The sequence below is a fragment of the Pristis pectinata genome, chromosome 5 (assembly GCF_009764475.1).
Source record: "Pristis pectinata isolate sPriPec2 chromosome 5, sPriPec2.1.pri, whole genome shotgun sequence".
Taxonomy (NCBI): Eukaryota; Metazoa; Chordata; class Chondrichthyes; order Rhinopristiformes; family Pristidae; genus Pristis; species Pristis pectinata.
Genome location: NC_067409.1, coordinates 56,325,134 through 56,397,222, shown reverse-complemented (window position 1 = coordinate 56,397,222; position 72,089 = coordinate 56,325,134). Strand labels below are relative to the sequence as shown.

General features: G+C 41.6%; 1 protein-coding gene across 2 annotated transcripts; it reads right to left on the bottom strand.

Annotated features, from left to right (window-relative positions):
• Positions 1 to 15,320: 15,320 nt before the first annotated feature.
• tfpi2 (tissue factor pathway inhibitor 2) lies at positions 15,321 to 69,377 on the bottom strand. Of its 2 annotated transcripts, XM_052016455.1 has the most exons (7): positions 69,091 to 69,377; positions 48,376 to 48,555; positions 46,714 to 46,893; positions 45,257 to 45,436; positions 27,466 to 27,645; positions 27,189 to 27,362; positions 15,321 to 16,434 (listed from the first exon to the last, which is right to left on the bottom strand). In XM_052016455.1, the coding sequence occupies exons 1-7, from the start codon at positions 69,161 to 69,163 to the stop codon at positions 16,382 to 16,384; spliced, it is 1,020 nt and encodes a 339-aa protein (XP_051872415.1). In that variant the 5' UTR covers positions 69,164 to 69,377; the 3' UTR covers positions 15,321 to 16,381. The 2 variants fall into 2 exon arrangements, with proteins under 2 accessions (XP_051872415.1, XP_051872416.1); XM_052016456.1 differs by lacking the exon at positions 45,257 to 45,436 and having other exon boundaries at positions 69,091 to 69,365.
• Positions 69,378 to 72,089: the final 2,712 nt, after the last annotated feature.

Genomic DNA, 72,089 nt, shown 5'->3' with positions numbered 1-72,089 from the left:
CCTTTAATATCTTACTGGGATAAAATGACTAACATCTGTACCATTTAGATCAATATACACAGGGTCATCCTTTAACTCCTCATATAACATGGCGGAACGGTAGCGTAGCAGTTAGCGCGACGCTATTACAGCGTCGGCGATCGGGGTTCGATTCCCATCGCTGTCTGTAAGGAGTTTGTACGTTCTTCCGTGTCTGCGTGGGTTTCCTCCGGGTGCTCCGGTTTCCTCCCACGTTCTAAAGATGGTAGGTTAATTTGGGTTTAAAATGGGCGGCGCGGACTCATTGGGCTGGAAGGGCCTGTTACCACGCTGTAAATAAAATTTAAAAAAATTTAAATTTAATTTAATGACAAAATTCTTGTCAATTCCATATTAAGCAAAAATCCTCTATTTTTTCAGGATTGTTAAAAATGATAGGTAGATCGAGGACTCCAATATATATCTATTATATTTTTATTTTTGCAGAAGCGATATAAAAGAGCATTCCTGCTGCATTTATATATAAGCATTCTGAAGAAGAAATCAACATTGAAACAAGTCCAAACATGATAAGTTAACATCTTGTTGCTCTTTGCAAGAATTCAGTTAGAGTTGCTACATTTTATAATATTGACTTAAATCTAGAGTTAAACCAACCTGTCTCCACTTTGTTTGAGCCCATGAACAGGGCTCACAATCTATATCCAAACTTCCCAGATTAGTCCATGAGTAGAGATTTTTTAACCTTGAAGAAAATATTATAAATGAGGCAGGTATTTTAAAAAAGTACTTTGTGAATAATATTGTTTGAGGTAGAACCTCACAGACTAAACAAGTGTTCTGCTAGTAGTAAAAAGAAAAGTGCACACAGTTAAAATGGAGGAATTTTAGATGTAAATCTTATTTGCTAATTTTTGGTGCATAATGCATACATCCTTTTTCTCAAATAATTTCTGTGTCAACCAAGCCCTATCAGTTGTCTTGATTTATTTAAGTTCATAAGAATGTACTTATCTTATTTATTCCTCTCATAATTCTGCCTTAAATTGAAAACACTTGCAATTTAACTCCCAAATCGTATATTTGTATCTAAATGATATCAGCCTCTGCTTTGGCATATTTGTGACAGACAAATCAACATCCTTTGTGGCCAGAGTTAAATAATGGGGATGTGAGCTTCAAAGGGAAAAACTTCACAAAGTATCAACAGTATTGTTTTAAATTATTTTATTCTTTTGAAATTCTGCATATTAATCTGCCATACCTTTAATTAGATTCATTAAATGAAGAAATGTAGAAGCTATATGATTTTGTCATCATCTTAGAATAAGTTAAATCTGATAATTATTGCTAAACTTTTGCCATGGTAGATTATATATTCTGTATTTTAATTCTTGCAGTTCTATTTACAAATTGTTTATGTGCTAAGAAATTACATGTAGGCGGTGTGATGTGTGAATGTATTTGTGTCTGCAGGTTCCTTGGTTACATTTATGGATTTCTTCTGCACAGCGTTTCAACCCATGTTACAATTTTGTTTTTAGGAAAATGTTCTCGAAGGTTTGGCAGTAACCCCCATGACTAATCTCCATATCCCATGTTTCCTGTATTCACAACACCAAATTTGAATTGATAACCTACTCTCAGATTTGCATAACCAATTGGTTAAAGTTGCAGTGTGAGGAACACTCTGAGTTGTGAATATTCCTGTGCTGAAAGTACAGTCCTTTGCGAATAGTGCATGTTAACCATAGACTCAATTTTCAAGGTGCAATTTATTCATAGCTAGGTAAAGCTGTAAATCATTACTGGTTTTGTAAAGTGAATAGCACAATGCAAACATAAATATGTAACAGCACAGTGACACAGATAGTGGAGCTACTGCCTCACAGCTCCAGTGACCCAGGTTTAACCTTGGTCTCCAGTGTGTCAGTGTGGAGTTTTCATGTTCTCCCTGTGATGACGTGGGGTTTCCTCCTGGTACTTGGTGGTCAGCATGAACGTGGAGGACTGAAGGCCCTTTTTTTGTGTTGTATGATTCTATCACTCTATGGCTCTAAAATTATTGAGGGAATGGGATTACTCTGTGTGTTGGCATAGACACAGTGGGTCAAATGCCTCTATCTATATTCTTAAGAAATTCACTGAAGCTCCAAAAATCCAGCATCCTATGGTGATGGTTTGGCACCTGTCTCATCCAATATTCTAGAATGTGAGCTGTGGGTACAGATTACAGTTGGGGCTGGGATCCAGATTGTGGGCCCGGGTAGTATGGCTGGAGGTGGGGTTGGAGTCCAGAACACTAAGGATCAAGAATGTGTGTAGATTTGCAGCTGGATCTAGGGTGTGTAGTGCTGGTATGTTTCCCGCTCCCTTTAAGCTCACCATGTTCACTGGAAAATTTATTATACTCCTCTATAACATGTAAAAATAGTGAAATAAAAGATTTTTTAAGTATTAATAAGATGAAGTTCAAATGGTCTGGCAAACCAGCAAGTCCAGCAGTACCAAAGTTCCAAGGGTGCTGGGTCACAGCTGTTTTGATGCATGGAAATATGGTGAATAAAAACTGTAAACAATGGGCAAACACATCTGAAGGTAGATGGAGATTTAAGATGTAGCTGATGGTTAACCTAACTCAGCATCTGAACAAATCAATACAGTTTCCCTCTACTATCGCAGCTTAGTGGCAAAGTGGCAACACAATCATACCTGCAGACTCTTTCCTGTTGCTACTTATAAAGGCAATAATAGAGGTGGGGCTATCAACAGAACAGCTTTAATTGAAGGCAGTAGACTCTCAACTAACCAGCAGTGACTGGTACAACAATGTCTCAAAGTCATAGCATTTGGTAAACTGAGTTCTTAAAGGTACCCTCACACATATATGTTCTTCGAAATGAAAATAACCCATTCAAATCATCAACTATTTACATAAATAAATGGATTGCAGTAAGTTAAGCATGTATGCAGCTACTAAATTAACCAATTATAAATTGGGTTGCTCCACGGTCCCCTTGGCTTCTGAAATCTCCTGAATGGCAAAGCGGTCTTTGTCATTCCTGATGTATTGACTCTGGGTACCCATAGTTCTGCTTTGTGCCATCCACTTGATTTCAGGAGTCCTGTGCTTCTAGACCCATGTCCTGCCCAGTGATGGGTGCATCATAGATGCTCTTCTATAACTCAAATCCATCCTCACCTTGCTCATTATGTTCTTGATCACCAACCTATGTATAACCTGCATGTACAAAATGATCCACATGAATCTGGAACCCCCCCCCCCCCCACCGACAACCCCCACCCTACTTCCCAGAGCCTCTTCAATTGGCCCGTATTCGGAGCACATTCACAACATCTCTTACTTGAAAACAAGTGGTCTTCAAGGGGTTTCCAACGGTTCTTTTAATTCAGTTGCATCCAAACTCAGCCAGATCGACAAATGCTGATCCCTTGGTATTTCAGCTGAAGAAGTCCCTTTGGTGGAGTGGAGATAGTTCTGCGCACAACCAGAATTAACCAGTCAGTGACTCCTAGAACATTTAGACATCTCATCCAATAACTGGAAAGAAAGAGGGGAGATAGCTAGTATAAAAAGGTGGAGGGAAGGGGTGAAGCAAGAGCTGGAATGTGATAGGTCAGATAGGTGATGGCCAGCTCTTGCTCCACTCCTTCCCCCCACCTTTTTATACCAGCTATCTCCCATCTTTCCAGTCCAGATGAAGGGTCTCGACCCAAAGTACTTGCTGTCCGTTTCCCTCCAATAGATGCTGCCTGACGTGCTGAGTTCCTCCCGTGCCTTTGTGTGTTGCTCCAGATTTCCAGCATCTGCAGTCTCTCTTGTGTCATCCAATAACTGTTGCTTCATTGTTCCTTTCACGATGTGCTTGAATAATTCAGCCTCCCCATTAGATGATGGATGGTATGGGAATGTGAAGCAATGCCAGCTTCGATCAGTGGAGAAGACTGTGATAAAATGTGCTGACCTATACATTGGCTTTTGTTAGAAACCAACTCTTCAAGGAGGCCAAATATTGCAAAAATGGATGTCACACCCTCTACTGTTTGTTCCGCAGAGAAGAAGGATCCAACTGCAATATTCTAAACCACTTTTAGTGGCAATCAACTAACAGGAAGAAGTACATATCAGCATGCAGCCGCCCCCTTAGGACCACTTCACAATTTACTTTCTTACCTATCTTTGTGCCATCAGCAAAAGTATCAACCATACCTTTGCTACCTTCATTCAAGTCATTTATATAAACTATAAAAAGTTGAGGTCCCAGCAGCAATCCATGTGGCCTCCTGCCAAACAGAAACCCATTTCTGTTTATCCTCTAAGTGAAAGAAGTCAACACTCACTAGCTGGAAGATAAGAGACAGCCATGTCTATTTGCTTTGGAGTAGTGGGCAGCTGTAGCCAGCAGTCCTGAGACACGGATTTCACTACATGTTCCATATTTCGATCAGACTCAGGCCAACACACATGGAGCTACTGGCCACACTTACATGTGGATGACTCCCATATGCTGAGATGATATTACTTCAGGACATGTGCTTGTAGATGGGTAGCACCACTACACCCAACCTCGATTTACCAACAGCTCACACCTCCTTGTCTGGATCGGTCTGATTTCCGCACTTACTCCCATCTCCGAATCTTACCATCCCACCGTGGTGTGTTCGTGCACCTGCCTTAGAGAAACATTGTTGGGCTTGTCTCCTGTCATCTCTCCAGCTGTCACTGGGGTGTCATCATCAATATCTTGCAATTCTGTTAAGCACCACGGAAATAGGCCCTTCGGCCCAACTCATCCATGCAGACAAAGATGACTAATTATGCTAATCCCATTTGCCTACATTTGGTCCATATCCCTCTAAAACTTTCCTTTCCACGTACCGAATGTCTTTTAAATTTTTTAAATGAACTTGTCGCTACCACTTCCTCTGGTGGCTTGTTCCACATACCCACCACCCTCCGTGTGAAAAACTCGCCCCTCAGGTCCCCTTCAATTCTTTCCTCTCTGTCTTCTAGTGTTAGAGTCCTAGGAAAAAGACTGTGACTATCTACCTTATCTATGCCCTTCATGATTTTATAAACCACCATAAGGTTACCTCTCAGCCACTTCAGGGAAAACAGTTACAGCCTATCCATCTCTCCTTATAACTCAAGCCCTCAAGTCCAGGCAACATTCCTGTGAATTTTTTCTGCACCATCTCTAACTTAGTCACATCCTTCCTATAGCGCGGCAACTAGAAGTGCATACAATACTCCAAATGTGGCTTAACCAACATTTTCGACGACTGTATAATGACGTCCTAACTCAATGCCTTGGCCAATGAAGGCAAACATACCATATGCCTTCTTCACCACTCTGTCTACCTGTGTCGCCACCTTTAGGGAATTATGTACTTGTACCCCAATGTTTTGCTGTTCACTTACTCTCCCCAGGGCCCTGTCACTCACTGTGAATATCCTGGCCTAGTTTAGCTTCCCAAAGTGCATCACTTTTCACATATGGGTTAAGTTCCATCTACTATTCCTTTGCCCACTGTCACACTTGATCTAGATCCTGTTATAACCTGAGTCAACTTACACTATACCACCAATTTTGGTGTCATCTGCATTCTTACTAATCATGCCACATATAATCTCTTCCAAACCATTAATATATATGACGAACAATAAAGGACTCAGCACCAATCCCTGCAGCACGCCATTAGTTACAGATTTCCAATCTGAAACACCACCCTCCACTGCCATCCTCTGCCTCCTACCACCAAGCCAATCTTGTATTCAATTTACTATCTCACCCTGGATCCCATGTATTTTAACCTTCTGGACAAGCCTCCCATGTGGGACCTTGTCAAAGGCCTTGCTAACGTCCGGGTAGACAACGTCCACTGCCTTGCCCTCGTCACTCCTTTTGGTCACCTCCTTAAAAAACTCAATCAAATTTGTGAGACATGATCTCCCACTAACAAAGGTAGGCTATCTTCAATCAGTCTTTGCCTTTCCAAATGCAAATAAATCCTGTCTCTCAGACTCCTTTCCGGTAACTTTCCCACCACTGTAGTTCCCTGGCTTGTCCCAGTAGTCCTTTGTAACTAAAGGCACAACATTAGCCGTCGTCCCTTCTTCCAGTACCTCATCCATGGCTAACGAAGATACAAAAATCTCTACCAGGGTCCCAGCAATCTCCTCCCTTGCTTCCCATGACACCCTGGGATGCACGGTCGGGCCTTGGGAATTTATCCACCAACACCTCCTCATCCGTAATATCCATAAGCCTCAGCATATCACTTTTCTGTTCCTTGAACTCAATAGCTTCCATGTACTTCTCCACAGTAAATACAGACGAGAACTATTCATTTAAGACTTTGCACATCACCAGTGACTCTGCACATAGATTACTACCTTGATCCTTAAGAGGACTTACTCTCTCCCTAGTTATCCTTTAACTCTTAAGAGACTTATAGACTATTTTAGGATTCTCCTTTAGCTTGTCTCCCAGGGATATCTCATGTCCCCTTTTAACCCTCCTAATTTTCTTATTAAGTGTACTCCTGCATCCTTCATATTCATCAAGGGACTCACTTGATCCCAGCTGCCCATACCTGACATACGCCTCCTTTTTCCTGACCAGAGCCTCAATATCCCTCATCAACCAGGGTTCCCTAATCCTGCCAGCTTTTCCCTTCACTCTAACAGGAACATGTCGGCTCTGATCTCTTCCTATTTCACTTTTGAAAGCCTCCCATTTACCAGATGTCCCTTTCCCTTCTAACATCCTCTTCCAATCAAACTGTGTAAATTCCAGTCTAATGCCACCAAAATTAGCCTTGCCCCAATTTAACTTGTGGACCAGTCCTATCTTTTTTTCCATAACTATCTTGAAACTAATACAATTATTGTCACTGGTCCCTAAGTGCTCCCGCATGCCACATTAGCCACTTGGCCAGCCTCATTTCCTAACAGCAGGTCAAGTCTACTTCTCTTGTGGGGCCATTTACAGATTGCTTCAGATAACTTTCCTGGACACACTTAAATTCTGCCCCATCTAATCCCACAGCACAATGTCTATCCCAGTCAGTAAAAGGGAAGATAAAATCACCTGATAATACAGCCCTATTAGTCCTACAGCTATCTGCGAATTCCCTACATATTTGCTCCTTTAATTCCTGCTAACCATTAGACCATTAGGTATAAAGACCATTATGGGATACAATCCCATCAAAGTGATCATCCCCTTCCTATTGACCCATGTAGCCTTCCTGGATAATTCCCCAGGAATAACCTCTCTAAGTACTGCTCTCTAAGCAATGTGATGCTCTCCCTAATCAATATTGCAACTCCCCCTCATCTGTATCATGCTGGAAGCATCTGTTCTCTGGAACAGTGAGCTGCCAACCCTGCCCATCCCTCAACCATACTTTTGTAATAGTTGTAATATCACAATCTCACGTGCCGATCCATGCTCTGAGTTCATTTGCCTTACCTGTCAGGCTTCTTGCATTAAAGTACATGAATTTTAACCTGTCAGACCTTCCTTACTCCCTGTCCTGCCCCTGCTTGGCCTGACTACTGGTCCTGCTCGCTTTAACCTGAGTTCATTTGCCTCAACTGCTGTAAGACTACTACTTTGGGTCCCACTCCCTGCCAGGCTGGTTTAACCCCTCCTGAGTCACTGCAGCAAATCTCCCCACCAGGATATTGATCCTCCTCCAGGTGCAGCCTGTCCCTCTTGTACAGGTCACCTCTGTCCTAGAAGAGATCTCAATGATGCAAGAAATTGAATCTGTCCCTCCTTCACTAGCTCCTCAGTCACACATTCATTTGCCCTATCCTCCTACCTCCTACTCTCATCAACATGTAGCATAGGGAGTAATCCAGAGATTAGGAGCACTGGATGCTGAGGGGTGACCTGATAGAAGGATATAAAATTATGAGAGGCATACTTAGGTAGACAGAGACTTTTTCCCAGGGTGGAAATGTCAAATACCAGAGAGCATGGCGTTAACCAGAGAGGGGGAGCATTTAAGGGAGATTTACAAGGCAAGATTTTTACACAGAGAGTGGTAGGTGCCTGGAATTCAATGCCAGGGGAAGTGTTGGAAGCAGATACAATAGCAACATTTAAGAGGCATTTAGACAGACACATGAACAGGCAGGGAATGGAGGGATATAGACCATGTGGAAGCAGATGGAACTAGTTTGGATTGGCATCATGGTTGCCACATGTGGGCTGAAAGGCCTGTTCCTGTTCTATGTTCCATGTAACCTCCAAAACAATGACCAGTGACATTTTTCAATCTGTGCAAACTGATTATTCCTCATTATAGGAAGGATGTGGAAGCTTTAGAGAGGGTGCAGAGGAGATTTACCAGGATGCTGCCTGGATTAGAGAACATGTCTTATGAGGAAGGGTTGAACGAGCTAGGGATTTTCTCTTTGGAGTGACGCAGGATGAGAGGTAACTTGATAGAGGTGTATAAAATTATCAGAGGCATAGATAGAGTGGACAGCCAACACCTTTTCCTCAGGGCAGCAATGGCTAATACTGGAGGACACCAGTTTAAGGTCAGAGGTGGAAAGTTTAGGGGAAACATCAGAGGTAGGTTCTTTACCCAGAGAGTGGGGGGGGGGGGGTGCAGGGCAGGGCGGGGCGGGGAGGTGCCTGGAACGCACTGCCGGGGTTGGTGGTAGAGGCTGATACAACAGGGACATTTAAAAGACTCTTAGATAGGTATATGGAAGTAAGAAAAATGGAGGGTGATGGACTGTGTAGGAGGGAAGGGCTAGATTGATTGTGGAGTAGGTTTATGTAGGTCAGCACAACATCATAGGCTGAAGGGCCCGTACTGTGCAGTATTATTCTGCGTTCTATATTCTACGGTCTATGAACAAAATTGTAAACAGTGCTTCTGGAGCATTCTAAGCATCAGTATAACAACCACATATTTTTTCTCTGTGTGTCTGTAGAAAGGCACCTGGCTTTTGCTCAGCATCTTCTGCAATGAAACAGGTGAAATTGAAAGTCAGTGAAGCATCTCAATTGTGGAATCAACTGCTCCACAGAATGTGCAAACCAGTAAATCAGTAGATTACTCAATGTGTCTCTGGATAAATTGTAATACTAATATATTATAGCACAACAGGGTAAAAAGTATCCTGGGCACCTACTAACCTTCAGTTTCTCTTATTTCCATTGACTGCATCACCCATGTGTGTCATCTGGAACTCCAGCAGAAGTCTGCAAGAGGTGATGCCAAACAATGGCATAATTGTAGACTCACGACTCTGATCACTGAAATTATTTTAATAATGTATATTTTTCCCACTGTTGATGTTACCAGCACGAAGAAAATAATGACAAGTACTTTTTCTTATCTGCAATTGTCTGACTTACAGCAGTTACATTGAATAGAGTAAATCCTTAAACTATTGGAAGAGTTAATTTCAGAGTTGTCTCTGGTCAAATAATGTGCCATACATCGTGATGGGATTTCCCCACATTCAAAAGACATGTCAGTGGACTTCCCTTAACATCCGGTCTGACAAATATCTGATAGGGAGAATTGCACGACACCTGACAGAACTTGCTTGAGTTTTAATGAGTGGAAATGAACTTTTCCAGACTCTGTCAGCCCTGACCCAACAAGTGTTCCTCTCTCTGCTCCTTTTGTCTGACATTTAATATCCAGGCAGTAGAGATAAGTTTCTACCTCATGTTATGACTATCATTTTGATCAAATTAGAAGTCTCCTGTTACAGTAAGGCTGCATCTTACAGATCATCATTTAGTCACCGTGTTCAATTCCCACAGATGCCATTTTGATAAAAAAAGAACAGTAATATTTCTCAATTGCATTTAGGTCATTTTATGCTTTGTGACTATTATTCAACACTTTATCTGTACACTCAGTGATCGAGCAGTACTTGAGATGGACTCGTATCTTTGTTATCACTGTCTTAATGCTAAAAGTCAACAGAAAACCACAGCATTCAGAATAGTCTAACTGGATATGACACAATTTTACTGACAGGAGATCAATGCTGAGAGTTAAAAATGAAGAGAGAAAACAACTGAACAGAAGATAAAATCAGATATACAGGTATAATGTGTGCAGAAAGGTACAAAACTGTGCCATCAGATTTTAGAACGATTGGGAAATGCCTGCAGAATGTATTATTAATAGCCTCACATATGGTGCCAGCATAGTGTCAGTTGAGGAACAGATAAGCAGACAGATTAGGGAAAGGTGCAAAAACAATGGGGTTGCGGTAGTGGGTGACTTCAACTTCCCAGATATAGACTGTGACCTTCTTAGCGCAAGAGAGTTAGACAGGGTAGGATTTGTTAGGTGCACTGAAACAGTATGTGGATAGTCCAACTAGAGGCGGGGCCATACTGGACCTTGTATTGGGAAATGAGCCCGGCTAGGTGAATGACGTTTCAGAGGGGGAACATTTAAGAAACGGTGATCATCACTCCCTGAAGTTTTAAGATAGCTGTGAATTAAGATAAGTATGGACCTTACGGGAAAGTATTAAATTGGGTGAGGGCAAATTACGAAAGGATTAGGTAGTAGTGAGGGAGAGTTAATTGGGAACTGGTGACATCTGATGATGTGTGGAGGATGTTTAGAGACCAACTGCACAAAGTACAGGACTGATATGTTCCAGTAAGAAGTAAGGGCAAGGATGGCAAGGTAAGAAAACCTTGGATGATGAGATAGGTTGTGAATTTAGTCAAGAAGAGGAAGGAAGCACATGTAAGGTTTAGGAAGCTAAAATTGAATGGGGCTTTTGAGGAACGTAAAGAAGCCAGAAAAGGACTCAAGAAGGGAATTAGGAGATCCAGGAAGGGCCATGAAAAGTCCTGGCAAGTAGGATTAAAGAGAATCTATACACACATCAACAGCAAGATGATAACTAGGGGGAGGGTAGGACCACTCAAGGATAAAGGAGGGAACATGTGTTGGAGGCGGAGGATGTGGGCAAGGTCCAAAATGAGAACTTTGCATCAGTATTCACCAAAGGGAAGGACATAGCTGACAGTGATATCAGTGTTTAGCATGCTAATATGCTAGGGCATTTTGAGATAAAGAAAGAGGTGGTATTGGGTCTTTTGAAGAACATTAAGGTGGACAAGTCCCCAGGGCCTGATGGGATATACCCCAGGTAATTGAAAGAGGCAAGACATGAGATTGCTGGGGCCTTGACCAAGATCTTTGTGTCCTGTCTAGCCACAGGTGAGGTCCTGGAAGAATGGTGAATAGCTAATGTTGTTCCTTTATTCAAGAAGAGAAATAGGAATAATCATCGAAATTATAGTCTGGCAAGTCTCACATCAGTGATAGGAGAGCTATTGGATTCTTAGAGATAGCATGTGGAAAAGCATGGCATAACTAGGGACAATCAGCATGGCTTTGTGGGGGCAGGTCATATCTTACTAACTTGATTGAGGTTTCAAGGAGGTGACGAATGTGATTGATGAAGGTAGAACAATGGATGTTGTCTACTTGGATTTATATAATGCATTTGACAAGCTCCCCCATAGTAGGCTCATCCAGAAGATTAAAATGCATGAGATCCACGGTGACTTGGCCGTTTGGATTCAGAATTGCTTGCCCATAGAAGACAGAAGGTAGTGGTCGATGGGTCCTACTCTGGATCCGTGACTAGTGGTGTTCCGCAGGGATCATACTGGGACCTCTGCTGTTTGTGAAATATATAAATGGCTTGGATGTAAACGAGGATGGGTGGGTGAGTAAATTTGTAGATGACACAAAGATTGGTGGTGTTGTAGATGGTGTAGATGATTGCCAAAGGATACAGCAGGATATAGATCAGTTGCAGATATGGGTGGAGAAATGGCAGATGGAGCTTAATCGGGCAAGTGTGAGATGCTGCACTCTGGGAGATCAAATGTAAAGGGAAGGTACGTTATTAATGGCAAGACCTTTAACAGCATTAATGTACAGAGAGATCTTGGGGTCCAAATCTATAACTCCCTGAAAGTGGCTGCACAGGTTGATAGGGTGGTAAAGAAGTCATATGGCATGCTTGCCTTTATTAGACAAGGCATTGAGTTCAAGAGTCAGGAGTTATGTTGCAGCTTTATAACACTCTGGTTAGGCTGCATCTGGAGTATTGAATTACATTCTGGTCACCCCATTATAGGCAGGATGTGGGGGCATTGGAGAGGGTGCAGAAGAGGTTTACCAGGGTGCTGCCTGCACTAGAGGGCAGTTGCTATAAGGAGAGGTTGGACAAACTTGGGTTGTTTTCTCTGGAGTAGTGGAGACTGAGGGGAGACCTGATAGAAGTTTATAAAATTATGAGAGGCATACAGTAGATAACTGGTATCTTTTTCCCAGGGTGGATATGTCTAATACTAGAGGACATGCATTTGCGGTGAGGGGGGTATGTTCAAAGGAGATGTGTGGGGCAAGTTTTTTGCACAGGGAATGGTGGGTGTCTGGAATGTGCTGCCAGGAATAGTGGTGAAGGAAGATATGAAAGAGGCATTTAAGAGGCTCTGAGATAGCTACATGAATATGCATGGAATAGAGGGATATGGACCATGTGTAGGCAGAAGGGATTTTTGTAATTAGGCATCATTTAGCTTAATTAGTTCAGCACAACATTGTGGGATGAAGGGCTTGTTCCTGTTCTGTTTGATGTTCTGTAGTACTTCCTGAGTTACATTTTATCTCAATACTTAACATTGAGAGAGCAGATAAAATTTTATTTTGGGAATCCATATACAGGCAACCCCCCCCCCCCCCCCCCCCCACCTCCACATTATGGCCATTCGGTTTACGGAAATTTTCCCTTACAAAATTCACAAATCACTACCCAAAAATTTGAAATATAGAATAAAATTTGCTCTAACAGAATTTATGTGAACAATAGTAAATTACTCAACACAACATTTTTTTTCAACTTGTCTTTCTTGACACGTGAAGATGATGCAGCTTCGTGTTATGGAAAATCACAATGCTGCTTGTTTTCCAGTAACGTAACCTCCCACAACACGGGGGTCGCCTGTATATCACTGACCTTCGCTGTTTTTTCGAGCAGAGGCAACTTTGGCAAAAACCTTCAATGTGAGAATCATGTTAACTGCTAATTAACACATTGCTACTGTTCCTTAATGAGTAATTTTACAGAGAAGCTCATGTCACAGAAGCAAAGTCTGCTTGTACTTCTTGTTATAAAAATACTCATAAAAAATCAGGAACATTGTGCTATCTGCTCGAACCCACTCTGTCTTTCTCTCTCTCTCTCTCTCTCCCTCTCTCCCTCCCTCTCTCTCCCTCCCTCTCTCACACACACACAAACACACACACACACACACACACACCCACCCACCACAAGCCCTTGCTTACTACCTTCTTCTTTGCTTCCCAGCTCCCTCACCCACTCTCCCCCTGGATACCTCATCTGCAGTCCTCCATGTCCCTGAACCCTTCTACTTAGTGTTATCTCTCCCCTCTCCAGACCTATTTTCTGACCTCTTCACCCTCTCCCACAGACTGCCCTCCTTTTAGCCCTTACCCTACTGTCTGTCTGTCTGTCTGTCTGTCTCTCTCTCTCTCTCTCTGTATATCTGCCCATGTTCCCTCCACACTCCGCACTCTCCCCTGCCACAATTGCAGGCTTTTCCCTCCGCAGTCTGATAACTTCTTTCTCCAAGCAACCAAATCCACCCACTACCTCACAACCTTGACTGAAAGCCTTCCCCCTTCAGAAATAGTTTTCCTTCAACTAGCAACCTCAATTTTCTGCCGTTAGTTCAGCAATGGCTTTGCTCCTGTTCCAACCAGGGCTTGGCAATGATGCCCAATGCAACAATGAGTACCCCGTACTGGAATCACAACTGACGTAACTCACCCAACCTGCAGGGCTAAGCTTTCCCTCATCACCAAGAGCCTTCCTGTTACTGATTTTCCCACCTCGCAACCAGTCAGTTGGTCAGTTAGCAGGGAAATTGAGGCTGTGGTTACTGTTCTCAATCATCTGAAGGTTCAGCACTGAAGTGCATTCAAATACTGTAACAGCCCTTTGCTTGTACCCAGCTCTGAAGGGAGTGTAGACAGTTGAGGAGAGGAGAGAAGAAAGTTAGATAGAAGAATTGAAAACAACAAGAGAGCTGGCCTGAAGGGACAATGTGAAGTGGGGTCACATTGACTTTTGAATATTTGATTAGTGTCACTTTGGGAACGTAACTGTAGTGATTTTCCACCTGAGACAACTTTACAGTGCTGTGTTTTCCCCCACTATTCCTGATACTGAGAGACACAAACAATTTTGAGATACTGCTGTACCAGGGACAGTATTGTACAAGTCTAAATTCTGATAATTGCAGACCAGGTGGCTAAGGTGATTATGGGAACCAGCAAGAACTTGAAAGTATCAAACAACAAGTACATATATGGAAAAGGAATTGACATAGACATGTAATTGGCTATAAAATCAAAGTAGAATCTGAAAGGTTTGCAAAAAAATGTATAAAAAAGTGCCTCATGAGATGATCAATAACAATAGCTCTGAAGACCAACAGTTGCAGAAGAAGACCCCAAGACTCTGACTCAGAGAGGAACTCGCCACATTGAACCCTGGCCAGGTTCATCTAGGGCGGGTAATATCTGAATAGGGTTAATGAGTTTTGTAGATTGTGAAACTGCCAAAAGAGTTGTGTAACGAAAGAGTTAATGAAGTTTGTTTTGGTACTTTGTAGTGAATCTTTGAGTTGTTTGAACTGATCGTGTTTATTTGGTGTGGTTTTTCGTGTGTTGTGTTTAATTTGGTTTAATTGGCAACAAGCAGATAATCAATACAAATTCATATTTCCTTCAACATAGAATGAGACCATTTGGTCCCTCACAGAACAATCCCATTCACCCATTCATTTTTCCTGTGATCTAGTCTCTCCACAATTCCATCAACTCTCCCCAGATGCTACCACTCATCTATACACTAGGGACAACTTTGTGGTCAATTAATGATTTGAATGTGGGAAAAAACTGCACTACCTGGAGGAAAACCCACACAGTCCAAAGAAGAATATGCAAATTCCACACAGACCGCATTGAAGTTCAGGATTGAACCTAGGTTACTGGATTTGCGAGGCAACAGTTCTTCTAGCTGAGCCACTATGCTGCCCATTGTCCTGAATGTCAGAACAGGGATTAGTCCATCGAAGAAAACACTGCAAACTTTTAAGAACAAACATTTTTCCAAAAACTAAGGTTATAATGTAGATTTACATATGTTGTGCTCAAGAGATCCATAACATAATCACATAACATGCATATTTACAACTACATGATTTGCATTTCATGTTTTCATTTTATTATGGGTTTAGTACAATATTTTTAAAGCAAACGTATTTTGAGTTCACAGGAGAAAACAAAATACAGAATCTATCTGACCAAGGAAAAGCCTTTAGAATTTACGCAACACTCATATTTCCCATATTTAAGGTATAATTATGCACAATATTTATTCAGTTAATGTATTTAGTTTGCATTCAGAAAAGCATAACAGTATTATATAAAAGGTTTCAACTGAATCTAATTATTCAAAGCCACAATGTTACATTACCTGACAAAATATCAATGATTTGCCAAGCTTTTCTTTTGAAAACAGAGCTTACATTCTCCCTTTTTATACCCCTATATATACGTATGTTGCTTCTCTGCCTTGCCTGTGCCCCGTCACCATCAGAAATAGGTCAAAGAAGGTAAGCATCATTTAACTACAATTACATTGCATGTAGGAATTAACTTGCCAGTGTTTTAATGTAAGGCACAATTGTGAGGGGAATAGAGAAAGCAGAAGGTTTACATTGTTTAAACTCAAGTAAATCACTGAAATGAAGAGTGAGGATGACAAAAAGGGTTCTGAGGGAGTGTTCATGTCAATAAGAGATTATCTGAGGCAAAGGTGTGCACATTTTGCGTGAAAATTGAGCAAATGATCTACTTTTGAATTTTTCCATTTTAAATTGGTGTAAATTTGAATGTATTTGGTAATTTTCCCCACAATGACAATTTGGGCCATCAAATATTTCCACAGGTAAATAATTCGTAAGCTTTCTTTAATTTCCTGCCCTTTGTTGGAAAGATTCATAAGCAAAGTTAATGACATCTGTATAAATGTATCAACAGAATAATCTGGAAGAATCTCTACTTTTGGGATGCTCTGGGAGATTTTGATGTTGATTGTAATCCTTGTTTCTTGTTCAGAAACTTTGGAGGCAAGTTGTCTCAACTCTTTTTTTTCAATTATAAAAAACACATAGAAAACCCTTGAACTAGAATAATGATAATAGATATCTAAATCATCATCTTCAGGTTTTTTAAATACTGTTTTCTTCTTCAATGTGGTTTAGTTATATTTGAGTGCAGCAAAAAATTTCTTCTTCGATTGTTTTCTGACTCCTAACAAGAAGGAAATAAAATGTTAAAAAATGATACACATTGTGCTATATATAGACACTATATTAGGCAATAATGGAACAAAAATGAAGTGATATTTGCTCTTCATGACTTAAAAGTTCTGTCACAACTTGAGAAGAGTTTAAAAAAGATAATTTCCCTGTTTATTTTGATGCAGATATTACAGATTTCAGTCATTTTAAAGTATCCATACATTCAATTCAAATGAGAACATCTTATGAAATTGACTTAAGTTAGTGTTTGTTTGTAAGGTTGTTATAATTAAACCGTTGTTTAAATGTATGAATCTTCCCACTGTTCAAAATGTTTTCTCAGCTTGATTGGTTTTAATTAAAATGTCTGTCTGAACCCTTCAAAGATGATAATTAGACACGATGGTTTAAATGAATTGTTAGAAAGAAAAGTGCCAAGCAAGGCTACTTAGTTTATCATTTATCTTATACTTAAATTATATTATCGACAGATAATAGCTGTCAAGCAAGTCAAGGAAAGCTTGACTTGATCTGGTTAAAATATATATGGGTTTAGCCAAGGTGTGCTGTGATAAAGGAAATCATTCATCTTATACAAGTATGAAGGGATTAATGGATTTCTGACATGGGACAGCTATGGTCGGACTGTATAGGACTTAGAGGTCATAGAGTCATAGAGCAATACAACACGAATACAGGCCCTTCAGCCCAACCAGTCTATGCCAACCTCATTGTCCACCTAGCTAGTCCTAATTTCCTGCATTTCACCTATAAGCCTTCAGGCCTCTCCCCTCCATGTCCTTACCCAAGTGCTTCTTAAATGATACTATTATACCTGCCTCAACCACTTCCTCTGGCAGTTCATTCCATATACTCACCACCCTCTGTGTGAAAAAGTTGCACCTCAGGTCCCTTTTAAACCGTTCCTCCTCACCCTAAATCTATGCCCCCTAGTTTTGGACTCTCATACCCTGGGGAAAAGACCTTCCACCTTATTTGTGCTTTACATAATTTTAAACACTTATATGAGGTCGTCCCTCATTGTCCTACGTTCCAAGGAATAAAGACCTTGCCAGTCCAACCTCTCCCTATAACTCAGGCCCTGTAGTCCTGGCAACATCCTCGTAAATCTTTTCTGCATTCTTTCCAGTTTACCCATGTTTTTCCTATAACAGGGTGACCAAAACTGTACACAGTACTCCACGTGCAGCCTCACCAATGACTTATACAACTGCAATATAATGTCTCAACTCCTGTACTCAGTGCCCTGACTGATGAAGGCCAGCATGCTAAACACCTTCTTCACCACCCTGTCTACCTGTGACGCTGCTTTCAATGAACCATGCACTTGTACTCCTAGGCTCCTCTGTTCCATTACACTCCCTAGTACCCTACCATTCATAGTATAAGTCCTACGCTGGTTTGATTTTCCAAATCGTATCACCTCACACTTATCTGTATTGAAATCTATTTGCTACTCCTTGGCCCACTTCCCTAACTGATCAAGATCCCTCTGTAATCTACGATAATCTTCTTCCCTATCAACAGTACCTCCTAATTTCGCGTCATCCGCAAATTTACTGATCAAGCCTTGTGCATTCGCATCCGAATCATTTACATAAATAATGAATAACAACGGTCCCAACACCAACCCCTGCAGCACACCACTAGTCACCGGTCTCCATTCTAAGAAACAACCTTCAATCACCACCCTCTGCTTCCTACCTCTGAGCCAATTTTGAATCCACCTAACCAGCTCTCCCTGGATTCCACGGGACCTAAACTTGCAGACCTGCCTGTCATGCAGGACCTTGTTGAAGGCCTTGCTGAAGTCCAAATAGACAACATCCAATGCCCTACCCTCATCTGCCCTTTTGGTTACCTCCTCAAAGAACTCTGGAAGATTTGTCAAACACGACTTTCCATGCACAAAGCCATGCTGACTCCTAATGAGGTTCTGTCTATCCAAATGCTGGTAGACCCTGTCCCTCAGAATTCCCTCCAGTAACTTCCCCACTACTGATGTCAGGCTGACCGGCCTGTAGTTCCTTGGCTTGTCCTTGCTACCCTTCTTAAACAACAGAATGACATTAACCACCTTCCAAGTCTTCAGGAACTTCACCAGTGGCTAATGATGAAGCAAATATCAACATAAGGACCTCCACAATTTAGCCTCCCACAAAGTCAGAGGATGCACTTGGTCAGGCCCTGGGAATTTATCCACCTTGACACACTGTAAGGCTGCAAATACCTCCTCCCTGGTACTATGAAATCCCTCCAAAACATCTCCACTTGTTTCCCTTATCTCTTGAGCAACCATGATTTTCTTCTCAGTAAACACACAGGAGAAATATTTGTTAGAAATGCCACCCACCTCTTGTGGCTCGAGACATAGGCATCGCTGATGATCGCAAAGGGGACCTACTCTCTCCCTAGCCACCCTTTTACTCTTAATATATCTATAGAACCTCTTGGGGGTTTTTCTTAACCATACTTGTTAGATTCATCTCAGTTCTCTCATATTCAGGACCTGCCAAGTCCCGAATATGAAGGAAGTGAGAAGTTTTCTGGGTTCGTATATTTGTTTTTGCTATTTCATGGAGTATTCTGAAACCATCAATAGAAGGAAATATTAGAGAACCTCAGACAAGTAAACAGCGTCTGTTCAGACAAAGAGATCAGCTGATACTCTGAGCTTCAGGGAAGTGCCTTGGAACATTGACTGCCTTGTGTTCTGTTGGCATCTGCTCAGTGTCTTTAGTTATTTCTATTTTCGTTTCTAATTCTAGCATCTGCAGAGTTTTTGGTTTTGGTTCATAGATAACGGATACATTTTGGATGGAGGACATTCATTGGCTCAGTGCCTGAAGATATGTTTCAAAAGAATCTTAGCTATGGTCAAGGTTTGGTGTGTTACAACTCCAAAAATATACATATATATCTGAGAGAGGTGTATCAGTTCTTCATTATGCTAAAACTAAATGTAAAATGATCAGGCTATTATTTATAATAGCCACACCATGGATAGCTGGGGAATGTGAGAAGGATTTATGGATATTAAACATGCCTAGAATTTTTGTTATGGGGAAGAAGTCGACCTGGAGACCACAAACTATGTATCCAGAACTACAATTGCATTAGGTAAAACTTGATCCTTTTTGAAAGGAAATGTATTAATGTCTATTTCTGTGTCATTTTGCACCAGTTGGGAAATTTGACTAGAAATTTCTGGCCATGAATCATCCCTATGCTCTCATACAATTTCCACATAGTCACACATAAGTGGATATCAGCTGATATTCTAGTTGGAACTTTCTCAGAGAATTTGGATTTGGTTGTCCCTGGAGTAATCAATTCCAACAATCTCTGGTCAATCATAGCACTGGACTGGAATACCTGCCGTATAAGTAACACTGCATTCCTCACCACCCCTCCACACTCGCATTCTCACCACTCATTTTTGGTCCTTCCTGACCTGCAATTGGCTAAGTTACAGGCCCTGCAGAATTGACCAACCTACCAGCTAACAATCATTTTCCTCTGGGAAGTGGGAGCTACTGCAGCAGATAGAATCACATCATGGGTTTAATCTTTTACAGTCCATGCAGGGGATTTAGGATATGCTAAAATTTCATCTCATATGCCAGCACCACTTCTGTACACAGTTAAGTTGTTTTAATCATGTAGTGATCACACTGCTTAAAGAAAAGTACCATACCACTGTATCTGCTGGAAATCTAGAATAAATAGAAAACTCTGGAAATACTCAGCAAATTGGGCAGCAGCTCTAGAGAGAAGAAAAGAGTTAATGTCTCAGATTGCTGACCTTAATCATGATCATCAACCTGAAATGTTAGGTCTGTTTCTCTATTCACATTGGCTGAGTATTCTCATCAAGTTCTTGTCTCTTAAAAATACACGTAGCTTAGTGGAGAGCACTAGAATGTTAAATTGCCTCTGGCAATACTTATGGACAGTATTAGCTGGGTGCATACAGGCTGATTTGATCTAAACTACATTAATGCCAATCCCCAATGGCTCAATTTTACAGTTCTTATCCCTTGTTGAGTCTTTGCTCAGCTCACTCTTCCCTATCTTTGTAATATTCTCTAACTTTGACTTCAGTATTTCCCCTATGCCACCCTCCATTCCTTACTATACCATTCCTCATGTGTTCCTCCAGCATTTCCTTCAGCAGCAGTATCCAAGGCTCAGAACTCACACTCTAAGACTCCCTATCTTCTCTACTCTTTCTAAGGCTCTTAAAACTTGCTTCTTTATTCACTCCTTGGCATTCATTCTTTTTAACCATATGCCCCTGCAAAGCACCCTAGGTCAATATTATAGGCATTAAAGTTGCTATTATTGAAGTATAGAACTTTCCTCTTTCACAAGTTAGCTAGACTCACCTGAAGTGAGGTTAGATCATTAAATTAAATAATATTAATACTTGAGGCTCTGGTGGATTTTAAAGCTATGCGAACCAATTGATTCAGGTTGATTTCTACAGAATTCATCTTCAGGTTGTGCTGCAATTAGTACAGCAGACCAAATAATGTAATTAACAAGTTCTGAGAAGGATCTAACTTAGTTGTTACTTAGCAACATTGGTTAATCAATTAGCAATACCTATGGCAGGAAAGAAGAAATGCTGCAAGTAGATTTGTAGTTGTTAAAAACTTTGGAATAAAAGCAAGTCAGATGTTAAAGGAAAACCAGTTAAGAGGACATTAACCATGCAATCTCAGTTACAGATGGAGAAGTTTCACATGCCTGCAGCATTACTTATTCCAAGTTATCTAAATCACCTAATGAGTCAGCAATTGCACTGTGCTGTCCTCAAACAGGAGCCAGACTATAAGAAGTACCAGGTGAGCTGATTTCGGAATGCGAAGCAACATTCAAATGATTCTACTTTACACATTACCCTCAGATTAAAATTCCCTAACATGTTGGAAAGGATAGAGAACTCCCAGTGGATCATGCCTAAGAGCCACAGAGCCATGGTGTCATGCAGCATGGAAACAGGTCCTTTAGCCCACAGAATCTGCAATGACTATCAAACATCCATTTATTTTCATCGTACATGAATCCAATTTATTCGCCTCACGTTCCCACCAACTGCCCTCAGATTCTACCATTCACCTACATACTAGGGATAAATTGGTAGGGCCAATTAACCTACCAACCTGCCCGCTTTTAGGATGTGTGAGTGGCAACATTGAACAGATACTGCAATAAAACAGATACCTTCCAGGAGGTTGATTCAAGAAGGAAACAATTGGTAGGGTTTCCACCTTAGAACAGTAATGTTTTGTCATGCCTTACGTTCAGGATAAACATTGTGAGGCTTAATACAGATTTCATTCCTTGTAAGGAATCATTTGCATTCACGTGGTGCAACACCTGCTCTTCATGTGAAAGGCCTGTGAATAATGTAACTGCCTGCTGGATGCAATGCACTTGTTGAGGTGGACATATATCTGTATAACAGTTTTTTGGGTGAATTGAAAATAAAGGATGAGTGCTACCAAATTTTTTCTGCGTGAGAAGTGAGATCACATGCAACTCTAACAAATGAGGAAGTACAGAGCCTGAAGCATAGCAATTGATTTGTCCATTCACTTTCTTGACCCAGTTAGGTCATTAAATCGTGCGTTCTGAGCTTGAGCATAACTGTCCTGCTGCTCACTTCCTCAACATGGTTGGAAAGAGCTACTGTAAGTGCTATTGTTGGAAAAACTATCTCCCTCCTGTCTTAACTGCAGCTGAAAGTAATTATAGTGATACACTTTGGGTGACTTCAAGTAGACTTTTATCCTTTGTAGCCCAGTTGTTTTATGCAGTGTTCCCAGTGCTGTAGTTAAAGGGTGCAGAAATCAAAGACTGATTGGGGATAGTCAGCCTGGCTTTGTGCATAGGAAATCATGTCTCATGAATTTGATTGAGGTTTTTGAAAAGGTGACCAAGAGGACTGAATCAGAATCAGGTTTGCTATCACTGACATGTCGTGAAATTTGTTGTTTTGCAGCAGCAGTACAGTGCAAGACATAAAGACATAAAAATTACTATAAGTTACAAAAATAAATAAATAGTGCACGTTGGACCCTCTATACCAAGCTGTGATTCAACCAGTCAGAATGTTCTCCACTGTACGCCTGTAGAAATTTGCAAGAGTCTTTGTTGACATACCAAATTTCCTCAAGCTCCTAATGAAGTAGAGCCGCAGGCATGCCTTCTTCGTGATTGCATCAATGTGTTGGGCCCAAGATATATTCTCTGAGATGTTGATTGACAAGGGCAGGACGGTAGATGTTGTCTTTAGCAAGGCCTTTGGCAAGGTTCTGCATGGTAGGCCGGTCCAGAAGGTTAGAACTCACAGGATCCAGGGTGATTAAGCCAATTGGATACAAAATTGGCCTAGTGGTAGGAGGTAGTGGGCGCTAGTGGAGGATTGCTTTTCAGAGTGGAGGCCTGTGACCAATGGTGTGCCACAGGAGTTGGTGCTGGGTCCACTGTTGTTTGTCATATATATTCATGATTTGGATAAGAATGTAGCTGACATGATTAGTAAGTTGTAGATGACACCAAAATTTATGGTATAGAGGACAGTGAAAAAAATTGTCTAATGTTACAGCAGGATCCAGGTGAACACGAAAGTGGCCAAAGGAATGGCAGATGGAACTTTACTCAGACAAATGTGAAGTGATGCATTTTAGGAAGTTGAACAAGGCCAAGACATACACAGTAAATGGCAAGGCCCTGGAGAGTGTTGTTTAACAGAGAGACCTAGTGATATGAGTACATAGTTCCCTGCAAGTGACAACACAGGTATACAGGGTGGTGAAGAAGGCATACATCATGCTTGCCTTCGTCGGCCATGGCATTGAGTACAATAGTTGAGACATCATGTTATGGTTGTACAGAAGGTTGGTTAGACCACCCCTGGAGTATTGTGTGTGGTTCTGGCCAACATGATATGGGAAGGATGTGATTAAGAAAGGGAGGGTGCAGAAAAAATTCACAAGAATGTTGGCCTGGACTGGAGGGCTTGAGTTATAAGAAGAGATTAGGTGGGCTGGGACTGTTTTACCTGGAGTGAAGGAGGCCGAGGAGTGAACTTACAGAGGGTTATAAAATTATCAGGGGCATGGATAGGAAACGAGCTGCTAGAGAAAGTGGTGGAGGCAGACACAATTACAATGTTTAAAAGACATCTGGACAGGTTCATGGATAAGAAAGGTTTAGAGGGATGTGGGCCAAACACAGCCAAATGGGACTAGCTCAGGTAGGCAGTTTGGTCAGCATAAATGAGCTGGGCCATAGGGCCTTTATCCGTGCTGTGTAAATCTATGAATCTAGACAACTCCCAGCAAGAATGCAATAAATGGGCACCAATTGTATAAACCTGTGTGTGTCATGTAAGAGTATATATACTAGAAAAACATGGAAGACACAATGTGTAGCTTGAATAAACTAGCAACACTCATTCTCGAACCATCTGGCTCCTCCAAATTCTATCATTCCTTAAAATCTAGTTTTAATGCATTATGCGGGCAGGCATCGGGCCCTTTTCACAGCTCGGAGATAAGGGACCTGGAAGTCAAAATTTTTGCTTCAGTTCAGTTGTGATCAGAGATTATAACTCCACTGATTTAAATTCCAGATTTCATGCACACATTTCCAGTGCCGACTCAGAAACTTCGGGATTACTGTCCTATAACAAGCATTTCACACTTGCATGACAGGGTTGTCATTGCTGCCTGTTTCTGATCTCACCTGTTTCAGACCAAGCAATCCGCAGACCTCAATTATCACTGTCCAGAATGATCTCATGGACTTATTTCTTATTTTTGAACAGATTGCAGTATCCAAATGGACTGACATTTCTGAAGCATTCTTTGGTATCTATACTCTCTGCCTGATAGTTGACTATTTCTGTCCTTTTAGCTGTTTGTGTTAATGCTTAATTCAGTTTTGGTAAGTAAAAACTGATTATACATAACCCCAAAGTAAGTTTACGTGCTGGGTAACTATATATATAGTTATATGTAAAATTCCTTTGGGGTTACGTATAATATCTGTCTGTCCTTCCAGATTGATATGCAACACACACAAAATGTGAGTTGAACCCAGCAGGTCAGGCAGTATCTATGGAGGGAAATAAACAGTCGACATTTCAGGTTGAGACCATTCATCAGGACTGGAAGGGAAGTGGGCAGAAGCCAGAATAAAAAGGTAGGGGGAAGGGAAGGAGCACAAGCTGGCAGGCTGATGGGTTGGTCCAGGTGAGGGGGAAAGTAGGTGGGTGAGGAAGGGGGGTGAAAGGGAGTGATGTAAGAAGCTGAGAGGTGATAGGTGGAAGAGGCAAAGGGCTGAAGAGTAAGGAATCTGGTAGGAGAGGGCAGTGGACCATGGAATAAAGGGGTGGTGGGGAATGGATGGGCAGGTCATGAGGGTGGGGGAAGGGAAAGAGAAGGGGTGAGGGGGCCACAGGAATGAAGGAAAATGTATGGGGGGAAGGGGAAAAAATGAGGGGAGGGGTTACTGAAATTTAGAGAAATTGATGTTGAGGCCATCAGATTGGAGACACCCAAGAAGAAATACAAGGTGTTGCTCCTCCAATCTGTGTCTGGCCTCAACGTGGCAGTAGAGGAGGCCATGGATAGACATGTCAGTATGGGAGTGGGATGTGGAATTGAAGTGGCTGGACACTGGGAGATCCTTGCTGGTATGACAGACAGAGTGAAGGTGCTCGATGAAGCTGTCGCCCAATCTGTGTCGGGTCTCACCAATGTAGAGGAGGCCGCACTGGGAGCACCGGATGCAATAAATGACACTCTCGGATTCACAGGTGAAGCGCTGCCTCACCTGGAAGGACTGTCTAGGGCCCTGAATGGTGATTTTGGGAGGAGGTGTAGGGGCAACTTTGCACAGTCGAAGGGATAAGTGCCAGGAGGGTGGTTGGTGGGGAGGGACGAGTGGACAAGGGAGTCACGGAGAGAGTGATCCCTGCGGAAAGCAGGTGAGGGGTGGGAGGGGAAGATGTGCCTGGTGCTGGGATCCTGTTGGAGGTGGAGGAAGATGTGGAGAATGATGTGTTGGATGTGGAGGCTCATGGGGTGGAAGGTTCAGATTCCAGCATCTGCAGAATCTTTTGTGTTTTAGCAGATTGATATGGCTGGTGCACACTTATTGGGCTTTTACCTGGAGCTATTCACTTAAGACAGCATGAGAATAACGCAGAGAAGGAATGGACTATAAAGGATCAACACCCAGTTGTAGTCCCACATGCAGGCTGGCGGCAGGATTATAAAACCATTCTCTGCACTGGGTTTTGATGCACAACAATACTATCCTTGATTACTAATATTAATTTGTTCCTTTTTTTAACATAGTGTGATATTATTAATGTATTTCTAATTGCAGACCAAAAGGGACATTATATTCAGCCTATATCTATTCCCTACATAGAAATCTATAGATTGCATTTACTTGCTTTAGTATGAATATTTGTGTTGCACATGTCTACAATTAATAATGATATAGATATGAGAGATTCCATAATTTATATCCAAGCCTTGCAAAGAAATCTCCATTTGCATTTACTGAGTTGGTGCAGGGATATGGTGTGGGAATTCCCTAAACCAGCCATGGAAATTAATACTCTGGAAAACTGAAAAACAAATGCCAAGAAGAATCATGACAGTGACTTTGCCAAGGCCACAACACCAAGACAGTTTGTTAGGAAACTAACTTCTATCTCAATTTGTTTCTTTCATTTCTGGAAAAAAAAACCTGAAAAGTTATAGGGCTTAACCTGGCTCGTTGTCTCTGCTATTTTACCTATACATTCGATACAAAAATATCGCAATTCCCCAACATGGATGTTTGAGGTGACTGCACCTAAGGAAGTGCACCTTGTTGGATAAAGGTCATTCAGAGTGACCAGAACTTTATTGCATAAGATATTAAGGCTCTCAGATTTAGTGTTATTGTAAAGGAACCATATGGATAATTGTATAAATGTGTGCAAACATTGCCCATTGATGTGCTCTGAAAATGAAGTGTAATTTTGGCAATTAATTATCTAGTTTGGTGTTCTAAGTTATTGAGAAATAAATTGCAATGGAGTACTGTAAAATTCTACAATTGGGACAGAGATAATATGTTAATCTTTCTTCCATTCCCAAGAACAAATGGGTTTAGGGTCAACTGAGGTTAAAGTTCAAATATCTCCAATTTGCTTCACTTCTCCCCATGTCCAACTTTAGCATGGGTGAAAGAAGGATGGGAAACTAATTCATTCTTGGGAGACAGGTTGGCCAGTAAGAGTCTTGAAGAGACTATATGCCTCAATTGTAACAGGCTTCTTAATGTTTTGGCTCACCCTGGCCAGGCTTTCCTGGGCTTGGGAAACCCAACAAGTAAGATGGCAATTGTGTTTATAGCTCTGCTTGTGGGCCAAGAGGAGCAGGGATGTTTCCTACAGCCCAATAAACTTACCTTCTTCCATCTCCAACACTCCCTGTCTACCCCATACTCCCTGACCTCCCCAACATACTTGCCACAATTTCACTCTCCTTCCTTGTTCTCTGCTACTTGGAATAAAAGTGCAGGAAAAATAATCAAAGATAGCTTATAGCTAATATCCTGAAATATCAAGGAAATTTCTACATTGATTTTGCTCCTGATTCACTAATTGATCTCTTAATCTGAAGGTACCTCCCCAGGCCTATAGGTATTAGGAAATGCATGACTTACGTGGTTGACAAATCTTTTGGCAGACTTTAAGAGTAACAAAGTTATTGTCGTTTCCGCCACAACCTGTGTAGCTGAATCTCTCACAACTGTAGGTATCTTGGTTGAAGTAAAACCGTGGGATATCAGCTGTGCAGGTTCCACTGTCTTTAAGTTTAGTACAGAATGAGGGAAGCACTGTAAAGAAATCATGTGCAAATGGTGGAAACCTTTTTGTACACAATTGCATCATTCCATTAAAATGACTTGAAATAAATAAAAGATGTTTTGAAAGAATTACATGAGATTGGATTGCACTCCATCTGGCAAGAAGATATGTCTTTGAAGTTATTAGCATTGCCATGGCATCCCCCAAACACAAACTGCTCACACCTTCTTGTTGTTATGTTGTAGAAATATCTTCTAAGGAAAGCACGGCATATTCCACTCTCTGGTGGCAACTGGCATTTGTTGACAATCTCTGTGATTGGAAAAAAGGAGCTTTGTTAAATACATAACACAACAGGTACTTGTGTAGATTCCCATCTATGATAAATTACACACAATTAGTGTCCATGGGTCAATCAGGGATCATATGAAATGTTTGCAGTGCAGAGCTGAACATAGTCCCTTGATTTTTATATATCTAATGTACACAAGGTCATCCTACAGCTAAGGTAAATGGCACATTTCCTTTTCCAGAATCTTGGCGACTGTGAATGTATTTGCTATCTGAATTCTTTTAAGCCTAGAAATTTCATCACTTACATGTGAGGTAAATAATAAGATAAAGACTATAGATCTGCACGTAATCTTAAATTTACAACCCACTATTGTAATCCCCCAGCCCCCTCCCATGTCTTCAGTGAGGACATATCAAATTGCCTGCAGTCAGCTTCTCTTGGGCCTTGATCTGTGCACATCTGTCTACTGGCCCTGCCTCAGAGAAGCAAGGGATTCAGTGAAATCCATCGACCTGCTTTTGATATGATTCTGATCTTTACACTATTCTAACTGCTGACTTTCAGCACCTAGCGCTTGCCTTGCCAGGATCACTGGCTGCCCAGGAGCAATAACACCAGAATGTCATTGGGGTGTCTTACCTCCCTGGTGTCAGGGTCAATGATATCACAGAACAATTGCAGCGCATTCTAAAGGAGGGGGGTAAGTAGCCAGAGGTTGTGGTTCACATTGCTACTAAGGACAAAAGTAAAAAGATAAATCTAGGGGAACTAGATCATAGGTTAAAGAGCAGGACATCTCTGGATTATTTCCAGTGCCATGTATGCTAGTCAGTAAAGAAACAGGAGAAGTAATAATAAATGGGAGTCAGAATGATGTGTGGCTAAAGAGATGATGTAGGAGGGAGGGCTTTAGATCTTGTCAGAGATGGAGAGAGAGAGAGGGATGGGGAGAGAGAGAGAGGGAGAGAGAGGGAGTAAGAGAGAGAGAGAGAGATACAGTTATAGAGTCAGCACAGAAACAAGCCTTCATCCACCAAAATTGCACCAATCAAACACCCAGTTACACTAATCCCATTTTATTCTCCCCACATTCTCATCAACTACCCCCAGATTCTACCATCTACCTACACTAGAGGCAATTTACAGTGGCCACTTAATCTACCAACCTGCATTTACCACCCAAAATGTGCAAATTCCAACAGAGACAGCACTGGAGATCAGCACTGAACCCAGAGCAATGGAGCTGTGAAGCAGCAGCTCTCTTAGCTGTGGCATTGTGCCACTCCCTCAACTGGGGCTGCTTGTGGGGAAGGTAGGTCCTGTACAAGCTGGATGGGCAGTACCTGAACCTCCTTTGCAGGGAGATTGCCAGTTAATTTGGCAGGAGACACAGAGTTGATGTACAGTGGGGAGAGAGCTGCAGTCAAATAAGGAATAAAAACTATGTCATTCCGGGTGGCACAACAGACAGGGACATGATAAGGCACATGGGGGGGGGGGGGGGGGTGGGATGCAGAACTAAATTACAAGTATTTTGATGCATGGAGTCTGACCAGTAAAGGCAGATGAACAAATTAGGATTTGATATTATTGCTATCACAGAGACATGATTGAAAGAAGGACAGGGCTGGCAACTCAGCATTCCAGGATGTAGAATCTTCAGGTGTGATGGTGGGGCAGGGGATATAACAGAGGAGCAGGCATTGCATTATTGAGAAAGGAGTCCATTACAGTGGTAATGAGGAAGTATGAGCTGGAAGACTCTTCAAATGAGGACATACGGAGCTTAGGAACAAAAGGGTGTGATCACTTTCCTGGGAGTACACTACAGGCCTCCTAAGACAGGAGAGAGAGAGAAGCAGATATCTAGACAAATTAGAGAGAGGTAAAGTAATAGGGTTATAGTATTAGGGGATACCCAATATTACCTAGATCACTTTAGTGTGAAAGGTGTAGTGGGGTGGAATTTCTAAAGAGCATCCATTTCCAGAAGAGCCTTTTGAGCCACTACATTCATAGTCCTAATAGAGAAGGGCAGCACTAGACCTAATCTTAGGGAATATAGCCTGGCTAGTAATTGTAGTGGGAGAGAATTCAGAGATAATGACCATAACTCTAAATTTCAAGTTGGTTAAGAAAGGGATAAGGATGGTCTGGAAATTGAGGTCCTGAATTGGGGGAATGCTCCCTTTTCAATATCAAAAGACGGGATATTGATGAGGGGAAGCAGTTGATGTAATCTACATGGACTTCAATAAAGCCTTTGACAAGGATGATCCAAAAGCTTAGAGCCCATGGGATCCAGGGCAAATCGGATCCAAAACTGGCTTTGTTATAAGAGGCAGAGGGTGATGGTGGAGGGTTTATTTTTGTGATTGGAAGCCTGTGACAAGTGTACCACATAGATTAGTGCTGAGACCCTTGCTCTTTGTTATATACATTAATGATTTGGATGTGAATGTAGGAAGTATAATTAGTAAGTTTACAGGTGACATGAAAATCGGTAGTGTTGTTGAGTGAGGAGGATAGTTATACGTTAGAAAACGGTATTAATCAGTCGGTAAGGTGGGCAAAGCAATGGCAGATGGAACTTAATCCCACTAAGTTTGTGGTGATGCAGTTTGTGAGGATCAATAAAGGTGGGAGATACACAATGAATAGTAGAGCCTTAGGGAATATTGAGGAACAAAGAGACCTCAATGTACAAGTCCAAGGATCCCTGAAGGTTTGCAGTGTAGGTAGATAAGGTGGTGAAGAATGCATATGGGATATTTGTCTTCATTAGCCAGGGCACAGAATATAAGAGCAGACATGTTATTGTTTAGCTTTATAAAACATTGGTCAAGCCACAGATAGAGCACTTTGAACAGTTGTCTGGTTGCCACAGGAAGGACATGATTGCACTGGAGAGTGTGTGCAGACGAAATTCATGAGGACGTTGCTTGGTAAGGAGCATTTCAGGTACGAGGAGAGACTGGATAGTTTGGATTTGTTTTCCTTGGAGTGGAGGACCCTGAGGGGGCATCTAATGGGGGTATGAGGGGCACAGATAGGATATATAGTGGAAATCTTTCCCCATAGCAGAGGTATCTATAGCTAGAGGCCGCATGTTGAGGGCAAGAGATAAAAAGGTTAGAGGGATCTTAGGAAGAACTCTTTCACCCAGGTGGTTGGAACCTGGAACACATTGCTTGAGTGGGTGGTGAAGGTAGGTACACTCATAACATTTAATCAGTATCTAGATGAACATTTGAATTACCAACACAAAGAAGGCTATGGACTAATTGATGGCAAATGAGATTAGTATAAAAAGGAACTTCTGCGAGGCATGGATATGGTGTGTCAAAATGCCTATTTCTATGCTGTATGAGTCTATGACCATTTAAAGGGTAAGCAAATGATATCCTTGTAACACTTCCATGGGGGCACAGAGGTCCAGGAATGCCGAGGTGTCACAAGGAGCCAAACAAAACTGGGCCTTGTTCCTTGACTGTTCTTAACTATCCTCCACCACCTGACTGCCAAGGACCACTGTCGCCAAGCCTTGCCTGTAGCCCAGTGCATCTCTCTCCAGGCTTCACTGATACTGAGTTCAGAAAGAGATTCAGTGTTCTAAACTTAAACGAGGCCTGGATGTTCATTAGGCCCAGTGCCCATATTAAGATGAGAGCTTCAGCAGGGTCCTTTGGGTCCCAGTACAGAAAGGGTTGGAGTCTTGGCTGGGAACCTACGGATGTCTGGATATGCTAATACCATAGGTAACCCAGCTGTTGGATAAGATAAGATATCTTTATTAGTCACATGTACATCAAAACACGCAGTGAAATACATCTTTCGCATTGAGTGTTCTGAGGGCAGCCCGCAAATGTCGCCATGCTTCCGGCACCAACATAGCATGCCCAAAACTTCCTAACCTGTACGTCTTTGGAATGTGGGAGGAAACCGGAGCACCTGGAGGAAACCCACGCAGACACGGGGAGAACGTATAAACTCCTTACAGACAGCGGCCGGAATTGAACCCGGGTCGCTGGCACTATAAAGCGTTATGCTAATCGCTACACTACCGTACCATAGCTTATCTTATGTCCAGATATGCTAATACCATAGGTAACCCAGCTGTTTGATTGGTTTCCCCACTTGAAATTCAGTCTATTTGATGGGCTTGGCTTCCCGTCAGGTGGGGAGCACTAAGAAGCAGGCCAACTGTACAGGTACATAACCTCCAACTGCTGTTGGGTAGTGGAGAGAGGGTCCATTGCTAGAGAAGCAGGTGAACTTTGGGGTTAAGAGTGAAGAAAGGGGCACCCAGCTCCTCCTGTCCCACAATCAGTGTTGTAAAGTAAGTTACCAATACCCTTAAGCAGTGCTCACCTTCCTTCTGCTGCTTGGTTTCCCTAAAGCTTAGGAAATCCAGCTAGACAGAAAGTTAAATGTGAGGTTTTCTAGCCTCAGACTCACATTTAATAATAAAATAATTAATTCATACAAAGGCAGAGGAAATAGATTTCAATCATTCTTTCATAGGTTAACTTGAAAGCTGATTAAAGAGAGGACTGATCATTATTTAATACATGGCCTATTAAAATATAGCAGTAAATAATAAAGTTCTTCAGGTATTTATACTGCGACCGAGGATGTTTCAAAATAAAGGCAAGAAAAAATATTCTGGCAAATAACTAATTGTCTAGCCAATTTGAAGATGTGCAGGTGCACAGCATACACAAATATATTTTAATGAATGTGGGGAAGTGTACTTAAGAATAGGTAGTTGACAACTTTCATTTGGAAATACTGTGTCCTTGTCAATGAATGTTTTTAATTTTAGACAACTGTACTTGAACATCTGTCCAGTCCTGTTACCTTAGGGCAAAAACAAGCAGTAAGCAAAAGTTCCAGACCTGCTGATCTTTAAGTTTGATCACTTTCAAGGCAAAGGATGGATGGCTCGTTTCAGGTGACATGTGTGGTTTGACTCTGGGATTTCAATGTGTGTGCACATATATGAGTGGTCACATGTGAAGTAATTGGCATGAGGAAGTACATGGTCATTATATACTGAATAACAGACCTCCAACATAGAACACTTGTTTGAAGACAGCATAACATGGAAGGGTAAATGCAACTTAGGAGAGCAAGATAATATTTTAAATTATCAAGGCACTGACACCTCATAGAGAAATTAAACTAATTGTTTCCATAAATCCCAATGCTGGAGTGATTCAAGGGCATCAGAATGGAAGTCAACAGTTTAGATTTACTGCTGAGGGCTAACAAGAACTTGTGATATCCAGTGTTAATAGGGAGCACTGGAGGAATTAATATTCACAGATGGATTGGACATCAGACTACAGCTTTCTGTTCAATGCATCCAAACCTGTATCTGTAATTCAGATAGAGAGAAATTTTTGAAGTAGCATCTCCTGTAACCTTTCAAAGAGGTATTTGCTTTTCCCACATCATTTTAACATTGATCTTGGGTAAACACTTATGACATTAGATTTTGAAAATCAATGTTTGGATTTTCTTAAAAGAGATTGAATTTACTTCCACTGAAAGTAGATTTCTGAGCACTCAGACCCCTGTGGTCAAGTTATTGATTGAATTTTCACCAGTGGAAATGTAGCAGTTGTGTCCCCATTCAGTCTCTGTGTCCTCATTCAGTCTCTAGTACTGTACTGGCTTTTTGGATATCCTATTACCAAGAGCTCTAGTTCAATAGAGTCAATCAGCCCAGAACTAAAAGGTATCAACCCATCTTTTCTATGAGTGTTAAAATTTTAATGTACCGAAATGGTGCAGGTGAATTGTCCTTTATGACTTTCTTCTAGCCTGCTGAGTGCATGGTCTGCAAACACAACCCTTACAGGAAACAACCAAAATGACATCTGCCAAAGACCAAAACAGTGGCACAGTAAGCCTTGACCTTCGCTGACTTTGGGAGAATAGCTTTCAACTATATAGTTTCAATGATAATATGCTACATTCCACTCATACAACACTCAGCCCTCACAGGCTAATTCAATATTATTCAGCAAAATCTTTCAAATATGCTGGAGATCTCTCTCTGGTAGACTCTCTGACTTCCACTTTGGTTTCCACTGTCTGTTTGCACAGTACTCACAGGTAAACTGTTCACATGACCCATCATCAACATGTAGCCTTGTATTCCTTCATCAACACCTAACACCTCTGCTTCACATTCTTTCACAGAAACTGGTACAAGGAGCTAAGAAAGTGTGGTTAGATTTAGCAAGAATTTTTTTTATATAATAGTTCAAGAATCCCAGCTTTACTTTCAGTTCAGTTACATTAATTGGGGCAGGAGGAGTGATAGTGGTTTTCACTTTCCTTGAACTGGGTGTGGTTCTTTAGTATCCATGTGGTGTCTCAAGTACTGTTCATCATTTCCCAAAAAAGTACATGGATTTCTCTTCAAATATAGGCTTGCATTTTCGAGTCAGCTCAACACTTCTGGATTCTACAGGCACTCACCTCCCAAGGTTTCCATAATCAGGATATCATCCAATTATCCAGTAAGCCTGGGAATGGCCTGCAGAAATCTGAATCATGGTTCTTTGAAAGATGGTAGGTGTAGATGAAACTCCAAAGGGCATTTGGTTATACATAAACAGACTCTTCTGTGTGTTTACTTGCTGGTTCCACTGCTTGGACAATTTTCAATGCATTCTCGAAACGTCAGATTCACCTCTGATAACAACTGCCTCTGAATTTGTCATCACTGATTCTGCACACCATCATGTTGCTGAGCATCTGAGAGTTTTGCCATAATTACAGTCTTGCAATTACTTCCTCAGTTCAGCTACAAACTCAGACACTGTTCTTTGGTTGCTTTACTTAACTGTGAATCTAAGTTAAACCTCTGCATGATCTCACTTGGATTTGGGTTAAAGAGACCTTTTGTTAACCAAATCCACCACGTCCTTACATTCTTTAACACTGATTTCTCCAGGTTTCCCTACTAAGCTCTATTTATTTCCATCGCTAATGTTGTTTGCATCAACAAAAGGTGACAGTGCCTCACAATATTGCTCACATGTTTGAGTACGAGAGTCATTCGCTGCGGTTGACTCCATTGTCACAGCCATTTTCCTTTCCTTATTTTTATTAAAGTAGGCTGTTGTTTCTCTTCCCCTTTTTTTCATATGTTAATAAACAGTTTCACACAGGTCCTATATCATTTGGGCATAATTTGCCTCATTACCAAAATGCTGTATCTTAACGTACAAAAAGATGCAAACTGAATGTCATCCTTAAGGATGTTTATATATTTTCTTCAAGCTTTCTGAATGCATGTATCTGCAAACACAGCCCTTGCAGAGATCAACCACAATGGCGTCTGCCAGAGAATAAAACATTGGCACAAGATAAGCACACGGAAAGGACCATGGCCCCTACTGACTTGGGGCAGAAAAACTAACAACTATATGCACTCAAGTATATAACCACACAAATAACATGCACTATGAAAGAGAGACAATAACTGACAACATTCAACAGCATCAAGCCGATTACCCTTGAGGTAGCAATAGGCTATGGCTGGTGGGTCAATATGATCAAGGAGGAAAATCACTCCTATTTGTAGACATGGCTTTTAATCAGACTTTAGCAAAGGTCAGCACTGTAGAAGAGTCAGAAATAGGATAAGGGTCTGGCACAGCTGTAAGAGACCTGGCACTGCTGTAAGGGCCAGTGCTTTGGTAAACCCAGCAATGCAGTAAGGTCCAACACACAGTCGGAGTCAGCACTGCAGTCAGGGTCAGCACCGAATGGCTATCAACTGGAATATAGGTGAATGTTACAGAAAAGGGTTGTCTGACAGGGTGAACTGACTGTCATTGCAGTTGGGAGAATGATGCTGAGTCAGTCAGTCAGGCCCAAATGACCCATAAGCAATTGAACAGCCCAAGGTGATAGTGTGTATTATGAACACGTCATCCGTTATTTCCATCTTTGTGAAAGTAGTGGATATATTCTTTGCTAATTTTTTTAAAAAAACATACTAGTCATAGTTATTCCTATTTTTCTTGTTGACACTGCTACCTTAGTACAAGTAGTTTATGTTTATGATGAAGATTGCTGTGGAAGATTTAGCTATTTGTTTGACTGAATCATTATCCTCATGACTCTCAGACATGAGCTCAGAATCAGAATTAGGTTTATTATCACTGACATATGTCATGAAATTTGTTGTTTTGCAGCAGTAGTACAGTGCAAGACATAAAAATTACCATGAGTTACAAAAATAAATAAATAGTGCAAAAAAAAAGGAATAACGAGGTAGTGTTCATGGGTTCATGAACAGTTCAGAATCTGATGGCGGAGGGGAAGAAGCTGTTACTGAAACGTTGAATATGGATCTTCAGCTCCTGCATCTCCTCCCTAATGGTAGTAATGTGGAGAGGGCATGTTCCAGATGGTGAGGGTCCTTAATGATGGATGCCACCTTCTTAAGGCACCTCCTCTTGAAGATGTTCTTGATGGTGGGGAGGGTTGTACCCATGGTGGAACTGGCTGAGTCTACAACCCTCTGCATCTTCTTTTGAACTTGCGCATTGGAGGCTCCATACCAGGCGGTGATGCAACCAGTCAGAATGCCCTCCACTGTACATCTGTAGAAATTTGCAAGAGTCTTTGGTGACATACCAAATCTCCTCAAACTCCTAATTAATTAGAGCTGCTGGTGTGCCTTCTTCGTGATTGCATCAATGTGTTGGGCCCAAGTTATATTTTCTGAGATGTTGATTGACAAGGGCAGGATGGTAGATGTCTTTAGCAAGGCCTTTGCAAGGTTCTGCATGGTAGGCCAGTCCAGAAGGTTAGAACACACAGAATCCAGGGTAAACAAGCCAACTGGATACAAAATTGGCTTAGTGGTAGAAGGTGGTGGGCGTAGTGGAGGATTGCCTTTCAGAGTGGAGGCCTGTGACCAGTGGTGTGCCACAGGATAGATCCTCTGAGACGTTGATCCCCAGGAACCTGAAGCTGCTCACCCTTTCCACTGCTGACCCCTCAGTGAGGACTGGTGTGTGTTCTCCCGACTTCCACAATCAGTTACTTGGTCTTGCTGATGTTGACGTGAGGTTGTTGTTGCGACATCACTCAACCTGCTGATCTATCTCATTCCTGTACGTCTCCTCGTCGCCATCTGAGATTCTGCCAACAACAGTGGTGTTATCAGCATATTTATAGATGGAGTTTGAGCTGTGCTTAGCCACATGGTCATGAGCGTAGAGAGAGTAGAGCAGTGGGCTAAGCACGCATCCTTGAGGTGCGCCTGTGTTGATTGTCAGCAAGGAGGAGATGTTATTACTGATCCACACTGACTGTGGTCTCCCGATAAGGAAGTCAAGGATCCTGTTGCAGAGGGAGGTACAGAGGGCCCAGGTTCTGAAGCTTGTTGATTAGTACTGAGGGGATGATGGTGTTGAATGCTGAGCTGTAATCAATAAACAGCAACCTGACATATGTTTTGCTGCTGTCTAGGTGATATAAAGCCAAGTGGAGAGCTAAAGCGTCCGCTATAGACCTGTTGTGGTGGTAGGCCAGTTGCAGCAGGTCCAGGTCCTTGCTCAGGCAGGAGTTAATTCTAGCTATGACCAACCTCTCAAAGCACTGCATCACAGTAGATGTGAGTGCTACCGGGCGATAGTCATTGAGGCAGCTCACCCTGCTCTTAGAACCATAGAGCCATAGAACAATACAGCACAATACAGGCCCTTTGGCCCACCATGTTGTGCCGACCTTCAAACCACTCCTAAGACTATCTAACCCCTTCCTCCCACATATCCCTCTGTCTTAAATTTCTCCATATGCTTATCTAACAATCTCTTGAATTTGACCAACATATCAGCCTCCACCACCACCCCTGGCAGTGCATTCCATGCACCAACTACTCTCTGGGTGAAAAACCTCCCTCTGATGTCTCCCTTGAACTTCCCACCCATTACCTTAAAGCCATGCCCTCTTGTATTGAACATTGGTGCCCTGGGAAAGAGGCACTGGCTATCCACCCTATCTGTTCCTCTTAATATTTTGTATACCTCTATCATATCTCCCCTCATCCTCCTTCTCTCCAATGAGTAAAGCCCTAGCTCCTTTAGTCTCTCCTCATAATCCATACTCTCTAATCCAGGCAGCATCCTGGTAAATCTCCTCTGCACCCTCTCCAATGCCTCCACATCCTTCCTATAATGAGGCGACCAGAACTGGACACAGTACTCTAAGTGTGGTCTAACCAGAGTTTCGTAAAGCTGTATCATTACTTCGCGGCTCTTAAACTCGATCCCACGACTTATGAAAGCTAACACCCCATAAGCTTTCTTAACTACCCTATCCACCTGTGTGGTAACTTTCAGTGATCTGTGGATATGAACCCCCAGATCCCTCTGCTCCTCTACACTGCCCAGAATCCTGCCATTTACCTTGTATTCTGCCTTGGAGTTTGTCCTTCCAAAGTGTACCACCTCACACTTCTCCGGATTGAACTCCATCTGCCACTTGTCAGCCCAGCTCTGCATCCTATCAATATCCCTCTGTAAGCTTCGACAGCCCTCCACACTACCCACAGCACCACCGATCTTTGTGTCATCTGCAAACTTGCTAACCCAGCCTTCCACCCCCTCATCTAAGTCATTAATAAATCACAAAAAGCAGAGGTCCCAGAAACTGATCCCTGTGGGGACACAAACTAGTCACAGCCCTCCAATCCGAATGCACTCCCTCCACCACAACCCTCTGCTTTCTACAGGCATGCCAATTCTGAATCCACATGGCCAAGCCTCCCTGGATCCCTTGGCCTCTGACCTTCTGAAGAAGCCTACCATGCGGAACCTTGTCAAACGCCTTACTAAAATCCATGTAGACCACATCTACTGCACTACCCTCATCAATCTTCCTTGTCACCTCCTCAAAGAACCCTATCAGGCTAGTGAGGCAAGATCTTCCCTTCACAAATCCATGCTGGCTGTCCCTAAGCAGTCCATGATTCTCTAAATGCTCATAGATCCTATCTCTAAGAATCCTTTCCAACAGCTTGCCCACCACAGACGTAAGGATCACTGGTCTGTAATTCCCTGGACTATCCCTACTACCTTTTTTGAACAAGGAGACAGCATTTGCCACCCTCCAATCCTCTAGTACCATCCCCGTGAACAATGAGGACTCAAAGATCCTAGCCAACGGTTCAGCAATCTCCTTCCTCACCTCACAAAGCAGCCTGGGGAATATTCCGTCAGGCCCCGGGGACTTACCTGTCCTAATATTTTCTAACAGCTCCAACACATCCTCTCTCTTGATATCTACATACTCTAGAACATTACCCTCACCTACACTGTTCCTCAGCATCATCAAGACCCCTCTCCTTGGTGAACACTGAAGAGAAGTATTCATTGAGAACCTCACCCACTTCCACAGCTTCCAGGCACATCTTCCCACCTTTGTCTTTAATCGGATCTACCTTTACTCTAGCCATCCTTCTGCTCTTTACGTATGAGTAAAAAACCTTGGGATTCTCCTTAACCCTACTCGCCAAAGCCTTTTCATGTCCCCTTCTCGCTCTCCTCAGCCTCTTCTTAAGTTTCCTCCTTGCTACTCTATATTCCTCCCGAGCCCTGTCTGATCCTTGCTGCTTACACCTTATGTATGCTGCCTTCTTCTTCCTAACTAGTTTTTCCACCTCCCTTGTCACCCATGGTTCCTTCACCCTGCCATTCCTTCTCTGTCTCACCGGGACAAATTTATCCCTAACATCCTGCAAGAGATCCCTGAACATCGACCACATCTCTATAGTACATTTCCCCTCAAAAATGTCACCCCAATTTACACTCTCAAGTTCTCGCCTTATAGCCTCATAATTCGCCGTTCCCCATTTAAATATCTTCCCGACCTCTTTGCTCCTAATCCCTGTCCATGACAATTCTAAAGGTTATGGAGCAAGTGGTCGCTGTCCCCCAAATGCTCACCCACGAGAGATCTGTCACCTGACCCATTTCAATACCTAAAACTAGATCTTAATATGGCATTCCCTCTAGTTGGCCTGTCAACATACCGTGACAGGAATCCATCCTGTACACACTTAACAAACTCCGCCCCATCTAAACCCTTTGGCACTAAGCAGGTGCCAATCAATATTTGGGAAGTTGGAAGTCTCCCACTATAATAACCCTGTTATTTTCGCATCTTTCCAAAATCTGCCTCCCAATCTACTCCTCAGTGTCCCTACTGCTACCGGGGGGCCTATAGAATATTCCCAGTAGAGTAACTGCTCCTTTCTTGTTCCTAACTTCCACACATATTGACTCTAGAGAGGATCCTTCTACATTATCTACCCTTTCTGCCACTGAATAGTATCCCTGACCAGTATCGCCTCCCCTCCTCCTCTTCTCCCCCCCCATCCCTTTAAAACACTGAAAACCAGAAATATTCAATATCCATTCCTGCCCTGATGTCAGCCATGTCTCTGTGATAGCCACAATATCGTAGTCGTGTACTTATCCAAGCTCTCAGTTCATCTCCATTATTCCTGATGCGTCTTGCATTTAAGTAAATGCACTTAGCCCATCCGCCTTACTACTTTTATAGCTGTACTCTGCTTCTCCTTCCTCAAAGCCTCTCTACCTGTTAGATCTGACTTTTCCCCATCCCCTTCTTCCTCCGACCTACTCCTCCGGTTCCCATCCCCACTGCAAACTAGTTTAAACCCTCCCGAACCACCCTAGCAAACCTGGCTGCAAGGATATTGGCCCCCCTCAAGTTTGGGTGTAATCCTCTCTGTACAGGTCCCACCTTCCCCAGAAGAGATCCCAATGATCCAAAAATCTAAAACCGTCCCTCCTGCACCAACTTCTCAGCCATGCATTTATTTGCCATCTCCTCCTATTCCTACCTTCACTATCATGTGGCACTGGCAGCAATCCTGAGATTGCTGCCCTTGAGGTCTTGTTCTTCAGCCTTCTGCCTAGCTCCCTAAACTCACTTTTCAGGACCTCATCCCTCTTCCTACCTATGTCGTTGGTACCAACATGAACCACGACTTCTGACTGTTCTCCCTCCCTCTCAAGAATCCTGTGGACCTGGTCAGGATCTGTCTTCTAGGGTACTGGTACATTTACATGTACCATTTAAGTGTACATCAGGATCTTCTAGGATACTGGTATGATTGCTGCCTTTTTGAAGCAGGTAGGAGCCTCAGACCAGAGCAGTGAGAATTTAAAGAAGTCCTTGAACATGCCAGCCAGTTGGTTGGCACAGGTTTTCAGTACCCTGCCAGGTACAGACCTAACGCCTTGCGAGAGTACCCTCTTGAAGGATGTTCTGACGTTGGCCTCTGAGACAGAGATCACAGGATCGCCAGATGCTGTGGGGATTGGCACAGGCATAGTGTTACTCTCCCTTTCAAAGCGTGCATAGCTAAAGGAGGAATAAAGACTGGTCGAGGGTTTTGGTGGTTGAAAGAGGCAGCTGTGAGGGATTGGAGCCAGGGATTGGGTTGATAATCAGGGCAAGTAACCACAGGGGTCCGGGTGGTGTCTGACTCAAAGATTATGCCTGAGGGTGGTTTGATTCAAAAAAAGGAGAAGCCGAGATGTGTCATTTCTGCTGGCAAGTGGGTGAATTGCTGAACACCTGGCCTGTGGTTGGGGACTTGGACTGAGAGGGGTGTGCGATCATTGGAGGGAGTCAGAGGATTGGCAGATTAAGGACTGGGTCTAATGAGTCATGGGGTGGAACAATAGGTGGGTGGTGGTGGTGAACTCCATTGGGCAGGGATGCCAAGAATCAATGGTAAAGTGGGACTTACCTTACAGTAATCAAATTACAGCACTGTGGTCTTAAAACAGAGTTTTCCCTGGGATTGCCATATCATGGACAGCATGGTCCAAGTTCCACTACGTCATGGGAATAACATCTTCCCATGTGCAACTGATAAGGGAATCATGCCAGACATGCAAGGCTGAATTATTTAGGACGTGTCCAGTTGAATAGTCAACATGAAGCAACCACAGATGGTGATTATTACAATTAACAAAGTAAATTCTCAATAAATGCTGCAAAATGCTGCACCATTATGCAATTGGCCTTCCTGCACAATGTTTATGAATTTAGAACAGAAATGATTCAACTGTTACAGAAATCCATTTAGCCAAAGAATAAGTGTAATTATCGGGTTGTTGGCTGCTCACTAACAAGCAGGAACTCCCTCCCTTCCCCTCAAGTTTCCTTTTTCTTTAAATGAACCCACCCTGTTGGCAAAACAACACTTGAATGAAAGATGACTGATTTAAAAAAAAGCTTACTTTTAGTTTTTTGGCAATGCAATATACATTCTTTTTCTGCTTTGAAGTTATTTTCATTGCCTTTGCAACCACCATAAATAAAAGTTGTACACTTCCGAAGTTTCACACTGTAGTAATAGTGAGGGAATTTGCCTTTACAGGGTCCTTTATCATATGGCAGTGAACAGACATCTTTACTCTCTGGAAAAATACAAATTGTTTGTAACATCTATAAAACTGCATGATAACAGAGCAAACAGAAATCAGGAACAAAAAAAACAATTGAAATCCAAGCTTTTACTGACCAGTAAAAGGTATTTCTGTAGAGAATTGAATTGAGGGTTTTGGGGAACTGGTGCAAAAGAGGAATTGAGACCAGCATAGATCAGCCATGATCATATCGAATGTGAGGGTGGGGGGCAGACTTGAGGGAGCTGGTGGCCTAGTCCTGCTCGTATTTTCTTGTGTTCTTGTAAAAACCCAAAAACGTGGGGCCTGATCTTTACCAGTGTAAAATTAAGTGTGTTATTACTGCTTCAGCCCACTGAGTTCTGTGTGTGTGTGTGTGTGTGTGTGTGCGTGTGTGTGCGCGTGTGTGTGTGCGTGTGTGTGTGCGTGTGTGAGCGTGTGCGCGCGTCAGTAGACTTTGAGTAAAAGTTGCTTAGGGTCATCTCTGCAGGATGGTTTAATGGCCAATGTACCTGTGAGAAATCAAAACATATGAAAGAAAAGTTCATCTACCATCTTGGTCTTTAGATATTTGATTTCCATGTGAGTTTCAGAATACATAGATAGAATTGAAGGACTATCTAGAGATGCGTTGCTGAGCAAAACTAAACAGCCAACCCATTGTGACAGAATACCTAGAATAACTAATATAAAAATAAATTTTGATAGTAAAATATGAAGTGGAGCATGTACTAAAAAGAGCTGCCTTAAAGGATGTTTTTGTTTCATTTTAGTCACAAATACTAATGAAAACAGTTATTCAATTTGTGATATATTAAGCAAAAAGTAAAAACTTTCAATTCTGAGTCTGATAATTTAATCTGATTATGAAACAAATGATTTGGAATAACATAACATAACGAGCATCTATTAAACTACTATATAAGCACAGAGCAGAAAACTCAAGCATGTATCTATTCTGAAGAAACCTGTGGGACATCCAATCGGGATATTGCCTGTGGCCATGTTAAAGTTTAAAGGCCTTTTACTGAAATTTAGAAAGATAAACTGTTTGAAGGAAGGGAATACTCTCTTCATACTTATATTTAATAACAAAGAAAAGTTTTATATTTCAGATATGATTAGTTGCATTAAAACTACAGGCTGGTTATAAACTAGAGTGGGATCTGTTTTAGAATGTTAACTCTGACCTAAGTTCAAGATTTGATTCATTTAATCTGTTGGTTTGGAAATTGAAAAGATTGCTGAACCCAACTGTCCTCTGGGCTCCATTTCTCCAAGCTTTTCCTACTAGCCAACCCACCAAAACCTTACCATCCACAACCTGTTCAGAGCTGATTTCTGCCTATCATCACCTCTGTCTTTACGATCACATCTGACTTCCAATTCCATTATGAGGTGAGTTTCAATGGAGCTCATCTCCAGGCAGAAGTGGGTCCTTTGCTTCACCTTTCCCAAGGGAATAGCAGAGGATCATCCCTGCCCTTTATTCAATCTAACTACAAATCTGCTGCATTACTGCACTCTTCTTTAAAGTTATGTCCTTGAAATGTATTGATTAAGTTCAGTATCCCCATTGAAATGAATGGGATGACTTTAGATATGTTAGTTTTGGCTGGCATTAAATTAAGGGGCCAGAAAAAAAATGTAGTAAATACTTCAATTCAGCTCACTGACAACAAGAACTCAGACATTAGGCTGCTGTTCATCGACTACAGTTCGGCATTCAATACAATCATCCCATCCAAACTCATCATCGAGCTTTAAGACCTGGGCCTCTGTACGTCCCTTTGCAACTGGATACTCGACTTCTGCATTGGCAGACCTCAATCAGTGATGATTGGTAACAACACCTCCTTCTCACTGACCATCAGTACAGGTGCACGTCAAGGCTGCGTGCTTAGCCCCGCTCCACTCTCCATACAAACATGACTTTGTGGTTAAGCACAGCTCCAATGCCATATACAAATTTGCCATCTTCACCACTGTTGTTGGATCAATCACAGGTGGTGATGAGTCAGCTTACTGGAGTGAGATAGGACACCTGGTGGATGGTGCCAAAACAACAATCTCTTGCTCAACATCAGCAAAACTAAAGAGCTGATTGTTGACTTTGGGAAGGGGAAGGAGAGCGAACATGCGCCAGTCTACATTGAAGGATCGGTGGTGGAGAGAGTCAGGAGTTTTAAACTCCTGGGAGTTAACATGTTGGATGACCTGTCCTGAGCCCAACACGTAGATGCAATCACAAGGAAGGTGCGCCAGCATCTTTACTTTCTTAGGAGGTTACGGTGGTTCGGTTTTTCACCGAACACTATAACAAACTTCTACGGATGTACTGTTGAAAGTATCCTGACTGGTTGCATCATGGTTTGGTATGGCAATTTGAATGCTCAGGGATATAAGAAGCTACAGAGAGTAGTGGACTTTGCACAGTACATCACAGGCACATCCCTCCCCACCACTGGTAGTGTCTACAGGAGGCACTGCCTCAAGAAGGCAACATCCATCATCAAAGATCCCCACCATCAGGGCCATGCCATCTTTCCCCAGCTACCATCAGACAGGAGGTACAAAAGCCTGAAGTCCCACACCACCAAGTTCAATAACAGCTACTTCCCTTCAACCATTCAGTTCTTGAACCAAACGGCACAACCCTAATCACTACAGTTTAGCAATAGTATGACCACTTTGATCACTTTGCACTAAAATGGACTTGGTTCTTTTTTGTTCTAATTGTGTTCTTTCTTGTAAAAATTGTGTATTAATTGTGCTTAATTTATGTTTTTTATGAGTGGCGCTTATCTGATCCTATGTGCCTGTGATGCTGCTGCAAGTAAGTTTTTCACTGCACCTGTGCATACATGTACTTGTGCATAGCACAATAAACTTGACCTTGAACTTGAGATCACTAAAGGAGGTTCAGTGGTACTTCCAGCATGTTTTGAACTTCCCTATGGAATTCCTGGCTAGGCCTCAGCCTGATCCTGCCCATCAGTTGCTTTGTTCAGGCGTCAGCCATTCATTCACTTTTTAAAAATCTGGGAATCTCACATTTGTCGCATTTTCTTTTTCTCCAAATCCAACTGCTTTCTTGGCAAAGCTGCATGAAGTAATCAGGTAAAATGCTTGAACAGAAACTTACTAACAGTTCTTCCACAATGTGATATGCATTCAGACTTCGATAAAAAGTTATTTTCATTGCCCATGCAGCCACCATATATAAACTCTTCACACTTCTCAGTTTTAACATTGTAGTAAAAGCGAGGGAATAAGGCTTTACAGGGCCCTGTTTCCACTGGCTGTGAGCAGACATCACCATTGTCTAGAAAATAAACAAATTGTTACATGTAATTTCTGCATAACCACTGAAGAAATGCAAATCTGGGTGCCAAGAAACAGGAAACATTTGAAATCCAAACTGTTACTGTCAAGTAAAGGTATCAACAGCTTGTAAAATTCAAAATGTGGTGTTTACCCTTAGCCACTGTAAAATCAATGCATGATTACTGCCTCAGCCCTGTGAGAGGACAATCGGCCAGGTTCATATTCACGACAGCTTGTTCCATATACTCACCACCCTCTGCGTGAAAAAGTTGCCCCTCAGGTCCCTTTAAAATCTTTCCCCTCTCACCCTAAATCTATGCCACTAGTTTTGGACTCCTACCGCCCACCTTATCTATGCCTCTCTTAATTTTAAACATTTCTATAAGGTTGCCCATCATTCTCCTACGTTCCAAGGAATAAAGACCTAGCCTGGCCAACATCTCCCTATAACTCAGGCCATCTAGTCATGGCAACATCCTCATAAATCCTTTCTGCACTCTTTCCAGTTTAATCATGTCTTTCCTATAACAGGGTGACCAAAACTGTACAGAGTACTCCCAAGTGCAGCATCACCAGTAACTTTTATACAATTGCAACTTAATATCCCAACTCCTCGACTCAGTGCCCTGACTGATGAAGACCACCATGCTGAACACCTTTTTCACCAGCTTGTCTACCTGTGACACCGCTTTCAACGAACCATGCACTTGTACTCCTAGGTGCCTCTGTTCCATCACACTCTCTTGTGCCCTACCTTTCGTAGTATAGGTCCTACGCTGGTTTGACTTTCCCAAATGCATCACCTGACACTAATCTGTATTGAAATCCATTTGCCACCCCTTGGCCCACTTCCCTAACTGATCAAGTTCTGGCCAATATCTACAGTATTCCTCACCCCATTATGTAGTCATCAATTCATTGACATTTGCAGGCACATTCACCAGGTCAATTCCACTAACACCTGATTATTTTTCAAAAAGCGGATATCAGATATTGAAATGCCTATGTGATAACTGCAGTGATGTATCTGGTATGAATACAGTCCTTCATAATCGTCCACTTGTTGAAGAAGAATTGGGATTGGGACCAATCTTAAGAACTTAAAAATATTAAATCTTGCCTTACACCAACCAATCCATTTTTCGGATATTAATTGAAACCTTTCAACTAATCAGGGAATCTGACATTGTCACATTTTCATTTTCTCAAAACCAACTGCCTTCTTGGCAAAGCTGCATGACTTAATCAGAAAAGAATGCTTGAGTAGAAACTTACTGTTGGTTCTTCCACAATGTGCTATGCAGTCACTCTCTGATAAAAAATTATTTTCATTCCCAAAGCAGCCACCGTAAATAAACTTCTCACACTTTTGTGTTTTAACATTGTAGTAATAGCGAGGGAAAAACGCTTTGCAGGGCCCAGTATCCGCTGGCTCTGAGCAGACATCTCTCTTGTCTAGAAAAACACAAATTGTTGCATGTAATTTCTGTACAACCACATAACAACTGAGGAAATGCAAATCTGGATGCCTGGAAATAGGAAACAATTGAAATCCAAACTATTATTGTCAAGTAAAGTTATCAACAGATTGTAGAACTCAACATATGATGGCTAGCTTTAGCCAGTGTAAAATCAATGCATGATTATTGCCTCAGCACTGAGAGGACAATTGGCCAGATTCACATTCATGATCATCACCAGTTTCTCCAGACAGATGATGAGGGCAAGGAGACTTTGGGCCATTATTGCATTGGATTTGGAAGTGTTGTTGCACCCAAATATAGAAAGACCTCCTGCTTAGGGTTGAACAAACCACTGGAGGCAGCCAACATGTCTGAAAACAAACATAGCTGCAGTCAATGTTTTCAGAGACACAAGAGATTCTGCAGCTGCTGGAATCTGGAGCAATACACACAAAATGCTGGAGGAACTCAGCAGGTCACTCAGCATCTATGGAAGGAAATAAACAGTCGACATTTTGGGTCGAGACTGTTCATCAGGACTGGAGAATGTTTTCAGATATTTTGACTTCTATGTGATTCTCGCAATACTGAGTGAATGACATTAACAAAACAGCTGAGCACTGGACCATTTGACTGGCAAATATGAAACAAAGAGATAATTGTGGATCCACTGTGAACAGGTATCAGCTGTGACTCAGTGATCATTTGGTTTATGATATCAACTCTGGGACCCTGAGCATAAACATTACACTGAAGCCCTACTGCTCTTCTGAAGGACAGCTACACTGTTGGAGGAGCAGTTGTTTTGATGATCCATTGAACCTGGAACCCATCTGCCCCTTCAGACAGCTACAAAAATACCCAATGGTCCTATTGTGAAGAGAGGCAGCAGAGCTCTTACTGAAGCAACACACACAAAATGCTGGAGGATCTCAGCAGGTCAGGCAGCATCTTTGGAGGGAAATAAACAGTCAACGTGTCGGGTGGAGACCCTTCATCAGGATTGAAAAGGAAGAGGGCTGAAGCCAGAATGTCAGGGGAGGGGGAGGAGCACAGGCTGGCAGGTGATAGGTGAGTCCAGGTGAGAAGGAGAAGACAGGTGGCTGTCCAATATATACGTATGCCTGAACCCATTATGTGGTCATCAACTCATTGATATTTGCAGGCAAATTCACCAGGCCAGTTCCACTAACACCTGATTTTAAAAAAAATGGATGTCAGATATTGAAGTATGTACATGATATCTACAGTATTGTACCTAGTATGAATACAGTCCTTCATAATCATCTGCTTGTTGAAGGTGAATTGGAACTGGGCTTAAGAATTTAAAAATATTAAACCTTGACTTACACCAACCAATCCATGTTCAGGATATTCATTAAAACCTTTCAATTAATCTCACACTTGTCACTTTTTTTTCTCAAATCCAACCGCCTTCTTGGCAGAGCGGTATAATACTTGAGTAGAAACTTACTTTTGGTTCTTCCACAATGTGCTATGCAGTCATCCTTTGTTAAAAAGTTATTTTCATTCCCCATGCAGCCGCCGTAAATAAACTCTTCACACTTCTGAGTTTTATCATTGTAGTAGTAGCGAGGGTTTATGGCTTTACAGGGCCCATCATCTTTTGGTTGTGAGCAGACATTTCTCTCATCTAGAAAAACACAAATTGTTGCATGTGATTTCTGTATAACTGCATAACAACTGGGTAAATCCAAATCTGGGTGCCTAGAAACAAGAAGTAAGTGAAATCCAAACCATTACTGTCCAGTACAGGTATCAACAGATTGTAGAATTCAAAATGTGGTGGTTGACCTTAAAATCAGTGCACAATTACTGCTTCAGCACTGTGAGAGGGCAATCAGCCAAAATCATTTAAGATCGCTACCGTTTAGACAGGTATGTGCCCTTTGTGTCATTATTGGATTGAATATGACTGTGGTGTTGCACTCAGCTATGGAAAGACTGATTCACTTGACATAGGCAATGGGGAGAGGTGGGGGCAGGGGTGGGAAGTGGGGCTTGCTGTGCAATACCTGTTCTGGCAAAACTTACTTATTTGACTTTTTACTATTATCTAGCCCCACCACTTAACGTATGTTTTATCTGTTGTTATCTACAACAGGAGAGGCATATACTGTTTACTGGATTTTAATCTTAATCTCTGTGGTTGGTTGTTAGTACAATATTTATACAAGGATAAAAGCTAATAAATTATATTAATTATAATAGCAAATAAATGCAATCTTCCAAAAATATTCCAGTTAAAAAACTAATTTCTAGGGAAATCAAAATCTTGAGGATTGCTTAAGAAATTGCTGTTCTCTGTCACATGCTGTCTTTTTCCCATGATGCATGGTTATGTGCTTCACTTTTTCAAGGTGTTCTCACATTCACCAGTCTCAAACATTGAATGCGACTTAAGAGTGGCACACACCTTGGATTTCTGCTCTTCCTTGCCTTTCAAGTGGCCACTCACTTGCTTTCCTGAACAGATCTCCTGGATAGAGGATGACCACTTCCTGAAACAAATGCTCCAGGGAATCCTCAGCCTCACTAGTGCTCTACTGTGACTCCAGTTGTTCCTCATGCTCAAAAATCCTGCCATTGGGTAAATAATGGGTAATTTCTGTTTAACGTTGTATTTATTTATATACTGAGTTTCACCTCCCCACCACCTCACACCCATTCTGTTTCTGTGAATTCCCTGTTCATTAAGTTTTCATTCTTTACACTCCATAGAAACTGCTCTCTGTGTGATTATGGGAGGGCTCGAAGGATAAAACTGGAGAAATGGAGCCTGGAGGTAACCCACGACTGAATGTTACAGTTGGAGTTGTTGGGTCCTGCAATTTTCCTTCAATTTCACTAGCAACAGATTAAATGAAGCACAAAGCTTTGAATTTAAGAAGATCTCTATGACAAACGAAAGTCAGAGTTTAAGGTCCATCCTACTGGATGTGATCATTTTACTACAAAGTGGGGTAGATCTGTAGCCAAGTGATGTATGTCAAGTGAGAAGCAGGCCGAATACTGTAAACTGAGAAGACATAATAAGGATAGTGGCATTCAGGAGGCTTTTAGATATGCACATGAATTTGCAGGGAATGGAGAGATATAGATCATGTGCAGGCAGATATAATTAGTTTAACTGGGCATAATGCTCAGCACAGATATTGTGGGCTGAAGGGCCTGTTCCCGTGTTGTACTGTTCTATGTTCTATGTATGAACCCAAAGGTCTTCTATAGTTACATAAATCATAAAAAGAAAGAAAATGGTGCCAATTATGGATAAAGAAGCTGATCCATGCATAGAAGCTGAAGTCCGAATGAATACATTGCACCAGTCTTTACTAAGAAAACGATGCTATCAGTAGGAAAGTAGTTCTAATAGATAGTATGAAAACTGAGAAGAAGGTACTAGAAAGGCTGGCAATGGTTAAAATGTAAGTCACCATGTCCAGATGGGATGCATCCTAGGTTGCTAAGGGAGAGTTAAGGAAGGTTTACAGAAGTACTTGCCATAAATCCTCCAATCTTCCCTCAATAGTGCCAAAGGTCTACAAAATGGCAAATGTAAAATCCTTGTGCATGTACTTGTAATCACCGAGGCAGAGAAGGCTAGAGGTCAAGTGCTGGAAGATGGGATTAATACAGATGGGTGCTCACTGGTTGGTGTGGACATGGTGGGCTGAATGGCCTGCTTCCATGCTGTATGACTCTGTGACATTCCAGGCTACTACAGACCAATCACTGTCACTTTGAATATGGGGAGGCTCTTAGAAACAATAATCAGGGAAAATATTAATAAGTTATTGGAGAAGTTTGTGTTGATGGAGGACTACCAGTATGAATTTTGTAAAAACAGATGATATTTGACTGAAAATCTTGGAGAGGTATTGGAGAAGATTGATGAAGGGAATGCAACAGATATTATCTTAATGAATTCTAAGCTGTTTGAAAAAGTCTCACACAAAAAGCTGGTTAGCAAATTTCAGGCCCATGGAATTAAAAGGCCGCCACCAGCATTAATAGAAAATTGGCTTCAGTAAACAGTAGATGGTTTCTTTTTCTGAGTTCACTACAGAAGTGGTATTCCCCAGGGGCCAGCGATGGGAACACTGCTCTTTTGATACACTATAATGATTTAGGCATGCCTGCGCAGGGAAAAATTCAAAAATTTGTGAATGACAAATAGCTTGCAAGTGTGGTAAGCAATGTGTAGAATAGTAATTGACTGCAAGAAAACAGAGAAGCTGACTGAATCAGCAGACATGTCATTTCGTGTGGGAAGTGATATACCTTGTCAGATATTATATAGACTGATAGAGCTCTGAAGCCTGTGTAGGAACAGGGAGACCTGGATGTACAGTCATAGTTCTTTGAAAATGGAAAAACACATTGAGATAATAGTATAAAACCTGTAAGATCCTGGGATTTATAAATATCAGCATAGGATACAAAAGCAGGGGAGTTATTTCAAACTTATACAAAACAGTGGTTAGGCCCTAATATGAATATTGGGCCCAATTCTCGTCACCACACTTTAGGAACAGTACGAAGATCTCAGAGAGGGTGAGGGAAAGATTCCAGAATGATTTCAGGGAAGAGGGGTTTCAGGTATAAAATTAGAGTCATAGTCATATGGAACAGAAATGGGCCCTTTGGCCCAACTTGTTGATGCTGCCCATGATGCCTAACTATCCTAATGCCATATCCCTCTACTCCTTTCCTATCCAAGCACCTGTTCAAATGTCTTTTAAATGCTGTAATTGTATCTGCCTCTTCCACTTCCTCTGGTAACTTGTTCCATATACCCACCACCTTCTGTGTGGGAAAACTTGCCCCTCTGATCTTTAAATTTCTTCCCTCTCACCTTAAAACTATACCCTCAAATTTTAAACTCCCCCACCCTAGGAAAAAAAACTCTGACAATCTACCCTATCTAAGCCCCTCATAATTTTATAAATCTCTATAAGATCACTCCTCAGCCTCCTATGTTCCAGTGAGAATAAACCAAGCCTATCCAATTTCTCGTTATAACTACAGCTCTCCATTACAGGCAACCTCCTGGTGAATATCTTTGCACTCTTTCTAATGCCATTACATCCTTCCTATAGTGTGGCGACCAGAAATGTACATAATACTCCAAGTGCAGCCTGACTAATGTTTTGTACAGCTGCAACATGGCATCCCAACTCTGATACTGAATACCTTGGCCTATGAAGGCAAGCATGCTAAGTGCCTCCTTCACCTACCCACCTGTGTCATCATTTTCATGGAGCTGTGAATTTGCACACTAAGGTGCCTCAGTAATTCAGCACTCCTGAGGTCTGTGCCATTTACTGTATATGTTCTGTTAGTATTTGATGTCCCAAAGGGCATTACCTCAAACTTGTCTGGATTAAATTCCATCTGCCACCACTTTGCCCAACTTTCCAACTAATCTATGTCTCTCTGTATCCTTTCACAGTCTTCTTCACTCTCTACGACTCCACATATTTTGTTTCACCAGTAAACTCACTAATCAGTCCACCTATGAACTCATCCAAGTAATTTAGCTATATGACAAACAACAATGGTCTCAGCACCAATCCCTGAGGCACACCACTGGGTACAGACTTTCAGTCAGAAAAACATCCTTCGACCACTACACTTTTCCTCATATTACCAAGCCAAATTTGGATCCAGTTTGTCAACACACCTCAAATTCCATGTGCCCTAAACTTATGGACCTTTTTACCAGCGGGACTTTGTCAAAAACCTTGCTAAGTCCATGTAAACCATATCTACCACATTGCCTTCATCAATTTTCTTAGTTACCTCCTCAAAAAACTCAAATCAGATTTGTGAGACATGATCTCCACTGCACAAAACCATGTTGACTCCTTTTAATCAGTCTCTGCCTTTCCAAGTGTACATAAATCCTGTCCCTTTTCTTTCCAGTAATTTCCCAACTATTGATGTAAGGGTCATCAGCCTGTAGTTTCCAGGCTTATCCCTACTGCCCCTTTTGAATAACGGAATAACATCAGATGTTCTCCAGTCTTCTGGTACTTCAACCGTGTCGAGCAAGATGCAAAAATCTCTGTTAGAGCCCCAGCAATCTCCTCCCTTGCTTCTAATAGCATCCTGGGATAGGTCCTATCAGGCCCTGGGAATTTATCTGCCTTGATGTGTGCCAGTATTTCTAACATTTCTTCTTTCTGACACAGACATGTTACAGAATATAAGATAAGATATTTATTTATTAGTCACATGTACATTGAAATACACAGTGAAATGCATCTTTTTGTGTTACTGAGAATGTGCTGGGGGCAGGCTGCAAGTGTTTCCACTCTTCCGGTGCCAACATAGCATGCCTGCGGCTCCTAACCTGTATGTCTTTGGAATGTGGGTGGAAACTGGAGCACCCAGAGGAAATCCACACAGACACAGGAAGAATGTATAAACTCCTTTCAAACAATGATGGGAATGGAAGCCAAGTCACTGGTGCTGTAATAACATTACGCTAACCACTACACTACTATGTCATATTCCCCTCACCTAACTCTCCATCCACCACATTCTTCTCCCTGGTGAATACCTATGATAACTATTCATTTAGAATCCCACTCATATCCTTTGACACCAAAAATAGATTTCCATCTTGGTCCCCAAAGGGACCTACTCTTTCCCTACCTACCCTCTAGCATCTAATATACCTATAAAAGGTTTTGGGATTCTGTTGGCTTTTGTAATAACGTGCACAACCTACTTAATAGTCCTTTGTGAACTATGCATTAGGAGGCCTAGATGTCTCTGCAAATCCGTGTTCCGCAGTCTCTCACCATTGAATTGATTTGTTTTTTTCTTGTCAAGATAGACAATTTCACATTTTCCCACATTATACTCTGGATGTCAAATCTTTGTTCTCTCACTTATCCAGTACATGTTCCTTTCTCATCTCCTTACGTCCTCGTCACAATTCATGTTCTGACTTTTCTTTGTTCATCAGTAAATTTAGCAACCATATCTTTTGTTCCTTTACATAAAATATCAAACAGTACAGCACAGGAACAGGCCCTTCGGCCCACCATATCTGTGTCGACTGTAATGCCATATTAAACTAATCCCATCTTCCTGCACTTGGTCTACATCCCTCCATTTCCTGCATGTTCATCTAAACCCTCCTAAACATCACTATCGTATCTGCTTCCACCATCCTCCCGGCAACGTATTCCAGGCACCTACTTGCCTTGCGCACCTCCTTTAAACTTGCCCCCTCTCACCTTTAAAGCCATTCCCTCTTGCATTTGACATTTCCATCCTGGGAAAAAGAGTTGGACTATCTATCCAATCTATGCTTCTCATAATCTTATAAGCTTCTATCAGGTCTCCCCTCAGTCTCCTGTGGTCCAGAGAAAACAATCCAAGTTTGTCCAACTGTCCTTAAAGCTTTATCCATTTTATTTTTACAAATTGTAGAAGGTTTAGTCCGCACACTAATCCTTGTGGCACACCACTTGTTACCTCATGAACCCGAGAAAGACCTATTTATGTCTATTCTGTTTCCTGTTAGCCTTCTGGTCAAGCAAGTCTCACTTCCTACACCATGAGCTTTAATTTTCACACAATTTTGATGCAGCACCTTATCAATACCTGCACCAGTTCACCTTTATCTACAGCGCATGTTACTTCTTCAAGAGACTTCAATGAATTGGTCAAACATCATTTTCCCTTCGAAAAACCTTGTTGTCTAGGCTGGATTTGTCTAAGTGCCCTTCTGTAATATATCTCTAACAACAGTTACTAACATCTTCCTCATGACAGATATTCAGCTAATGCCCTGTAGTTCCCTATAAAATCTTCCCTCAACCTTCTTTGCTCCAAGGGGACCGACCTTAGCTTATTCAGTCTAACTTTATCATCTCTGGAACCATTCTGATAAATCTCCTCTGTACCCTCTCAAGCATCTGCACATCCTTCCTAAAGTGTGGTCACCAGAACTGATTACAACATTAACATTGTGCTCTAATTTGAGCTTTATAAAGGCTTATACTTCTCTGCTTTTGTGTTCAATACCTCTATTTAAGAAACCAAAGACCCCACATGTTTTACTAACCATCTCTTAATATGCCCTGTCAACTTTAAAATCTACACACTGATACTGTAGGTCCCTCTGATCTTGCACAATCTTTAAAACAGGGCCATTGAATATGTCTTGCTCTTCCCAGCCCAAAATGCATCACCTTGTAATAACTCTAGTCTACCATTCTCCAGTCCAAAACCCGTCACTCTTCTCTATCCTTAAGCCATTTTTTTTATCCAAGTTGATGCGCTCCCTACTATTCAATGCATCTTAACAGTTTAATTGGTTTAATTGGGTTAGTCAGTTCATCATGTGGTATTTCTTCAAGTGCTTTCCTGAACTCCATATAGACAAAACCGTTGCATTCCCTTCATCAAGCTTTTCTGTTATTTCATTGAAAATTCAGTTAGGTTAATCAAACATTATCTGCTTCTTAGAAGCATACTACCTTTCCTTAATTAAACCTAACCCCTTCAAAGGACTGTTTTGTTTTCCTAATTATTGTTTCTAGAACCTTATCATCCCAGTGATGTAAAATCAATCAGCCTGTAGTTACTAGGGATGTCTTTACATTCTTTCTTGAAGAAGAAGGTCACAATTTCCAGTGTCTAATCCTTTGGCACAAGCCCAAACCCTCTCCATATCTGGAGAAGATTGGAAGATTATAGAAAACTCTTACACAACTTTCACACACCATCCATTCCCTTAGCTTGGGATGCAAGCCATCTCCACCAGGCAACCCATCCACTCTGAGCATAGCCAGCCTTTCCAGTAAAATGTGCCTGTCAGTTTTAACCCCATTTATTACCATTTTCATCTCCACTTCTGCCAATATTTTGTCAATATCCTCTTCCTTAGTAAATCTCAGTGTAATGTATTCATTAATTATTTTAGCCTTGCCACACACCTTTAAGCACTTACCACCTAAAATATTCGACTCTGCTTCTTATTAACTGTTTTACTATTCATATGCCAGTAAAAGATCTTTGAGATCCCTTTTTATTAAGTGCCTTTCTATTTTGCCAGTCTTATCCTCTTTACTTATCCTCTCGACTTAATGTACTTAACTTGGCTCCCATGAAGAATTCTCATGACATGCTTCATACATCCTCTGTTTTGTTCTCATCAAATTCTCTACCTCCATTATCCACTGGGAAGTCCTCACTTTGGCTCCTCTGCCTTTCTCTCTCATGACAATTTACCTAGACTGGATCTGAGATAATCCTTTTTCTGTTAGTTAGTTCTGGTCAATCTTTTTCACTCAGAGGGCAGTACAGGTATGGAACTCACTGTTTGACTAGATTCCCCTCTCGTCCACTGAAATTGCCCCTCCTCCAGACTAAGAGTTCTACTTTAAGTTTATCTTGTGTGTGCCCATTACTAAGCAACTCCCTATGAAACAAGATTCACTCCTACCAAGGGTTCTCTTGGTCCACTTGGTCCATTTGGTCGCTTGGACACTTGGTCCACTAGGCCCAATTAATTCTCCAGCACCATTCCCAGCAATGTCTCTTTCCTAGCTGGACCGATTTGATATTTGTGTAATTTAAGTCCCCGACATCATCACTCAATAGATCCTGTGCAACTCTGTCATTTTCCTGCAGAGAGGTTTCTCTATTTCTCTTGCTCATTATCTGGAGTCTCTAGCATGATCACAGAATCACAAAATCATAGAATTGTCAAAAACTTATGACATAGAAGAAGGCTATTTGGCTCACTATATCTGTGCTGGTCAAAGAATAAGGCTCTCCAGCCTAATCCTACCTTCCACCATGAGGGACATAACTCTGCAGGCCACAGCTCTTCAAGTACACATCCAAATGCCGTTTATGTGTGATGAGGATTTCTGCCTCTGCCACCCTATCAGGCAGTGAGTTTCAGATCACTACCACTCTCTGAATGAAAAGAAATCCTCACATTCCGTCTATGATTATTTTAAATCTATGGTCCCTGGTGTTCCAGCTCTTTGCTAAAGGAAATAAGTCATTCCTATCTACTCATTCTGGGCCCCTCATAATTTTATCCACCTCAATTAAGTCTTCCTCAGCCTCCTCTATTCAAAAAAGACAACACTAGCTTATCCAATCTTTCCTCATTGCTACAATTTTCCATTCCAGCCACAGCGGCACAAATTTCATTTGCATCCTCTACATTGTGATTACAAAACTCCTGTAACATGGTGACAAAAACTGTACACAGTACTCAACCTGTGGTCTAATTAGTGTTGCATGCAGTCCTAGAATATTCTCCTTGCCCCTGTATACTATGCCACAGCTAATAAAGAAAGGCATCCTGAATGTGTTTTTTTAATCAACCATATCAACATGTCCTGCTAACTTTAAGGATCTGTGTGCATCTACTCCAAGTTCTCCTGTTCCTCCACACAATTCAATATCCTCCCATTTATTGTATATGCCACTATCTTGTTGCACCTCCCTAAATTCATTATCTTATCCTACTCTTATTCAATTACATCTGCCATATTTCCATTGAAATCTGCCCAGATCATCTATTATGTGTTTAGATCTGAATTCTAACCACCAGATTCTATCCTTGCTGCAAGAAGGACTATGTTTCTTTCCATTGCTATAATTGTTCCTCCACCTCAACTCACTTCTTTCCTCCCTGTCTCTGAGATCAGAGAGGACAATTTTAGGAAAAAGCAGCATTGGGGTGTGAGAATTGGTTTAAAACTTCAGAGAATTTGGAAGATCTGGAATTCACTGGTTGTTAGGGTGGTGGGCACGCAATTAATCAACATCTTCAAAAGGGGGTTGGATAGGCACTTAAGATTTGCTCATTTCAGAGTAAATGCGGAAATGGAACTGAGAGAATTGTTCTACCAGGGTGGCATTAGACTTGATGGGCTGAAGCAATCCTTTTGTTACTGCAACAATTTTATGTTTCATGTACTAACAAAACCCACCCATGGCTCATTCAGTGTGATTCCTGCTTATCATCATCTCTGTGTCTGCTGATCAACAGTCATCTCACTGCACAACAGGTTCATTTCACTTCTCATTCCCCAGGAAGAAGTGGCTCCCTGGCCTCATCTTACCCAGGGAGAAATGGCTAAAAACACTCCTGCCACCTGCAAGTACAGTCGCTTTTACAGTTAACAATTCGATTCTTTTTTAAATCTAAGCTTAAAACAGCTTGAACACTGAGAATACTGGACCGTTTCAGTGGCAAACATGAAACAATGGATCCAGTTTGAACAGGTATTAACTGTGGCTCAGTGATCACTTGTTTGTGATATCAACTCTGAGGATCAAAGCACAAAATTTAGACAGAAACCCAACTGCTGTTCTGAAGGTCAGCTTATCCAGCCCATCAGTTGCTTTGTTCAGACGTCAGCCCATTCATTCACTTTTTAAAAATCTGGAATTTCACATTTGTCACATTTTCTTTTTCTCCAAATCCAACTGCTTCCTTGGCAAAAGTTGCATGAAGTAATTAGGGTAAAATGCTTGAACAGAAACTTACTAACAGTTCTTCCACATTGTGATATGCATTCACACTTCGATAAAAAGTTATTTTCATTGCCCATGCAGCCACCATATATAAACTCTTCTCAGTTTTAACAGTGTAGAAATAGCAAGGGAATAAGGCTTTACAGGGCCCTGTTTCCACTGGCTGTGAGCAGATATCAACCATTGTCTAGAAAATACACAAATTGTTGCATGTAATTTCTGTACAACCACATAACTACTGAGGAAATGCAAATCTGGATGCCTTGAAATAGGAAAATGCTGGAGGAACTCAGCAGGTCACTCAGCATCTATGGAAGGAAATAAACAGTCGACATTTCGGATCTAGACCGTTCATCAGGACTGGAGAATGTTTTCAGATATTTTGACTTCTATGTGATTCTCACATTACTGAGTGAATACATTAACAAAACAGCTGAGCACTGGACCATTTGACTGGCAAATATGAAACAAGGAACATAATTGTGGATCCACTGTGAACAGGTATCAGCTGTGACTCAGTGATCATTTGGTTTATGATATCAACTCTGGGACTCTGAGCATAAACATTACACTGAAGCCCTACTGCTCTTCTGAGGACAGCTACACTGTTGGAGGAGCAGTTGTTTTGATGATCCATTGTAACCTGGAACCCATCTACCCCTTCAGACAGCTACAAAAAGACCCAATGGCCCTATTGTGAAGAGAGGCAGCAGAGCTCTTACTGAAGCAACACACACAAAATACTGGAGGATCTCAGCAGGTCAGGCAGCATCTATGAGGGAAATAAACAGTCGACATGTCAGGCCGAGACCCTTCATCAGGATTGGAAAGGAAGAGGGCTGAAGCCAGAATAAGGAGGTCGGGGAGTGGGAGGGGGAGGCGAAGGATCACAGGTTGCAGGTGATAGGTGAGTCCAGGGTGAGAGGGGCAAGGTAGGTGGCTGTCCAATATATACGTATACCTGAACCCATTATGTGGTCATCAACTCATTGATATTTGCAGGCAAATTCACCAGGCTAGTTCCTCTAACACCTGATTTAAAACAAAATGGATGTCAGATGTTGAAGTATTTACATGATATCTACAGTATTGTACCTGGTATGAATGCAGTCCTTCATAATCATCTGCTTGTTGAAGGTGAATTGGAATTGGGGCTTAAGAATTTAAAATATTAAAACTTGACTTATACTGTTCAGGATATTCATTAAAACCTTTCAATTAATCTCAGATTTGTCACTTTTTCTTTTTCTCAAATCCAACTGCCTTTTTGGCAGAGCGGTAATAATACTTGAGTAGAAACTTACTTTGGTTCTTCCACAATGTGCTATGCAGTCATCCTTTGTTAAAAAGTTATTTTCATTCCCCATGCAGCCACCGTAAATAAACTCTTCACACTTATGGGTTTTATCATTGTAGTAATAGCGAGGGTTTATGGCTTTACAGGGCCATCATCTTTTGGTTGTGAGCAGACATCTCTCTCGTCTAGAAAAAAAAAACAAATTGTTGCATGTGATTTCTGTATAACTGCATAACAACTGGGTAAATGCAAATCTGGGTGCCTAGAAACAAGAAGTAAGTGAAATCCAAACCATTACTGTCCAGTACTGGTATCAACAGATTGTAGAATTCAAAATGTGATGGTTGACCTTAAAATCAGTGCACAATTACTGCTTCAGCACTGTGACAAGGCAATCAGCCAGAATCATTTAAGATCGCTACCATTTAGACAGGTATGTGCCCTTTGTGTCATTATTGGATTGAATATGACTATGATGTTGCACTCAGCTATGGAAAGACTGATTCACTTGACATAGGCAGTGGGGAGAGGTGGGGGCAGGGGTGGGAAGTGGGGCTTGCTGTGCAATACCTGTTCTGGCAAAACATATTTATTTGACTTTTTAATAGTATCTAGCCCCACTCCTTAACATGTATTTTATCTGTTGTTATCTACAAAAGGAGTATATGCTATATACTGGATTTTAATCTTAATTTCTGTGGTTGTTTGTTAGTACAATATTTATAGAAGGTTAAAAAGCTAATAAATGATATTAATTATAATAGCAAATAAGTGCAATCTTCCAAAAATATTCCAGTTAAAATACTTAATTTCTAGTGAAACCCAAATCTGGAGGATTACTTAAGAAATTGCTGTTCTCTGTCACATGCTGTCTTTTTCCCATAATGCACGGTTATGTACTGCACTTTTTCAAGGTGTTCTCACTTTCACCAGTCTCAAACATTGAATGCGACTTAAGAGTGGCACACACCTTGGATTTCTGCTCTTCCCTGCCTTTCAAGTGGCCACTCACTTGCTTTCCTGAACCGATCTCCTGGATAGAGGATGACCACTTCCTGAAACAAATGCTCCAGGGAATCCTCAGCCTCACTAGTGCTCTACTGTGACTCCAGTTGTTCCTCATGCTCAAAAATCCTGCCAGTGGGTAAATAATGGGTAATTTTTGTTTAATTTAACCTTGTATTTTATTTAAATAATTAGTTGCACCTCCCCACCGGATCACACCCATTCTGCTTCTGTTAATTCCCTGTTCATTAAGTTTTCGTTCTTTTACATTCCATAGAAACTGCTCTCTGTGTGATTCTGGGAGGGCTTGGAGGATAAAACTGGAGAAATGGAGCCTGGAGGTAACCCACAACTGAATGTTACAGTTGGAGTTGTTGGGTCCTGCAATTTTCCTCCAATTTCACTACCAACAGATTAAATGAAATGCAACATTTGGGGAAAAAGCTGCATTGGGATGTAAGATCGTGAATATAGAACAGTACAGCATAGGAACAGGATCTTCAGCCCATGATGTCTGTGCCAGTATAATGTGGAGGGCCGTGGCTGTCACATGACAGCACTGCCCATTACCTGGTCGAGAGATACACCACTGTCAATCGAGGTCTGGCTCCACCCCACCCATCAGTGCACACCTGACCATTGGCCTCTTTAAGCACCTTTGTACTTGGCCTCGGGTCATTGGCCTTTTGTGATTGATTAGCCCCTGCTGGAACCGGGCCATTAGCCTTTTTGAACTTCCTGGGCTGGAACACCCAGCCCTCCGGCACTATAAAGAGTGCCACATGTGCCTGTTTCACTCTCTTTGATTGCTCCCAAGAATCAAGAAACAACATTGGAGAGACCACTGGTAAGGTGTGCACTTCAACAGTGTTAGGAGCATTCTAAGTTAGTATTTCTGGTAGCGTAGAGCCATGCCTGGACTGAGTCAAGGGGTGGCGGGTATCGTATTGCTTTTCCTTGATTGTTTTTACCCAATTCGTTGTGTGCGCGTGTGTATTTTACCCTTGTTGCAATTTTTCCCCACGCTCGCTATCACCGGTGCGTGCGTGTGTGTGTGTGTGTGTGTGTGTGTGTGGGTCCCCGTTACCTTTTCCCCGCGTTTGTCTTTGTAAGTAAATCATTTAACTCTAAGACTGTGTTCAGAGTCCTTGTCCTTTGAGACCTCGAATCTGTTTCACAACAGCCAGCCATGCCAATTTTAACTAATTCCACCTGCCTGCACATGGTCTCTTAAACGTTATCATAGTATCTACTTCCACCACTTGCCTTGCCTGCACATTCTCAGCAGCTGCCACTGTTTGTGTAAAAATCTTGCCTCGTAAATCTCCTTTGAACTTTCCTCCTTTCACCTTTAGAGTTGTGCCCTTTAGTATTTGACATTTCCGCCCTGGGAAAAAGACACTGACTACCTACCCTATCTATGTCTCTCATAATTTTATATACTTCCATCAGGTCACTCCCTCAGCCCCCGACCCGCCAAATAATTTGTTTAAAAATTCGGGAACAGTTAAGATCTGGAATTCACTGGCTGTTAGAGTGGTTGGCACACAATTAATCAGCATCTTCAAAAGGGAATTGGATAGGCATGTGAGATTGGAACTGAAAGGGCTGGCAGCAGACACAATGGGCTAAATGGCCTCCTTTCATATCACCGCAATTTTATGATTCAATGATTTTATGTTCCACTCCATATACAAAACAAAACCCACCCATGGCTGGTTCAGTGTTGATTGCTGCTTATCATCATTTCTGCTTCTGCTGATCACCTCAGTCTCTCCACTCCACCATACAACAGGTTGATTTAACAATCCCCTTCCCAAGGAAGAAATAGTTCCTGGCCCCATCTTATCCAGGGAGAAATGGCAAAAAGCTACTCCTGCCACCTCTAACCACAGTTGCTTTCACAGTTCGCAATTCTCTTAAGTCTAAGCTTAAAACAGTTGAGCAAAGACGAAACAGACATGCGACTGTGGATTTAATTGTGGCTCAGTGCTCATGTAGCTTGTGGTTTCAACTGCCGTTCTAGCCGAAGTACAGAATCTAGCGTAAGTGCCCAGTACCATAAGAAGGGACACTACACAGTTGAAGGAGCAGTCTTTTGGATGACAGGGTAAACGTAAAACCCATCCACCCTCACAGATGGCTGCAAAAAGGGACAATGGCACTATTTCAGAGAAATGGAGTGCCCATGTGTTTATGTGTGTGCTATATACTGTGAAACATTAATGAAATAATAGACCTTTTTATTAATCATTATTCATGGTAAATCAATGTGACTCTGTTATATGAAACTTGTAGTGCCTGTTTTCTTTTTATTGCAACACAATGTGTGGTAAAGAACTGTTTTGTCCAAACCAGATCTCACCATGTCAACTCCACTGACACCTTTATCTTATTATAAAAAGAACCAGATTGTAAAGTAATATCAGGCTGACTGCAGCACAGTACCTGGTAACAACACCATCCTTCATAATCCAATGCATTATTGAGGACAATTAGGGCTGGCGCTAGGTTTAAGACTTTAAAATTTTTATCAGCACATGGCAGATTTAATCTATTCTGATAAGATTTTAAAATAAAATCAATTGTAATGTGAACAATTTCTGTCTCTTTGATTTATCACTTTTGAAACATTTCAAGAATTGTAAGAAAAGCATCTAAATTTATTAAGATATTTCATGATCACTAATCATTGCACCTCTGATTTATTTTTTGTTATAGTCAAACAAGACTAAAAGTTTGAGTTGCTTAACTTTAGAGTACAATTACAAATCAGATTTGTGTCTGAATTAAATAAAGAGCGGGAGTGATCTTCTAACATTTCTCCTTGGGCAAAATTAAAGCTGCAGTCCTTCTTGAAGATGAAAACTTTAAACTCATTTTGCTGTGGAATGGATTTGTTAGTGAATTACTGAGAAGTGAAAAGGATTGTTCACAGCACAACCCAACAAGTTACCCAAGTTGTTTATATTACAAAGCATGGAAATAAATCTTGCTGATTATATGGTGGAACTCGGTACAAGTTGCCCCTGTAATCTTGATATTTATACTTGCATATTATTTTTGAACTGTCAGTTTATAGGCTGTATTTCTTTATAACAGAAAATAGAACAAACTCATTTTCCTTTTCGGTAAGGTTAACCTAGATCTATTAAGTTCTTCCTATTTTTAATTAGGTCTAAAGGAATTACTCATGTAACAAGTAAAACATTTTATTAAAGAACTAAGTTGAATTCCTTGGTAACTCAGTTGACAAATTCAGAGCCCTATGTGAAACCAACTATATAAACTTGGTGGACAATTTCGGTCTTTGTTTACTGCCAATTAGTCTGACTGAATTGGAGTAAAAACAGAGAGACAATGGCCTGTTAAGTGTCAGGTCAAAAAGAGAGAATGGCAGTAGTCCCACTCCTCATTGTTATCAGGTAACTATGCTTGCAAGGTGCTGGTTTGGGACATGAAAAATAGACAAAGTTAACCATCATGGAGCCTTGAAAAGTGAGGACTGTTTGCAATCTTCTTCACTTATGAAGTATGGCCATTTGTGTAAGATTCCAAAGGATATCAGAAACTGACCTCATTGTGAATCAATACGATCGAGACAATGGGAAATGGACCTGCCAACATAAATATTGAAAAGACAACCTATCCTAATCAATTGCTTTGTGAAAGCACTTTAAATCTAAAATAGTATCTGGGTGACATTAATATTGGTTGAATTAGAATAAGGACATAATGAGAACATGGATTTCTGAACTTTGGAGTTATTCTTGGAAAAAGAAATTCACAAAAAAAAGTTTTAAAAATGTCTTGAAACAAGATCATGTGATAAAATCTTTCAATAAGAAGGTGCAAAATACTTTGAAATATTATATAGGAATGATCCAAATAGCAAAAGAAATCCAGTTAATGAATGGCTAATTGTAAAAGTATATTACTTCCTGTACTTGGTAGCTTATAGGCAGCAGTTGTACAATTAAGATCAGTGGCTATTCAAATTTTGTGCAGAACCATTCAAATAAGTAGAACTTTTGTCCTGAGTACTGGAGGGCAGCCAGACTGTGTGAAAGCAAACACAGCTGCAAAGCAATGTTTACAGATATTCTGATTTCCATGTGAATCTCAACACAAAGATGATCGTGGAAATGAGGGACCTGCTATGGAAATATTGCTGGACAAAACTAAACTGTTAGGACAACTATTTGTGACAGAATAACTAGACTAGGTGGTATAAGAATAACATTTGGTAGTGAAATAGCATCGCTAAAAAAGATCTGCTTTAAAATGAGCTGAGGACAAATACTCTCTGTGCTGCCATAAACACAAAACATTGATTACAAGCAACTTCTCTGCTCGTAAGGCTTTAAAATAACAAGACATATTTCCAATTCTAAAGTTAACTGGAGCAGCAAAAAAACTGATCCAATTGAAAAAATGTCTTCTGACTTAGAATAACTTCATTGAACACAATATCGCCACCTTAATTACATAAAGTACTGAGCAGAGAATTCAGGCAAATATATACACAAAGAAATCAGAGACAGAGCTAAGCAGGATATTTCTTGTGGCCATGTTTGCAATCAAATGATACTGTACATTTATTCTGCTTAACAAACAATAAAAATGTCTAAAATATATCTGAAAAACAATATTTATTTATCATTGCCATCTTTCATATAAAATAAATTAATTTGGTCCAGTGCATTTTGTTGAGTAATGACTGTACAACCAGCCTGAGTATAAAGCACTGGGGGAGCTCCATAGAAGAAAGCCTTCTTGAACTTAGTGTGTTGTGCTTCATTTCACCTGTTGGATGAACACTGCTGAATGTAAACTCCAACTATCTGTATTCACATACTGATCCAGACTCCCTGGGCTCCATTTCTACAAATCTTCCCTTGTAGCCATCTCATATTCTGTTCATAATTTAAAAAAAAACACCAAAAACTCTTGTCACCCATAATCTGTTCAGTACTGATTCCTTCATATCTATTCTGCTGACCTCCTCAAGCTCCTATGACATTCAAAATCTTCATACGTTGGCAGAATGATCACACAACCAACCCAAGAGAATGCCAGAAAATCACATCTCCCGGTGGCCAGCCATTGTAATTCCACTTCCCATTCCCACACTGACATGTCTGTCCACGGCCTCCTCTACTGCCAAGTTGAAGCTTATCGCAGATATAGAGGAACAACACCTCATATTCCATCTTGGTAGTCTCCAACCTGACGGCATCAACATCGATTTCTCTAACTTCCGGTAACCACTCTCTCCCATCCTTCCCCTCCTCCCCCCCCCCCCACCAATTTGCTTTTCTTTCTCCCTCCAGCCCCTTTAACCCTTCTCTTTCCCCTGCCCCGTCCTCATGACTTGCCCATCACCCACACCTTCCTTCCTCTGGTTCCCCACCTCCCCTTTATTCCATGATCCACTGTCCTCTCCTATCAGATTCCATCTTGTTCAGCCCTTTGCCTCTCCCACCTATCACCTCCCAGCTTCCCACTTGATTCCCACTTCCCACCCACCTACCCACCTTCCCCCTCTCACCTGGACGCACCTATCACCTGCCAGCTCGTGCTCCTCCCCCTCCCCCCACCCTTTTATTCTGCTTCTGCCCTCTTTCTTTCCAGTCCTGATGAAGGGTCTCAGCCCGAAACATTGACTGTTCATTTCCCTCCATAGATGCTGCCTGACCATTGAGTTCCTTCAGCATCTTGTGTGTTGTTCCAGAAAATCACACCTGCCTTTATTCAATCTAGATGTAAATCTGCTTTGTAACTACACTCACCCTGAAGTCACGTATTTGAAATTCTGAAAGATTTAAATGAGACAGCTGAGAGCTGTGAAGAAATTACCACTTCATTAATAAAATGAAACATGTTAATGCATCTCGTGTAAACAGGTTTCAACCGTGAACCCACATAGTTTGTGGGTTTAACTTGCACTCAAGACCAAAGCACAGAACTTAGGTTGAAGGATACTAAACTAAAGAACCTTTTCTCAAAGTGGCTGCAAAAAGAATCATGGCACCTTTTGGAAGCTAAGCAGTGAAAACTTTTACAGATGTTCTGCTCAATATTTATCCCTGTATTCACATTAAACAGATTATATGGTAATCATCTCATTGATATTTCAAGAACAAGCTTTGTATGTGTATCTGTGTGTGGGCATGTGTCAGTTTGCTTAGATGTAAACAACCACTTTTGAGGTAACTGTGTTTCATGACTCATCAATCACCTCAAAAGTTTATGCAAATCTGTATATGAACATTTTTCTGGGCTATTTTAAATACCTCATAACATGCTAGTACAGGACTGTTTCATCCAAACCAGCACTAACTGTGTCAACTCAAGTAATACCTTTGAAGAAAAGGAAGCCAGTTGGTTAAATAGCATTTTGAAGCCTGAAACACAGTCCCTGGTACAGATATGATCTCTCAAAATGCATTTCATGACTGCACAACCTCAAGTCATATATTGATCTATAGTCTGAAGAAAAGCTATTGATTAAGCCATGCCCACCATCAAAGAAAAGATGTTAAATAGTTTGCAATGAATTTCTGCATAATATGAAATTCTACACGTTAAACCATGCAGAACATGGTTCCGTGATCTTAGGTACGTTGCAACCCTTGGAGCTAAATATTGAATTTAACAATTTCAGGTAACCAGCCTCTCCTTTTTGTGTTAGAATTAGCCAGTTCTGATGCAAGGTCATCCACCTGTAACATAAACTCATTTTTTTTCATAGATACTACCTGTTCTACTGAGTATTTCCAGCATTCTCTTTTATTTGAAAATTTCAGAAACAGTTCCAGCATATTGCTGTTTCTTTCACTTTCTCTCTACCTACTCTTGTTCATTCAGTTCTTTTGTACACGTCCAGACATGATTACTAGTTCATACCAAAAAAGCAATTGTGTCCACTGGACAACCTTGGTCTCCACCCTGTCACTGATATTTCCTTTGTTCACTCAACACACTCTCTGCAACTTTACTCACTTTTTTCAGTCTAACCTGAAACATCAGCTTTATTTCTCTCTCCACAGAGGCTGCCTGACCTGCTGCGTATCGCCAACAATTCCTGTTTTTATTTCAGATTTCTAACATTTGCAGTTTTATTTGATAAAATCTTTCAGCAGGTGCCATTAGCTGTGCTGTTACATTGACAGTAATTGTGGGTCAATAATCACTTCCACCGGATTAAAACCAAATCATTTTGAGGTTTTGAAGTACTAATTAAGAACCCCACCCATTGACTCATATTTTGTAAGTTAGAGCAAAACACTTTACTTGTAATTCCCTACACACAGGACAGAAATATCCAAAAGGATAACAGCTTAAAATAAAATGACCCAGAATTTTATGCAGCGATAAGTTTTCATGCTCACTAGTGATATCAATGGACCTAACTGTTTTTTTGTTAATCTGCACTTCCAAGCCAGTCCAATACTTAATGGCAGTATAGTGTGATTGGATTGTGTAAGGACCTAGCTTGATGTAAGGCTCGATATTTACACAATCAACAGAAGTGCAGAAAACAACTTTGACATTTGGCTCAGTTTACTTGCCCGTCGTTTTAAGTTTTTGAATGCTTCTGACATTCATCAACGTTCAAAAGCACTCACAATTCAATCAATTAACAATATTAAGAAGTGAAACAAATGGGATCACTGAAGAAAACTTTCAATCAATTCGTACCTTTTAACTAAACTCCGTGAAGCCCAAATGCAATTTACCAAATATTTCCAGCGTAAAAAAATACACAGGAAACTGGAGTGTGCGGGAAACAGTAAACGTAAACTGTCTCAATAGAATCTAGAAATGGGAAGCAGGACAGGTTCTTCCATTGTGAACTCATTTCAATGTGGTGTGTTCAAAACTATTCTTCTACCAATTGGGGAGATTATTGAGGGAGACTTCAGATAAATTAAACTGTCAATTCAAGTACGATATTGTTGATCGACGTTCTCCCATACCCAAGTAAAACCACCGAGTGTAAATTACGGGAACTGCGCTGCAACTACGCTTCACCAGAACAGACTGCGGCAACGCTGATTTTCTCAATGTTGTTCTTTCAAACTGAAGTTGCGCCTCAGCACTTTTTTCTTTAAGGTTGAACAAGCACTCAAACACTCCACTTTTTTTTTGGTCCCTGTTTCATCATTGGGATTTTTACTTGCAACATTTCTAACAAATTCCAGCCCTAGAGCAACATACATTTGCTGAGGTTTGCTAACGTTAATTATTTCTGAAGTTCGCACATATCTACTCTACTCATTATTGCTCGAAAAATGGAAATCAAAGTCCCCGTGCGCTGGACTCTTGTGAACGTGTTACCTCTGGCCGCCGTGGCACACGGTAGAGAGAGCAACAGGGTGCCGCAGATCAAGATGAAGATGCCCCACTGCATGGTTGGTCAGTCCGAGTGAGTTGTGTTGTTCACGCTGTGACCGAGGTTGCGGGTTGCTCTGGGTCAGCGACACTCAGCGTTCTCACTGACTGGCTCCAAGCTGGCACATTTATACAGCGCGGTTTCCGACTGCTTCCCTCAGTCCTGATAAGAGGTGGTCAGCTGGGGATCCAGCTGGAAAACGATGACGTTAATTTCTTTGGAAACACAAGAGACTGCAGACGCTGGAAACTTTTCTGGTGATTTTTGTGCCAATTTATTTTTGTGATAATCACACGGGAGAGGTTCCAGAAGATTGGAGGGTTGCGAATGTTGTTCCCTTATTCAAGAAAGGGAGTAGAGATAGCCCAGGAAATTATAGACGGGTGAGTCTTACCTCAGTGGTTGATAAGCTGATGGAGAAGATCCTGAGGGGCAGGATTTATGAACATTTGGAGAGGTATAATATGATTAGGAATAGTCAGCATGGCTTTGTCAAGGGCAGGTCCTGCCATACCAGACTGATTGAATTTTTTGAGGATGTGACTAAACACATTGATGAAGGGAAAGCAGTAGATGTAATGTATATGGATTTCAGGAAGGCATTTGATAAGGTACCCCATGCAAGGCTTATTGAGAAAGTAAGGAGGCATGGCATCCAAGGGGACATTGCAATGTGGATCCAGAACTGGCTGGCCCACAGAAGGCAAAGAGTGGTTGTTGAAGGGTCATATTCTGCATGGAGGTCGGTGACCAGTGGTGTACCTCAGGGATCTGTTCTGGGACCCTTACTCTTTGTGATTTTATAAACGACCTGGATGAGGAAGTGGAGGGATGGGTTAGTAAGTTTGCAGATGACACAAAGGTTGGATGTGTTGTGGATAGCATAGAGGGCTGTCAGAGGTTACAGTGGGACATAGATAGGATGCAAAGTTGAGTTGAGAAGTGGCAGATGCAGTTCAACCCAGATAAGTGTGAAGTGGTTCATTTGGTGGGTCAAATATGATGGCAGAATATAGTATTAATGGTAGGACTCTTGGCAGTGTGGAGGATCAGAGGGATCTTGGGGGTCGGAGTCCATAGGACGCTCAAAGCGGCTGCACAGGTTGACTCTATGGTTAAGAAGGCATATGGTGTATTGTCCTTCATCAATCGGGCAATTGAATTTAGGAGCTGGGAGGGATCCTGGTCAGACCAAACTTGCTCATTTCTGGTCACCTGAAGGAAGGATGTAGAAGCCATAGAAAGGGTGCAGAGGAGATCTACAAGGATGCTGCCTGGAATGTGGAGCATGCCTTATGAAAAGCAGGTTGAGGGAGCTCGGCCTTATCTCCTTGGAGCGATGGAGGATGAGGGGGGACCTGACAGAGGTATATAAGATGTTGAGAGGCATTGATCGGGTGGATAGTCAGAGGCTTTTCCCCAGGGCTGAAATGGTGGCCACAAGAGGACATAGGTTTAAGGTGCTGGGGAGTAGGTATAGAGGAGATGTCAGGGGTACATTTTTTACTCAGAGAGTGGTGTGTGTGTGGAATGGGCTGCCGGCAACGGTGGTGGCGGCGGATACAATAGGGTCTTTTATGAGACTGTTGGATAGGTACATGGAGATGAGAAAAATAGAGGGCTATGGGTAAGCCTAGTAATTTCTAGGGTAGGGACATGTTCGACACAGCTTTGTGGGCAGAAGGGCCTGAATTGTGCTGTAGGTTTTTCTATGTTTCTATGTGTGTATGATTCACAATGAAGTGCATTCAGTATTTTATCAAAATTGAGGGGAAAGATGTTCCCGAGGGTGGGGAGGTCTAGAACCTGGGGTCACTTAGGACTGAGGTGAGGAGGTTTTTTTTTCACCCAAAGAGGAATAGAGACATCGGGTTATACGGCATGGAAACAGGCCATTCTGCCCATTGTGTTGACCACTGGGCACCTATCCATATTAATCCCATTTTCCAGCACTTAGTCTTCAATGCTGAAGTGATTCAAGTCCTCTTCCATACACCTCTTAAATGCTGTCAGCGACTCTGCTTCAACCATTCTCTCAGGCAGTGTATTCCAGGTGCTCACTACTCTCTGGGTGAAAAAGGTCTCCCTCATATCTCCTCTTCTCCCACTCCTGTCAGGCAGAAGATACAAAAGCCTGAAGGCACATACCATGAGGCTCAAGGACAGCTTCTATCCCGCTGTTATAAGACTATTGAATACCTTATATATACCCCTCATAATTTTACATACCTGAAGTATGTTCCCTCTTAACCTCCTCTGCTCCAGGGAGAACAGACCAAGACTCTCCAGTCTCTCCTTGTAAGTAAAACACTCTATCCCAGGCAACACCCTGGTGAATCTTCTCTTTACCCTTTGCAGTGTTATTATATCCTTTCCATAGCATGGTGACCGGTACTGGCACCCAGTACTTCAGCTGAGGTCTGATTAAGGTTTTGTAAAGTTGGAGCATAACCTCCCTGCTCTTGTATTCAGTACTCTGACTAATGAAGGCCAGTATCTCACATAATGCATCACCTTGAATTAAACTCCGTCTGCCATTTCTCAGCCCATTTCACCATCACATCAACATCACCCTTTCGCCTAAGACTAAGATTCTCCACACTCTCAACAACTCCACCAATCTTAGTGTCATCTGCAAACTTACTGATCATGCCTGCTAAATACACATCCAAGTTTTTCACATAGATTACAAACAGTAAGCATCCCAGCATCCTTCTCCGTGGAACACCACTAGTCACAGGAATACAATTACAAAAGCAACCATCACTCTCTGTCTCCTATTGCCAAGCCAATTTTGGATCCAATTTGCCAATTTGCATGGGCCCTGAACTTTTGGACCAATCTCCCACATGGGACATTGTTGAAAGCCTTACTGGTTCATGTAAACCACATCTACCGCACTGCATCATCAATACACATTGTTTCACTCTCAAAAAATCATTCA

Excerpts from the sequence above, each read along its gene's own strand:
- tfpi2 (XM_052016455.1), bottom strand. The coding sequence starts at position 69,163 with ATGCAGTGGGGCATCTTCATCTTGATCTGCGGCACCCTGTTGCTCTCT. Across the intron at positions 46,894-48,375 it reads ACATTGTGGAAGAACCAAAA|ACAAGAGAGATGTCTGCTCA; the intron begins GTAAGTTTCTAC and ends GTGTTTTTCTAG. Across the intron at positions 27,363-27,465 it reads GGAGTGCAATCCAATCTCAT|TGCTTCCCTCATTCTGTACT; the intron begins GTAATTCTTTCA and ends ATTTCTTTACAG.